Genomic DNA, 72,089 nt, shown 5'->3' with positions numbered 1-72,089 from the left:
TTAATAATATAACCTGGAACTGTAAGAGTTGCTATCAAATATCACTATAAATCCATTGGACTTTACCTGCGCAGGTTCGAAGCCTGCTATCCACACTATATTTACCGGTAGTTCCAAAAAAAAAATGGGTGACCCATGAACTTTTTTTCTAAATCCGTCACTGAGTTTAGTGGATATCATTTTCACAACATCAGACATACATAATTATATTTTAGTGTTTACTTAAAGTCATATTTGTGTTTGTTTAATAACTAATACTGATTAACATATTGTTGTAGCACCGAGAGTGGCTGAGGTGATCGTGAGGATCCACATCATTAAGGATCCGGTGTCAAGTGAGTGGACGTACATGGCCTTATCCAAAAGGCGCAAGAAGCTTAAGTAAGCTTTCTCTTGTAAAAAGACAAATTTGTTATGTGATTTAAGTGTTTTTAATAAATTAACACTTTTACTGTTTCATTAAATCGTAAGAAAATTTTGATTTTTTTTTTTTGAAAATATGAGGTCGGGTCGTCTTCAGGCACTTCATGACAAGTTGATGACGTTAACATGTGGGTGGAGTGTTCAGGAGGACGAAGGGTGAGCCGGAAAATATGGCCTAGGAGAATGTAAAAATTGTTGTGAAAACGTATAGTCTAAGAGAAATTTTACTATAACTGAACTGTTTTGTTTGTCCCTAACATTTAATTATATTATTTCAAGCAATTTACAGCACTCTTGTTGTTTTAAAAATCGTCTAACACAGTATTACTTTTTTGTTAAACTGAGTTATTTTGTTTTAACAAAAAAATTAACGCCTTTGCTAATAGCCTAATATAGATCTATATCTATATATATTATTAAACCAATAGGCTTTAACTCAACTTCCCATTTTCCTATTGGTTGTTTCTTAAACTTTCCATCTATATCTACCACCTCTCTAATTTTCATTTAATTAAAATAAGATACAATCAATTCTTTTTAATGATTCTCTTTAACTTTAATTTAATAATGATTAACCAATTTATTTATTAATTATTTATGATTTTTATTATTTATGTTATTTTTATTATTCTGTATACTATAATATAACTTAACCTAGAAACCCAAACCAATTTTCCTCTTTCACGCCTCCATTTTCATTGACGGTTCCATCCTGTTCCACCTATCATTACCTTCAATTCATTTATCTGTCAAATTCACGGTCCGCCATCGATGAAGGTGCTCACCATCAACGTTACCTCCGGTCAGTTTAATCATCGGGCTTCCATACCAGGTTTAATTTATTGAGATAATTAATTGATATTTCATCCATTGGATTCAATATAAAACAACCTAATATACAGAGATTACGGATTTAACTTTACTATAATTGTTTCTAATTTTATATTCATGAAATATCAATTTATGTAATCAATTTCTGTAAATTAGGGATAAATTTTCCATTTGATTAAGGAATTTTTTAATTACAGAATTTCTATATTTTAATAAATTATGATATATCATTTAATCATTTGATTAAGTTTTGATTAAGCAATCTTAAGGGTTACTATAAATACGGATTTTGACCGATTGACTAATTCAAAATTAGTCAATCAAATATTTTAATATTTGAGGCTGATTCAAATTTAAAATATATGTTAATTTATAATTAGTATTACTACTTAACATATGTTATATAAATGACTCAATTTTTAAATTGTTGTTTATTATATTAAATTGTGTTATTGTTAATACATAAAAAAAGAAATTACTTAGTTATTTTTACACAACTTATATCAATTACTTAATTATTCAAATGCTTATTAATTATATTATGTTGACTATTTTTATAAATTTCAACCATATGATTCACAATTTAAATATATCATAAATGATTATAATTTTAAATATTAGATATACGGTAATTGATAATCATTCAAGATATACGGTAATTATTTAATTGATTGAATTGATGATTAATTATATTCATGTAAATAAAAAAATTAGTAACTTATTTTTCCACATTAAAACGTTAATTCCGTATGTTTAAATATAGCTTAGAATTAAAGATTTGAATTGAATTATTTTGTATATATAATATACTTTAACAACATTACATTTTAGTAATTCAAAATTTGAAAATCCCTTAATCCTCATTCCCTAATTTTCGTCCATAATTTAATGTAATTGAAGTTTCCTAATTTTATGTTTTTAATTAATTCCGTATATACATTCCTTCTTTATTCATTCCTCCCAAATTTCAATCCTTTACTATGAACTATATATAAATACTTCAATATCACACAAGAATTCTTACACTATCACACCAAATTGAGCTAAAACGATTTTTTTGGATTCTAAGGTTTATATTTTTGTTGTTTATATCATTCATTTTGTTTTTTAGTTTTTGGTTAAAAGTGTTAAATAAGGTAATGAAGCTAAAATCTTGACAATAATTTCGTGATAATTAAAAAAATTAATATTATATTGTTTAGTTAGTAAACTTCTAAGAAAATGGAAAGTTTTTAAAATAATATTTACATTTATTTAATTCTGCTTTTAAAAACCGAGATTGACTGATGGTCGGTTAATTTGTATATGTTTTAGTTCGTTTATTATTTAGTTTTAACTGTTTATTCGAGAACTATCGATACTTCATACGTGTTTTATTGGAATTCAGGTCATAGGCGTTAAAGTACGCAGTATGGACCTGTTGTGACACGGAATGAAGACCCGGGATGTCCAGCACGCAAAACGAGGAAAAGAATGGAGTTTGCTGTAACAGAGTCCCATCGCGGTACGCGATGGGTTTGCTGAAGTCCCCCTCGCGTACCGCGATGAGAGATAAATGAGATGTTGACTTTGGGTCAATCGCGGTACGCGATGGACCCTAGAAGACCCCGTCGCGTACCGCGACGGGTGTGCAGACGGGAAATTTTGGTTAATATCATCCTTTTTATCATTTGAAACCCTAACTCCGTTTTGACGAACCATAGGCGATTCCAGCAGCTCCAAGAGGCGATTTCCACCATTATAGCTTGTGCCAAGACCTTCCACATGATCCATATCATCCGTATCGAAGATTTGATGATGTCTCGGCTCGGCTAATCTCCTAGAATCGCACCCGGGATGTATAGTTTGTAACCATTTACAGTTTTTCTCATGTGATTAAGAATACTTATGTTTTGTTATTGAAAGATTGATATATGATTATTGATGTTTAGTATTTCTGTGTGTTCGGTCGGTTTAGGTTTACATTGGTCTGAACGATCTGTTACCAGTTGCTAGATAATTAGTCATATAACTGTTTGGTTAGATTGCATATGATAAAACGTACAATTACCCTTAACTGAGTCACACTGGCAATGACTGTTTGATAACCAGTGCCGTGTGTAAAGTAATTGTTGACATCTAAGGTTTTGTCTAGTTGAACAGTTTTCAGTTAATTGTTAATAATAAATATGTCAGGTTGCATGAGATACTGTTTGGTTGCTTACTTAAATTCCCGGGTGTGATTTGCTTTGTTAACTGTTTACAACTCGTTTATTTGTTCGTTGCTTAGTTCTCTTAATTCAAAATATTGCTTGTGTGATCAGCACTAAAACCAGTTACTTCATAATTTTAAATCTGTTACACGAATTGCAATGACCACATACTCCTTGTGATACGATACCCTACTTGCTCTATCTATTTAGAATAATTAGGCTTTTGATTAACTCAAACAACGGTCATCATTGACCTCTCTTAAAACAATCTTTTGTAGTTTTTAGTAGTCTTTATTGTCAACAAATTTTCCATCTTTTATATTTGACCAATTTTTTATTTGCATAAATGACAAATTTAATGTATACTGAAAATTTAAATAATTTACTTTCGATTATACTCGAAAATTAATAAGTTTTGTATTAAATACACACTAACTTATTTGACCAATTTAATATGTTGTTTATTACTTATTTCGAATTTATATTTAAAAAATATTAGATATTCACTATAATTACTTATTTATGTTAATTATTGGTCATCTTTAGTTTTAATGATACATTCCAATCATTTATACATTTATTTATTTATGCTTTTAAGAACCGAATTTTGATCACTCTTTTGTTGTTTTTAATAATCTCCAATCTCAATAAACTTTCCAACTTTTATATTTGAATAATTTTTAATTAGACATAAATGTCAAGAATCACTTATTTGTCTAAATTATTCAGGCAAAATTAAAAAGTAAACTAATAAACTAAACAGAAAATAAAAATTTTCCATCTTTTATAGTTGGCCAATTTTTAATTAGGCTAAATTTCAAGATTAATGTATAAAATTGAAAAAATAATTAGCTAATGAAATTTATTGTTAAACAAGGTAATGATGCTAAAATGTTGACAATAATTTCATGATAATTAAAAAAATTAATAGTATATTGTTTAGTTACTAAATTTCCAAGAAAAATGGAAAAATTTATAATAATATTTACATTTATTTATTTCTGGTTTTAGAAAACCGAAATTGAAGACTTTATGCAACAATCTTTTATAGTTTTTAATAGTATTCAATTTTATAAAAATTTTCATCTTTTATATTTGATCAATTTTTAATTAGTATAAATGACAAATTTAATATATACTAGAAAATTTTAAAAATTAATTTTGATTATACTAGAAAGTTAATATGTTTTGTATTAAATACACATTAATTTATTTAACCAATATAATATGTTATTTGACCAATTTAATGTATACTAGAAATTTAAAACTTATTTCTCCATTATTTTTTACTCATATTTAGTTTACTCAATTTATATTGTTTTCGTACTTAGCAACAAAATTCACAAATTTAGTTGTGATTCATATAAAAATCAGTTTTTTGGTTTTAAGTAAGATCATACAAATTGTTTTTTCATATTTTAATTTGAACTATAACTTTCATAAACACATTATACTAAAAAAAATCAAAAAGACCAAAATCATTTTGACTCGTAGATTGGTTCTAAAAGTAAGTGTGTCAATAATGTTACTAAGGAATATGAATTAGAACGGTTTGTGTAATGGAACTAGATTGCGAGTAATTAATTTGGGTAGGCGTTTTGTTGAAGTAAAAGTTATTTCAGATACTAATACTGATTATCGCACTTATATAATTCATTGTGGTCTAACACCTTCAGATAAGAAACTTTCGCTCAAATTGAAGAGAAAATATTTTTTTTTCAGTTATAGTCTGTTTTGAAATGACCATTAACAAAAGTCAAGGCCAATATCAGCAAAAATAAGATGGAGAAGATGTTAATGGCCAAGTGCATGACTTTGTAGGAGGAAAAAATATAGATTGGTTGCGTATGGACAAGATTTAGGGAAAGTCTATTAAACTCATTTTCAAATAATACTATAAAAAGAGAAAGCTATGTTTCTATAATATATTAAACTATTTTCTAGCCAAGATCATTGTGCAATTTGATTTTATTATCAATATATTCTATGTTGGAGACACTTGTCTTTGTGGATCTAAAGATTATCAATACAGATAAATAACTAAAAGCAATATTTTAATATTTATACATAATGTTGGGCTCAATGAGAACTAATAAATATTTAAGAACCACTAAAATTATTTTATTCACCTTTTGTATGTATTTAAAGATGAATACATTATTAGTATCTTAATAATGGAAAATAAAATACGTAACTATATCGAATGGTTGCCACATCCGGACTGTTATTAGCAGCCATATGGATATGTAGTTAGGGTTGCCAAAATGTATTGATGTGCAAGTTCGTGTCATAATTTAGAACATGTTTGAGATAATATGGGTTATTAGCATCTTGAGTTAAAGTCATAATAAGTTCAAGTCAATATTGGAGTATATACAAGTTATGGCTCTATGAATCGGTAAACAAGTCATATAAGCCAATTGATGTTTGTAAGTGTTTAGTTATTAGCTATTAAAAACCAGTTTGTTCCTATTTATATTAATCTTTGACAACAACGAAATGCTACAGCCTTGTATATAAGGAAGCATTTAGAGAGTTTTAAATACTAAATTTATGATACTTTTGTTAAATAAATAGTTAAATTGCACAGACTTTTGTTCATGTTTATTTTAAATTACACTTCTGTGACATCTGCCCCGATCCGACCCGACCCAGGTACCCGTTTCTCTGACCCGATCTCTCTTTTATTATTTAATATTTATACTTGTATTTTATTTTTAATAATAATATATATTTCCTGCCCGTCTCTTTCTCCCTCTCTCTTTCCGCCTTCTCTTCCCTCTTGTCCTTTGGTTCTTTCCGCCTAAGGATGTCTGCAGCTCCACGCGCCAGACTCCTTACATGGAAGCCTGCGTGAAGACATCTTGTTCCTGCGATGCGTGAAGAGAACTCTTCTCGCAGCGCGCTAAGAATGCATGTTCTTCCCGCAATGCGCTAAGAATATATGTTCTTCCCGCGATGCGCTTAGAATTCTTGTTCTTCACGCAGCACGCTAAGGATTTGTGATTCTTCCCGCAGTGCGCTAAGGATTGTTGTGCCAGCCTTCGCGCTCGCGCACTCAGCCTTCCCGCGCTTAACCCTTGTATCTTCTGTTTAAATCTAGCCGTTTGCTTTTGTGTTGTCTTATCTTTTGAGCTGTTGACCTAATCTGCTTTATGTCTGAATAGTTACTTTCGGCGCAGCATGCGTACCAACCCCCATTGGTTGGTAGAAAAAGTGACTGACATTATCTTTTGAGATCTGCTTTTGCCAAGCTTTATCCAGTACCTTTATTTGAACCGCCCATGCCTGTTACTGTTCCCTGTCAGCTTTATCTTGCCCCCTGCAGCTGCCATATCTTTTGATATCTTTTGCTTTTGGATTCTTATGCTTTTTGATATCTTTTGCTTTTTGAGATCTTTTCCCCTTTTCTAGGATTGTGTTCCCTAGGGTTTCTCTATAAATAATAGTATTATTTTTCCTAACACATCACACACAAAACACTTAATCTCTCCTGTTCTCTTGCTCCTTGCTCTCTCTGCCGTCTTCCTCTCTGCCTCCGTCTTCCTCCTTGTTCTTCCTGCTTTTCCGGTAATATATATTATATATAGTAGTTTACTTATTAATTATGCTAACTTATAATCAAGACTTAAAACAAATCATTAAAACAATAATCTTATTTATAGGTTAACTTGTGCTTGTTTAAAGTTGGTTCTTGCTTTATCTATCACCGCATCGTTTATCATGTGAGTTATCTCGTATCTAATCCCTTTTTATTTTAAATGCTTTGGGATGTTCATGTGTTCATACAAAACTTGAGTCTTAAACTTGTTTATGAACTTTAGTCGCGCAGTATCCCATGTGTTGAGGACGTTTACTTGGCTGTTTATTTGTATGTGTGTATCATTAACCGCTTTGTTCGGCCTATTCCGCAGTTCCGTTGGTACCATTAGTTGAACACGGGAGACCTATCGTTTACGGTTTTCTTTGTTTACACTTGCACAGATGTTTTCTCGTTTTTATGCTCAATTGGGAGCATGGATTGAACTATGATCTATGAACTATCTTAGGCTTGATCACAATCTGATTACACCCTTGTTAAACTCTAGACATACACGTGTTGCGCGCCAGATTTACTGTGATTATCTATGATTATCTATTAAACTTGATTTCTCACCAACACGCAAGTGTTTGACGTTTATTTTAACACATGTTCAGGTTTGCAGTAGCTGTTTTGGAGCTTGTGGACACGTAGGACGTTTTTACTTTTGGACCTAGAATTAAAATGTATCAAGACAAGTTAATGTTGTTTGAATGTTATAATTTATGATATATTGATTTATGTTTGATTTATGTTCTTTATTTTCCCCGCTGCGCGTGCGCGATAAAATGTGTATTAATAAATATTGACACCAATAGTGTCGCGAGTAATGAAACAATATGTGGCGCCCCGATGTATAATCCGCCTTTGGTCGGGGTGTTACAGATTGGTATCAGAGCTCGTTGACTTTAGGATAGGTGGTTAGACGTAACGGCCTAGAATACCTAAGAGTCCCTTCTCGCGCATGAGAGAAATCTCATGTTTGCGCGCTTATTGTTAATTACTCGTTATTTATGAATATGCTCGCGCTTGCGCAGTATATGATTTTATTCCGCGATATTTCGACTTTTGTTGAATTTCGATTTTTATTGATTTTACTTACATATTCGTTTGTTGGGGTTGAAAATCCGAAAAGTCATGGTGATACATGAATAGTTGATTTTCAATTTCCATTTACGATTATGTTCTGAGGTTGGAGACTTGAAAAGTCATGGTGATACATGAATTGTCAACCTCCAATACTCATTTTCTTGTATGTTTTATATTGAGGATTGAAAAGTCATGGTGATACATGAATCGTCAATCTCCAATACTCGTTTGCTCGTATATTTTAAATCGGGAATTCAGAAAGTCATGGTGATACGTGAATTGTCGGTTCTTGATTCGAATTTGTTACCTTTATTAAGTCTGCATTTAGGATCATTTATTTTACTTTAACTTTTGATAGTATCTAACTCCGTGAAACCAAGCTTTATAAGATTAAAACTTTGCGCTAAAACCAAGATATTAACTAAAATTAAAATTTTTATAGAATGCCTCCGCTATCTCGCCGATTTCAGAGAAGAGAAGCCTCGCGCATGCGTAGACAGCAACGTTCCCAGGAAATGGCCGCCGCAATAGCCCAAGCTTTGAGCCAAAACAATGCTAATACCTCCAGTTATAACATTAAGTCCTTTAATGCGGGTAACCCTCCGAAGTTCACAGGTCTTGAAGGAGCCACCGTGATGCTCCAATGGCTTGAGAAGATTGAAAACACTTTCCTCCACACCCAATGCCCCTCAGACAGACGAACCCTATATGCTTCCAGTGTCCTGGAATCCAGAGCGCTTACATGGTGGAATGGAGTAGCTCATGCGCGTGGCGCAGAGGCTGCTTCTAGCATGACATGGGAGGAATTCAAGGAAATTCTTACGCGAGAATTCTGCCCTCCCAACGAAGTTAAGCGCCTGGAGGAAGAATTCTGGAACTTGAAGCAATACAGCGGTGAAGCGCGCGAGTACGCGACGCGCTTCCATGAACTAAGCCTGCTTGTCCCTCACCTTGTTACCCCTTCACGCCGAGCAATCGAGAAATTCCTTGGGGGTCTCCCCATGGAAATTCAAGATTCTGTATGGGCCAGAAACCCAGTTACCCTCTCTGACGCCATTGAGTTGGCCGCTGTGCTCAGCGACAACCATGTCAGAGCAGGAACTCTGTTCCTGCGGGGAACTGAGAAGACCAAACCCACCAAGACTGTCCCTGAACCAACAGAAACCAAACCAGAACCCTCAAACCATAACCAGAAACGTAGGCGCAGACAAGCCTATGCGCTTACCAACCCGCCCATTGTCCAACAACCCATTTATCAACCTCCAGTTTACGCGCCTAACCCACTGTCAACCTACCCAGCACCTCCTGTAGTCCACAACTATGCCTTAACCAATCCCGCACTCCCTGCCCCGCCAACTAAGAAACCTTACACAGGAAACCAACCCTTTTGCCCAACCTGTAGACTTCATCACCCACCTCAAGTCCCGTGTCGACAATGTAACCGATGTGGCCGCGTAGGTCACTCCGTTGAGTACTGTAGAACCCCTCCCTCCAATCCGATTGCGCCAACACCACCAGCTTACCCGCAGAACCCACAGCCAACTTACCAAAACCCACGACCCAGATCGTGCTTTAACTGCGGTGATCCAAGTCATTTCCGGAACGCGTGCCCAAGGCTACAAGTTCAGATTACTCAAGCGAATCCGGTGAACCAAATTTCGAACCAAGTGACGCGTGGCCGAGCTTTTAACATAACCGCGCACCAAGCGCAAGCGAATAACGACGTAGTTAATGGTACATTTTTGCTTAACGGATTTTATGCATCTATGCTTTTTGATACTGGCGCCGATCGAAGTTTTATCTCTCGCGCCTTCGAGCAGAAGCTTGCGCGACCGCGCGATGACTTAAAAGAAGATTTTTCAGTTGAATTGGCTAATGGCGAAACTGTTTTAATAAACTCGGTAATTAAAGATTGCACGCTTAACCTTAACGAAAACGATTTTCTGATCGACCTCATCCCTATGCCTCTTGGAAGCTTTGATGTTATCATTGGTATGGACTGGCTCTCGAAGAATCGCGCCGAAGTTATTTGCGCCAAGAAATTGATTCGCATACCTCGAGGAAATGGTGATCTTCATATCTACGGCGAAAAACCCTCCAGTGGTCTTAAACTTATGTCTTGCGCCGAAGCCCAAAGACTCATGCGGAAGAAGTGTATTGCATTTCTAGCCCATGTGGTTAAACCCGATGAAGGAAAGAAGCTTCGCGATATCCCTGTTGTGCGTGATTTTCCTGAAGTTTTTTCCTGATGATCTTCCTGGTATCCCTCCCGCTCGTGAAGTCGAGTTTCGTGTTGATCTTGTCCCTGGTGCTTCCCCCGTTGCTAAATCTCCTTACCGTCTTGCACCCGCTGAGATGCAAGAATTGGCCAGCCAACTCCAAGAGTTGACTGCTAAAGGATTCATTCGCCCTAGCTCTTCGCCCTGGGGTGCTCCGGTGTTGTTCGTTAAAAAGAAAGATGGATCGTTTCGCATGTGTATTGATTACCGCGAGTTGAACAAACTCACCATTAAAAACCGGTATCCCTTACCGCGTATTGACGACCTCTTTGATCAACTCCAAGGTGCCTCCTGTTTCTCGAAGATCGATCTCCGTTCTGGTTATCATCAGTTGCGTATCCGCGATGAAGATGTTCCGAAGACTGCTTTTCGTACTCGTTATGGCCATTTTGAATTCTTGGTCATGTCCTTCGGTCTAACCAACGCACCCGCCGTTTTCATGGATCTTATGAATCGGGTGTGTAGGCCTTTCTTGGATAAATTCGTGATCGTGTTTATCGATGATGTTCTGGTGTATTCTAAGACCAAGACCGAGCATGAGCAACATCTCCGATTGGTATTGCAAAAGCTTAGAGCCGAGCAACTCTATGCTAAGCTTTCCAAGTGTGAATTTTGGTCTGATGAAGTACAGTTTCTTGGTCATGTTGTAAACAAGATGGGTATTCATGTCGACCCATCCAAGATTGAAGCAATCAAGAACTGGATTACGCCATCCTCTCCTTCTGAGATCCGTTCCTTTCTGGGCTTAGCTGGTTATTACCGGCGTTTCATTTCGAACTTCTCAAAGATCGCTTTGCCTTTAACAGCTCTTACGCACAAAGGTAAACCATATATTTGGGGCTCGAAGCAAGAAGAAGCCTTTCTAACGCTCAAGCGTTTGTTGTGTGAAGCTCCTGTTCTTGCGCTACCTGAGGGTAATGATGATTTTGTCGTGTATTGCGATGCATCCAACCAAGGTCTCGGTTATGTTCTTATGCAACGAGGCAAGGTTATCGCTTACGCATCAAGGCAACTTAAGGTTCATGAAAAGAATTATACAACTCACGACCTCGAGCTTGGTGCAGTTGTTTTTGCCTTGAAGATCTGGAGACACTACCTTTATGGTACTAAGTGTATCCTTTACACTGACCATAAAAGCCTTCAGCATATCTTTGATCAAAAGGAACTTAACATGAGGCAACGCCGATGGAACGAACTCATCAGCGATTACGATTGTGAGATCCGGTATCATCCTGGTAAGGCTAATGTGGTAGCCGATGCGCTCAGCCGAAAACCCTGCCAACTTAACTGTATCTTGCCGCGCACCCAGCTTCACTTCGCGCCGATTCAAAGCAACCTTGAATCGCGTATTCGTGACGCGCAGCGCGCATCCATCAGTAATGGTAACCTTCGCGCCGAGTTAGCGTGTGGCGCGGAAGCACTCTTTGTCCCTAATCTGAGTGGAATTCTCTGCTATCTCAATCGCATCTGGATCCCTTGTGATGAGAATCTTCGCGCTGATATCCTGAGTGAAGCGCACAAATCTCGGTATTCTATTCATCCCGGCGCTGATAAGATGTACAAGGATTTGCGCATAACTTATTGGTGGCCCGGTATGAAAAAGGATATTGCTGTGTTCGTAGCTAAGTGCCTGACTTGTTCTAAAGTTAAAGCTGAACACCAGCGCCCATCTGGTTTGCTCGAACAACCAGAAATTCCTACGTGGAAATGGGAAGGTATAGCGATGGACTTTATTACCAAGTTACCTTTGACAGCAAGCAAACATGATAGCATTTGGGTAGTAGTGGATCGATTGACTAAATCTGCTCACTTTCTGCCCATTCGTGAAAACTACCGTGTTGAGCATCTCGCGCAGCTTTATGTCAAGGAAATCGTCTGCCGCCATGGTACTCCTTTGAGCATCATATCCGATCGCGATGGCCGTTTTATATCTCGCTTTTGGAAATCTCTCCAATCTGCGCTAGGAACTCGCTTGGACATGAGTACGGCATATCATCCTCAGACTGACGGTCAGTCTGAGCGAACTATTCAAACTCTTGAGGATATGCTCCGATCTTGTGTTCTTGATTTTGGAGGTAATTGGGATTCACACCTGCCTTTGATCGAGTTTTCTTATAACAACAGCTATCATTCCAGTATCGGTATGGCCCCATTTGAAGCACTTTACGGTCGTAAGTGCCGCTCCCCGATTTGTTGGAGCGAAGTGGGTGAAACTCAAATCACAGGACCCGAACTTGTTCAAGAGACAACCGATAAAATCGCCAAGATCCGTGATCATTTGCTGACTGCCAGAAGCCGACAGAAGAGTTACGCAGATCGTAGGCGAAAGCCTCTCGAATTTCAAGTTGGTGATCTTGTTCTCCTCAAAGTGTCGCCTTGGAAAGGTGTTGTCCGCTTTGGGAAGAAGGGTAAGCTTGCTCCTCGTTATGTTGGTCCATTCAAGATTCTCGCGCGTGTGGGAAAAGTTGCCTACAGACTTGACCTGCCGCTCGCGCTCAGTAATGTGCATCCAACGTTCCATGTTTCCAATCTCAAGAAGTGTTTAGCTGACGAGAACCTTCACATTCCACTTGATGAAGTTCAAGTTGATGAATCCATGCATTTCATTGAGAAGCCTGTTGAGATTATGGATCGCGAGGTTAAGCAAACCAAGCGCAGTCGTATCCCTATCGTGAAAGTTCGCTGGGAGTCCAAGCGCGGAGCCGAGTTTACATGGGAAAGGGAAGATCAAATGAAGATCAAGTACCCGCACCTGTTCTCTGCGCAACCTACTTCGAGATAAATTTCGGGACGAAATTTCTTAAAGTAGGGGAGACTGTGACATCTGCCCCGATCCGACCCGACCCAGGTACCCGTTTCTCTGACCCGATCTCTCTTTTATTATTTAATATTTATACTTGTATTTTATTTTTAATAATAATATATATTTCCTGCCCGCCTCTTTCTCCCTTTCTCTTTCCGCCTTCTCTTCCCTCTTGTCCTTTGGTTCTTTCCGCCTAAGGATGTCTGCAGCTCCACGCGCCAGACTCCTTACATGGAAGCCTGCGTGAAGACATCTTGTTCCTGCGATGCGTGAAGAGAACTCTTCTCGCAGCGCGCTAAGAATGCATGTTCTTCCCGCAATGCGCTAAGAATATATGTTCTTCCCGCGATGCGCTTAGAATTCTTGTTCTTCACGCAGCACGCTAAGGATTTGTGATTCTTCCCGCAGTGCGCTAAGGATTGTTGTGCCAGCCTTCGCGCTCGCGCACTCAGCCTTCCCGCGCTTAACCCTTGTATCTTCTGTTTAAATCTAGCCGTTTGCTTTTGTGTTGTCTTATCTTTTGAGCTGTTGACCTAATCTGCTTTATGTCTGAATAGTTACTTTCGGCGCAGCATGCGTACCAACCCCCATTGGTTGGTAGAAAAAGTGACTGACATTATCTTTTGAGATCTGCTTTTGCCAAGCTTTATCCAGTACCTTTATTTGAACCGCCCATGCCTGTTACTGTTCCCTGTCAGCTTTATCTTGCCCCCTGCAGCTGCCATATCTTTTGATATCTTTTGCTTTTGGATTCTTATGCTTTTTGATATCTTTTGCTTTTTGAGATCTTTTCCCCTTTTCTAGGATTGTGTTCCCTAGGGTTTCTCTATAAATAATAGTATTATTTTTCCTAACACATCACACACAAAACACTTAATCTCTCCTGTTCTCTTGCTCCTTGCTCTCTCTGCCGTCTTCCTCTCTGCCTCCGTCTTCCTCCTTGTTCTTCCTGCTTTTCCGGTAATATATATTATATATAGTAGTTTACTTATTAATTATGCTAACTTATAATCAAGACTTAAAACAAATCATTAAAACAATAATCTTATTTATAGGTTAACTTGTGCTTGTTTAAAGTTGGTTCTTGCTTTATCTATCACCGCATCGTTTATCATGTGAGTTATCTCGTATCTAATCCCTTTTTATTTTAAATGCTTTGGGATGTTCATGTGTTCATACAAAACTTGAGTCTTAAACTTGTTTATGAACTTTAGTCGCGCAGTATCCCATGTGTTGAGGACGTTTACTTGGCTGTTTATTTGTATGTGTGTATCATTAACCGCTTTGTTCGGCCTATTCCGCAGTTCCGTTGGTACCATTAGTTGAACACGGGAGACCTATCGTTTACGGTTTTCTTTGTTTACACTTGCACAGATGTTTTCTCGTTTTTATGCTCAATTGGGAGCATGGATTGAACTATGATCTATGAACTATCTTAGGCTTGATCACAATCTGATTACACCCTTGTTAAACTCTAGACATACACGTGTTGCGCGCAGATTTACTGTGATTATCTATGATTATCTATTAAACTTGATTTCTCACCAACACGCAAGTGTTTGACGTTTATTTTAACACATGTTCAGGTTTGCAGTAGCTGTTTTGGAGCTTGTGGACACGTAGGACGTTTTTACTTTTGGACCTAGAATTAAAATGTATCAAGACAAGTTAATGTTGTTTGAATGTTATAATTTATGATATATTGATTTATGTTTGATTTATGTTCTTTATTTTCCCCGCTGCGCGTGCGCGATAAAATGTGTATTAATAAATATTGACACCAATAGTGTCGCGAGTAATGAAGCAATATGTGGCGCCCCGATGTATAATCCGCCTTTGGTCGGGGTGTTACACTTCAATTAGTTCTTCCTACATCTTGTCAAAGTGAAAGGTACTTAAACTATAAAAAAAACACGAGACTCACAGTTGGATGCCAAATCTTACATGTTAAAGCGATAAAATAATTTGCGAATTAACTATTGGATATATGTGAAGGGAATGTTCGAGGGGGAGGGGGGGGGTTCCAAATGACGACGAATGAATGTACAAATTTCCGATGATCTTTTAATTAACAATTCATTATATCCAATTTATGATTTAATAGACTTTGTCTATCCTTCGATTTTAAACAAGTTCAATGAACTTACTTTTAAGAACGGATAATATTTTCGGTTAAAATTATGTGTTTATTAGACAATTTTTATATTTCCACCCGTGACGTCCACGAGTCAATAACCTAGTTATTTATATACCAATAAATTATAATTAAATAATTACAATAAAGTTGATAGAATTATATACAATTAACTTTTATTAAGAAAGAGGGATGTACCTATGTAATGTAAGATGTATTGAGTCATGTGTGATGAACATTGCATGGAACATATCTTGAATGGTTTGGCGGTTGGCAATTTGGTGTGTCATCGTTGGACCCAAAATCCTTCTAGAAGCCATGCCTGGTACGACTGATTTTGACTTATCGTTTTATGATAGGCAACTATCACAATAGCCCTCATTGACGAATTATTTTTTAGAAATATTTATTATTCAATACTTGCTTTTATTTAAAAAATATATATAAAACAAAAACGTATTGCCCATATAAGGAAGGACCCCCTAAAATTGACATTTAGTCCTAAAACATAGACTTTTCTTTTCTCAAACTACAACAAATCCATAATAAAAAATCTAATACGAAAATTTCAGCACAAAAATTCCAGGGGAAAAAAATATAAAAAAATATAGCATGAAAATTTCAACACAAAAATTTTAGTATTCCATTACAAAAATTTTGTACAAAATTGAGAAAAAAAAAGGTACATTGGTTTTTATTAATCCAAACTATCATCTTTTGGTCACTGTTGGTCCTAACTCACGAATTTGTTGCTGACAGTTCCAACTTTTAACGTATTTTTTTCTAACGGTCCACGACTAACAAAATCCTAACGCTGTTAGTTTCTTGTCGCTGGGGAAAACGTTTTTGGCCAAAAAACTCACATTTTTTCCGAAAACTCAACATTTTTATCCCAAACATCTTGGTTACTTTGTATCGGACCTTTAATAACCTTTTTCTAGTAAAATCCCCAATTATTAAGGTCGCCGAAACCATAGAACCATTGTCGGAATCGGTTGATGGTGCTCAAGTGGTGGTGGTTGGTTGGCGGTGAGTCAATTGGTGGTGGTGGCGGTGTTCAGATGGTGTTTCCCGTAAAAAAAAATGACTTTTCCGGCCAAAAACGTTTTCCGGCGACTTGAAACTAATGACGTTAGGATTCTGTTAGTCGGGGACCGTTAGAAATAACTATGCTAAAAGTTGGGACGCCAATAACTAAATTCGTTAGTTGAAACCGGCAGTGATCAAAAGACAATATTTAGAATTAATAAAAACCAATATATCAAAAACCCCAACTTTTGAAAATTTTAGTTGTTATTTTCTATAAACAACATAATAGTTAAATTAAAAATATATTTGAATATCGGTTAACACCAAGCCAAATTTGAGCCACCTCTAGGCTCTAGCTCTAGCAACCTCCATTTTTCACATTATCATTTTGTAGTTTCTAAATGTTCATTCAAACTAATTAACATTCTCTTTTTTTTTGTGTTATACACGAGTTTTAATTTGGTTTATGAGAGAAAAGATCAAATAAGAAGTTTAATTATCCTAAGAAGGCTAGGAAGGAGGGTATTTTTGTCTAATACCTTAATATTGAAAACCCACTTAATTTAATTTCAAAAACCCACTGAATTAAACCCACTTAAATTTTCACTTATCTTCTACAACCACCACCGCCCACCGCCACCACCTTGCCAGAAAAGTCTTCGGAAATTTCGTCGAAAAATAAAACACTATGAAAAACACAATGAAAAAGACACAATGTAAAAAATACAATGGAATAAACACTATGAAAATAAAAACACAATGACAAAAACACAATGAAAAACACAATTAAATTACACAATGCAAAAAACCTATGAAAAAATAAAACACACTTGTATAACACAATTTTGTAAAACACAATTTTGGTAAAACACACTTTGTAAAAAACCCACGAATTTTTTTTTATTTTTATATAACAATATGGTACTCATATAAAAGATAAAAAAACACTCGTTATGAAATTGTTTTGAAAAAAAAACGTCGTATAAAAAAGTTATGGGTGTTTTAAAATGATGGGGGTATTTGACATGTGTCTTGCATGTGGAGATAGAAAGTCAACAAATGTGTTATCCCTATTATGCTCTTACCATTGTTTTACACTTTATGATCTATAATCTAATCTCAATCATTCAATTTTAAAATGAATAGACAAGATTATTTTATATCCTTCTTAGGAAAACTAATCTTCTTATTATAACTCAACCCTGATTTATGATTGTAAAATAATAAAAAGAATAGCAAGTTGCAGCACCAAGCCACCAACCATGTGATGTTATTGTCTGGTCATGAGAACCACGTACCTTTCACCTATGCAATCCATGGACGACAACTGGTGTAAACCAACACTTCAGTTTTGATGATATTTGTGTGCTCTTTTGAAACAACATGCTTTAAATTTGAGGTGTTATCTTCTTATTTCTCTTTATCATTACATATATAGCACTGATATATATCCATGCATGTATAGAGTTAGGACCATCAAGCGGCTAGTGTTTGGAGGTTAGCTAGTCGAGTTTTCATGACACATACCTGAAATTCGTATCACACATAAAACCAAACACAATGACATATTCGCTAGTATATACGAATACAACCTTTTTTAACCTGGAAAATGTATATTTCTTTAATAATTTTTGCATATTAATACTTCAAAATTCTACTTTTACATACTACTTTTTAAATTGTTAACTATGTTTAATGTATACTAATTTATTTATTAACTTAAACTTTGACATACTGTCATACTGATTTAAAGTTAAAAGATAATTATATCATTACTTGTGGTTCTTTTAAAAGAAAAGTCATGATCAATTCCATTTCGGTCCATAGTTTTTGCATCTCTCCAAAGTCCAAACTAATAAAGTATCTCGTGTAATTTCTAATACTTAACACATCACACCAAACATGCTATGCTAATAAATCAGAATATCACCTGGTGAACTTTAGCCCTCGAAAAAACATAAAAATCTAATGAACCTTGAATAGTATATATAATTTTAGATTAAAAGGGGGCTATGAAACGAGAGATATGGAGCGATTGAGAGCAACAGGTGTTAGACTGTTAGCAAATGCTTTGGTGGACAGGTCCGTTGATGCATAAGTATAACACACATGATAAACTTTGGTCTAACTTCTGTTTTTGGCAACCAGCTTTTTTAGACCGGAATTACTATCAAAGTTCCAAAAAATTGATTTATGTTTATTGTTGACTTATTTTCAAAATGTAAACTTTAATGTTTATTGATGACTAACTTTCAAGAATTTCAATTAAGTTAATCTAACCCCGTGATGGATCAAACTGATGACGTGCTATTCACTTTCGACCGTATTGACATTTTTCGTTAGGCGATTTACCTTTTGTTAATTATAGTTACCGATATTGTATTATAAGTATTTAGTTGTTATAACTTTTAACTAGTGGTGGTGTTTGGACTTTTCAATCATGTTTCAGGTTTTTTGGCTCAGGTTATTTGATTTTATATTGTAGGAATCCTACTCGTTTACCGACCCAAATGAGATTTTTGCTAATCGGTTCGGGTTTATTTGGGTCGGGTTAATCAGTATTCGGGTTTCCAAGTACAAGCTGGAATGCAACTTTACAATTTAACAATTTAACCTAGCATGATATTAGTTAGATACTGTAGGGGTATGGTACTAAACCCGGTTTTACGACCCTAAATTTATTATGTTTGGCTAATTTTATTATATGGACTAATACAATGTTATTGGGCTGAGGGGGTTTTGTGCAGGTAACCCTAGCTGGGCTAGGCCCATTAGGGTACCATGATGGTGGCCATGAGGCTCCCTATATAAGGAGGTCTCCACCTCCTTATTAAGGGTTGGTCATTCTCAGTAAGAGCCACCACCATAACCATTTTTGTGTCTGTAAACAAGAGATCCTCGAGATTTCTTAGCAGTCACCTCCACACCCCCAAAAAGCATTGCAGATCTCAAGCTAACCGGATAAGAAGATCAAGACGTGGTTCGTTCATCCCGAAGACCCGGGAACATCGTCATGGACCAGGTCAGATTCATTTCATGTTTCTACATTGGCGCCATCCGTGGGACGGCAACGAACCACACTTCGTTTTTTCGTCTCGGTCCTCCGATCTGTTCATCAAATACTCTAGATCTACGATTTCTTCTTTCAGATCTGTTCTATGGAAGTCCAAAAATCCGCAGATCTAAAAATATTTCTAGATCCGGAAATATACAAGGAGAAATACCACCAAACTTTGGGGAAAACCCTTAGATCTGTGTTTTTCTAAGTGAAATATACCAGATCTAGTTATGGTTTTTTCAGATCTGGGTTCGTTTGAGCAATAGTCACATTTCATATATTCATAGATCTATAAATCCTCTCAGATCTGTTGGTTTTTACATAAAACCTACCTGATGTGGATATTCAAAATCTCTAAATCTATGAATATATCTTTGGAGCATCTTCATAAACAGCTTCAGCAAGCAAAGCTCCCCGCAAGGCGTTATCAAAGCCTTGAGGGTCAACTTCAGCTTCCACAAAGATAAGCTTGCGTGAGCCGTGAGCAAAGTTCCCGCGAGGCGCAATCAAAGCCTTGGGGGTCAGCTTCAGATTCTGCATGCGCGCTCCCGGCGATTACTCTCCGCCACAGCGGGTAGCATGCGCGCTCCCGGCGATTACTCTCCGCCACAGCGGGTCGCATGCGCGCTCCCGGCGATTACTCTCCGCCGCAGCGGGTCGCATGCGCGCTCCCGGCGATTACTCTCTGCCACAGCGGGTCGCATGCGCGCTCTCGGCGATTACTCTCCGCCATAGCGGGTTGCTTGCGCGCTCAACTCTCCGCCATGCATGTGCGCAACTCTCCGCCATGCATGCGCGCTCAACTCTCCGCCATGCATGCGCGCTCAACTCCCCGCCATGCATGCGCGCTCAACTCTCCGCCATGCATGTGCGCAACCCTTCGCCATGCATGCGCGCTTAACTCTCCGCCATGCATGTGCGCAACTCTCCGCCATGCATGCGCGCTCAACTCCCCGCCATGCATGCGCGCTCAACTCCCCGCCATGCATGTGCGCAACCCTGCGCCATGCATGCGCGCTCAACTCCCCGCCATGCATGCGCGCTCAACTCTCCGCCATGCATGTGCGCAACCCTTCGCCATGCATGCGTGCTCAACTCTCCGCCATGCATGCGCGCTCAGCTCCCGCCATGTACGCGCGCTCAGCTCCCGCCATGCATGCGCGCCCAACCCCAAAAAGATTCCGCTGCCATGCATACGCGCCATCGGAGATCAAGTCTCCGCTTCCATGCATGCGCAGTGCCGAAGATCAACACTCCACCACCTGTGGAAGACTTTGCCACCATCCATATATGCGTCCCCGCGGATGAGCATTCCACCATCATGCATGCGCGGGCAGCGGATAATGCACTACCCCGCCATGCATGCATGCAGCAGCGGATCAACATTCCACCACCTATGAAAGATTCCAACGCCATGCATGCGCACGCAACCCTTCGCCATGCATGCGCGCTCAACTCTTCGCCATGCATGCGCGCCCGCGGAAACCACTATGCGGGTCGGAGGACGACTCCGTTCCATGGTTTTGCGCAGAAGACTCCGCCGCCATGCATGTCAACACCAACCAACCACATGCATTGACGATTCGTTTTAACCAAAGGGAAGGAATTTCGCGCAACGCGCGTACAAGAAAATAAAAAGAAAAAACAAGCCCTGTTGAAAAAACAAACTATTGAGTCTAATATCTATCTTACCTCGCTCGCGCGAGACAAGACACACATTAGACTGGGGGGGCTAATGAATATGAAATATGAAGGGGTACGCACCCGCCTTAACATCGAGCGGGGCGGATCAACCCACAAGACATAGACAAGAGGCTTGAAATCAGGATGTCATGAAGACACAAAGCCAAAACCTATGCGCAAGCGCATGTAACATCTGCGCGTGGCGCATATCACGTATGCTCACGCATCACATATGCTCACGCATATCACATCTGCGCGTGGCGCATATCACGTATGCTCACGCATCACATATGCTCACGCATATCACATCTGCGCGTGGCGCATATCACGTATGCTCACGCATCACATATGCTCACGCATATCACATCTGCGCGTGGCGCATATCACATATGCTCACGCATCACATATGCTCACGCATATCGCATATGCTCACACATCACATATGCTCACGCATCACATATGCTCACGCATATCACATCTGCGCGTGGCGCATATCACATACGCACACAACCAACCCCGTCCTTATCCAAATCAGGATAAGGACAACCATGATTGTACTCATCAGACAACCTTCCAGAAGGTATCTTTTAAGGAATAAATAATGTGCTGATGTTGACAGCTGCCAATGAAGGGTGGACAACTCAGCAAAACAACACACCGCCATCATACTTGCGGATCACCACTACGCAATCACGTCACAAAAGAACACTGCGCCACACGCGTAGGCGCCGTCGCGGAACAACACCGTGTCATTATGGATGGGCGCCTCCAAAAATTTGGATTCTTGCATCCGCATCACTGTTCAAGTGGGAGGACATGAAGGCCGCCATCACGAAGACCACCATGCTTGTCATTTGTAATCCGTTCACGGCGTGTCAACCGCTTTCTCATACGCGTAGATGGACAAAAACAGGCACGGCGGATTAACACCCGCCACCGCGGATCACATACACACTAGCATACCAACAGCGCCATTGTAACGCAACAGCGCCACTATAGCAGAGTGGAATACAAGCCACGTCGCATGCGCGTCATCATGCATGCTTGCCAGCGGGTCCTCTCTCCGCCGCCATGCATGCACACTGCCGTGGATCAAGACTTCTCCGCTATGCATGCGCGCCCGCGGATCACCACTCCGCCGCCATGCATATGCGACCTTGGATCACCATTCCGCCGCCATGCACGAGTGCCCGCGGATCCTCACTCCGCATCCATGCATGCGCGCCCGCGGAAACCACCATGTGAGTTCGAAAGACGATTCCATGCTTTTGGTTTTATGTAGAAGACTCCAACGCCATGCATGTGCACGCAACCCTCTACCATGCTTGTGCACAACTCGCCGCCAAGCATGCGCGCTCAACTCTCCGCCATGCATGCGTGCTCAACTTTCAGCCGCCATGCATACGCGACCATGGATCCCCAATCCGCCTCCATGCATGCGCGCACCGCAGATCAACGCTCCGTTAGACGAACACCGATCATCGCAGATCATTACGAACGCCGCAGGTCACCTATAAACCCATAGGCCACGCGCCAAACTTAAAGGTTGAGAATCCTCATAAACCCATAGGCCACGCGCCAAACTTAAAGGTTGGGAATCCTCATAAACCCATAGGCCACGCGCCAAACTAAAAGGTTGGGAATCCTCATAAACCCATACGGCTACACGCCATATTTAAAGGTTGGGAAGCCTTATAAACCCATACGGTTACGCGCCAAACTTAAAGGTTGGGAATCCTCATAAACCCATAGGCCACACGCCAAACTAAAGGGTTGGGATTCCTCATAAACCCATACGGCTACACGCCATATTTAAAGGTTGGGAATCCTTATAAACCCATACGGCTACGCGCCAAACTTAAAGGTCGGGAGCCTAATAATATCCCACATGGCCTCGCGCCAAACTTAAAGGTCGGGAGCCTAATAATATCCCACATGGCCACGCGCCAAACTTAAAGGTCGGGAGCCTAATAATATCCCACATGGCCACGCGCCAAACATAAAGGTCTAAAGCCTAATAATATCCCACATGGCCACGCGCCAAACATAAAGGTCGGGAGCCTAATAATATCCCAAACGGCCACGCGCCAACGTAGGTTGGGCACACCTCATAATTTGCCCGAGGATGGGAACCTTGTAATACATCCACTTTTAGTTTATATGTTTTTGCAGGTTCGGCTACGAGTCGCACAAGCACCTATGACATTATTATTATTATCTGGCCGTTTGTGCCTCCATTATTATTTTGAAAACAAGTTGGGATAGTCATCCTGCGTAGAAGAGGCCCTTGTGGGCCAGTCATTATCATCATATTATAGCTCATAAGCCGCAACTCGCGCATACTTCATTATTTTATAGCTCGTAAGTCGCCTCGCGCGCAAGCTTCATTATTTTTATAGCTCGTAAGTCGCCTCGCGCGCAAGCTTCATTATTTTTATAGCTCGTAAGCTACCTCGCGCGCAAATTGCATTACATTATTATCGAGATGCGCGCTCTATCTTTTATCAGGCCCCGCGCCACTATTGTTATGATGCGTGCTATATCTTATTCATGCCAGTGCACCATTATTATCATAAGGATCACAACATGTCACCATCATGGAGAAAACCTCTCAAAACTCAAAGACAATAAAGACAAGGCCGAAGAAAAGGGAAAAAGCCGCCTCATATCCTAACACACCTTACGAAGTACAGCGCTCCACCTAAACGCTTGCACGCCTAGGAGCAACACTGGACTTGGGGGGCTTGTAGGGGTATGGTACTAAACCCGGTTTTACGACCCTAAATTTATTATGTTTGGCTTATTTTATTATATGGACTAATACAATGTAATTGGGCTGAGGGGGTTTTGTGGAGGTAACCCTAGCTGGGCTAGGCCCATTAGGGTACCATGATGGTGGCCATGAGGCTCCCTATATAAGGAGGTCTCCACCTCCTTATTAAGGGTTGGTCATTCTCAGTAAGAGCCACCACCATAACCATTTTTGTGTCTGTAAACAAGAGATCCTCGAGATTTCTTAGCAGTCACCTCCACACCCCCAAAAAGCATTGCAGATCTCAAGCTAACCGGATAAGAAGATCAAGACGTGGTTCGTTCATCCCGAAGACCCGGGAACATCGTCATAGATCAGGTCAGATTCATTTCATGTTTCTACATATACGAATTACAATTCACAATTCTCTTATACAATATTCAATCAATTTTTTGATGGTTTTTGTCGCCTATCTGTTGGCCATAATACCCGACCCGTCTGCTATAAAGTAACAGAGAATACAAATTAAATAGTCCTTATTCCAAGTCCAAATCAAAACCCAAAATAAAAACCCATTAGGCACTTAATCCAGTTCACTATAGAAAGCCTCTTATCATCAGTCGCCCACTTCTATTTAATATTATCTTGGCCCAATAGTAGATACAAAAATGACACAGCACGGACAACACCAGGGGTAACAGGCCCAATATAGTTTGTAAATGTATTGAACTATTGATTCTTCCTTCTAGAGCATTATTCATTGTGTAATGGTTTCTAATATTATGCTGCTCATCCTCGGGTACATGTTTATAGGAGCTATGGTTTTACAGAGGTTCAATGTAACCATAGCCCTTATAGACATTTACTCAAATTATTAACCGATATAGTTGAACCGGAATAAACTAATCACACAAAAACTGAAAGTTCGGTTTTGGTTTTATATATCTTTTGCCTTTTGGAACTGAAAAAACTGAATTCGTTGTGTGATGTTGATTATTGCAATATATGATCACGGACTACGACTAGAATATTTGGATGATATTCTGGACGAATAAAGATGGTAATGATGCTTTATTTTTACTCAAATACTAATGCATTAATTTGGACCATTTAAGCCCAAACCGTAAAAACAAAAAAAGAAAAAAAACATAGTTGAAAATTAAAAATAGTAAAAAACATAAACAGAACGATTTTCAAAAATCCATAAATTGAATTTTTGGATTTTTGCTTTTGTTTGAGTAAAAAACAAACCTAAACCTAAACCGACCCCTGCATACCGTTAATTATCAGTTTCTTTCGATCAAGATGTTTTTCCAATTTTTTATGAGGAAGATTTCAGGATTTTAGCATGAGAATTGTTTTTTTTTTTTTTTTTTTTTTTTCATTTTTATGCAACATGGGTCTTGATCTGACCACGTCAAAAGTCAATAAAGTGTTTGATTTTCAAACTAAGATACACATTTTTTTCATTGCGGTCTTTTAAGGTGTCAACACACAATATCGAATAACAAGTCAATACAACAAAATAAAGGGTGCAGATTAGTCAAACAGTTTAACATCATGAAAACGTCTAGTGGCGTGTTCAATATTAACTTAAATTACAAAATGACGCGTCCAGTTGGAAGTTAGTTGTTTAATAGACAAGCAAAATGTCGCGTCCAGTCACTGATTAGCAGTTAAGCTTCAATATCAAACTTCTGGTGTTTGATATTGCTTTTGGACTTCTGTTTTTATAAACTTAAAGTTTGAACCCGAAATTTGAAGCAATTCTAGATGAAAATCAGTGAGTGTTATTGATTGTTGTTTCATGTGCGGTATAGTGCGCATACTTTAGATAATTTGTTTAAATCATATGTCTAGGTATATGGATAGCCGGATAGGCCGATGTTATTTCATCTGGTAGAGCGAGTGTTTGGAGTGAAAGCGGGAGTAATTGTATGATTTGAAGATGGTGTTTCAAAGCTCGTTTTCCACGTAACTTTTGAATTTTTTTGGGTATTAAGACTTTATCTTTGTTTACTTTCGAAATGTTGAATGTAACAATATATAATGGTACTTGGACTTCATGCCTGAATATTCATGTTTAATTCTTATTGTTGTTCGTTTATTTGTATTTGTGTTCGTTTATATTTTTAAATTGTTTGTTTAGGATAATAACGAACATTAATGATAAAAACACGTTAGTTTTCCTTAAGGGACAAACATGAACTAGAAGAGTATGTGTGTTTGTTTGTGTTCATTTGTTTATTTAGAACCAACTTAACAAACGATTTTTAAATTGTCGTAACTTTTCCAGACGTTAATTTTTTAAAGAAACATACACTGTGTAAACGAGCATTTTTTAATCTTTGATTTGAGTATGACATTGTTATAGTTTTTATATAAAATGCATGTTAAATGATTACCAATACATGTGTACTTTGCCGCATTGCACAAACACCTCAGTATTGTACACACAGAGACACAAACTAGAGGGGTGTCTGCACGATACGGCAGGGAACAACATTTGAAAGTTGTTTACAAGCTGAGTTGAGCCAAGACTAACTCAACTTAATTTGGTATGGCTTTACAACTTATATTATTATAAGGGCTAAACATATAGCTTAATTTTGATAAAGGGCTAAAATTAAAATTTTACTTAAGCAAAGTACTAAGTATATATGTAAGCTGTACCGTTATTAATTTTTGCAAGAAGATCACATTGCCTTTTATGTAGTAGAGATGGTTCCTTCACTTTATTTCTTCGTTAATATGGGATAAATTAAGAAGCCATGAGTAATGTTTAAACTTTAAATAAAAAAATTGGCAATCACTATAATGCTTTATAAAATTGCATAAGGTGTTTTAACAGTTATAACTACTTAAACTTTTAAATTTGATGTAAATTTGTTTTCCTCATCATATATATTATAATATAGTATTGAAATTTTATGACTAAAAATATGAGTTAAAAACATGCGGAAAGAATTCAATTCACATGTATAAAAACCCTGGGGTATACCTTAATGTTCATAGCGTTAAGCCTGATTTGACAAGGGTTAACTAGCGTAACACCACCCCCTTCATGGGTAAATGGACATTAAAGACAAGATGAGTTAAAGTGTTACGGGCTTTAAAACCTTCTACGTACACACAAAATAATATGTAATTTATGTTTAATTTAATTTATGAAGGGTTAAGAGGCATTAAGCCATTCCTTAGAGGTGGATTGAAATGAGTAAAGTGGGTGATGTAGGCGTCTACGTGAGTTCGTGAAGTTAAGAAGCGTGAATATATACCTCATGGCTTAAAGAATCCTTGTTTCGTTTAAAACACGTTAAAAAGTTTCATATTTCAAAGCCTAAATTTATAAACGTTAAACATATTCTATAACTTTGTTCTGTAGTGAGTTATAATGTATTTGTTTTTTGTATCAATATATAAATATGTCTGTATCCATATGAATTAATTTGTTTTACTAATGACGATAAATTATGGTATCATTTTCGCAGGACAAGTAATGGAATAAAAAACAGAAAATAATAATGCATGCCGTTGGTTTTATCCTTGAGGTTCCTTTGTTTATGTCAATTAGTAAATGTCTTGATCTCCATCTTTTAATTATTTAATTTTGTCTTTAATATAATATTAAAATATGATTTGTTCAAAACTAAAATAAACAAAATTATGGAAACTTATTATCGTCTTTACGTTGCTGGCTAATCTTTATACATTAGATACATCGATATTCATCGATGGAAACCATGTGGAAATTTTTTGGGTGATTGATGGAGAAATATAACAATAATTTAAAACACATTTATTATAATATTACTAAGATGTGAAAAATTATATTGACTGGAGTTTTAGAATTTTGTTAGTTTGTTTAATATTCTAATTTGTGTCGCCTTCTTTCTAATTTTATAACGGATAGGCTCAGGGGTATATTTTAACGTCTAAGACATTAAAGCTGAGTTAACAATGGTTAATGAGTGAAATACCACTCCCTTCATGGGTCTAGTGTTGTTACACAAGCACTAAACCTCACTAAACGAATTTGATTACATTATCCTAAAACCGATTTTTGATCAAAACAGTTATATCATTAAAAATTGTCTCTTTTTATATGTCTTGATCCCGAAAACCCAATCATTCCTGATTTGTCACAGTACCCACCAATTCGTAAAAACTATAACCTCGACGACCACCTTATTCGATTTCTTCAATTGCAGCACCTCTACCCATGCAATGACTTTGGCATGTCTTTTCTGATCCAGAACAACTAACTCCAACCATTGGCCAATCGCATCTCAAGCGTTTACACTTTACACCAATGATGATATATTTTTATGAAAATTAAGTAGAAACGCTCGATCTGGCAGTTATTTGGACCGGATATGAAATTAACATGAATTGTAATCGAATTTCAGACCGAGTAGATAATTTATTTTAAATCTTCTTCATTAAAATCAATGGTGAAGATGAAACACCTGAAATTAATTAAAATGATTGTAATTATGTAAAAGTAAGATGAAACAATCGGAAAGAACATGAAGTGAAGGAAACATTTAGTATTTAACAGCCAAACAATTTGGAACTAGAGTAGTTAAATTCTTCTCTCTTATAAAAAATAAAAAATAAAAATAAAATTAGTTAGACTTGGAATAGATGGAATTGTTATTTTTTATATTAAAAATAAAAGATCATGTTTCATGAAAAGTGACATTTCGTCTCATCTATGAATTTTGGTGAAACTGATTAAACTAGTTTTATACCCGTCTGGTGGACGGGCATTTTAATGTGACAATGACACAAGTATTTTTTTTTTTTCATTCTAAAAAATAATACTTTTTTTTCAAATAGAGATGTGTGAAATGCTTATTAAAAGGGATCATGTTATATATAAAAGGGTTAATTTTGTATTACTTTTTTTCTAGAGAAATAGTGGCCTGGTATATTAATAAAGTAAACAATTACATATACACCTATAATTCTACAAAAACTAAGAAAAAATAGCCTTAGCAACAATTCTTGAAACAATTCCCCATACCCCAAGCAATTGTAAAGCTTAAAATCTATATCTAAAGCATAGGCTTTTCAAACCGGCCCAAGAATTCAACTAAAAATTTTACTTTTATACAATTGGATATATAGAACACAACAGGATTTATAGAATACAAAACTCACCAACCACAATCAAGATCCATAATACAAACAACAAATCCATACTTACGTCAGGTCCATCTAATGGTGTAATCCTTATTCTAAACAAATTATAAACATCATCTAATGGTGTAATCCTTTGAAAGTCAAAACTAATGAAACATTCAGCATTAAGCAGCCAATCTTACACATACATAAGACCAGATGATTCTTCATGCTATACCTTTCCATCAACCACCTGCAACGGCACCATTCTTTTTTTTTCATTTTAATAGCAACAATACCCTTCATCATACCGGTATGATAATGAGTCAACATAGCTTCATATAACATATAATAAATAGTCCGTAACTCCTCAATTGAACACCCCAGCATCCTGCCCGACGAACTTAAAACCATTATTTCCAGACACTTTAGTATTTATATTATATAGATATGAAGAAAGTCAAAAAGATATTTATACCTTAAATTATGTAAATTCTACGGAAATATGCTTATTTGTTTTATATAACCAACAACTCTTGCGGGAAATAAAAACCTGATGTGTCTTCTCTTTGGCTACTAGCATACAAGATACGCCCAATAACTCAGATAGGCTGCCTAAACCTGTGAATACATGTTTTCAAAAGCAATTAGTATTGGCTAATAACAATAATAGAAAAAAAGAAGTTATTACTTACAAATGCCTCTCATGAATCAAAATAATCCACAAACCCGTACGATGACTGAAATTGAAAAAAAGAACCAAAAGTATGAGATTTTGTCTATATGAGATTTCTTCTTGGTTAAAAACATGTGTTCATCAATATCTTTGTGAGGTTGAAAATAACATAATAGCAAAAGAAACTTTTGTAAAAGATTGAAACTCAAAGAAAACAAACCTTGACCAAACAGATTATATTTTTGTTAGATTATTTATCCACAATATATACAACAAAAAAAGAGAGAAATTTATTAGACTGTGTAAATGCCAAACTAATGGGAATCAAAATAATCCAAAAAAACGTGCATTGTGTGTACCACCAGTCCACTGGTATCATAAACATTTCATTCACTCTTTGAATTCAGAGAAATATGAATTATGAAGTGACCATAAATCTTGGGTATTATAGACAGGTAGCAATTTAGATTGAATGATACTACTAATTTTGAATTAGAAACAAAAAGCTATGTACACATTACCACTTACCAGAAATTAGCGCTCAGTTTGTAATGAATAGCAAATAGACAATGGGGAGGTTCTCTGAAATTCAAAGAAGACTGCACTAAGAAGCAATTATACGCAGCAGCCGAAACAATAAAATTAAACAGAGTATAAAAACTGAATATGAAAGCTGAATAAACCTTACCTTCGCCAGTTCAGTTGAAGTACCTTCAATTTGCAAAACCAGCGATCATGGCCGAACTCATCTCCTAACTTACTGACAAAAGCCGTTTGTGGTGCCTTACAAGAAGCCAATGATACGCCGCAGACGTAAAGGCACAAAATCAATCAACATCTCTCCGAAGCGAACATCAATCCTGGCAATCATTTTTTTATTTAAGAACTGAAATTTTGAACAGGAAGAAGGGGTTTCTCATCACGCCTGTGTTAAGTAGGCGATAAGAACCCTAAACGTGGGAGAGAGGAGAGCTGTAAATGCAGCCGGAGAAAGAGGAACAACGTAAAAACAGGAACATACAACTGCCACTATGTAACTGTTGATAACCTCTGCTTCTACAAGGAAATTTTAGAGTTTAAAGGGCCTAGATTTTATCTCAAGATGATCTAACGGTGGTAATTCATTCAAAAGTTGGTTTCATTGACGGGGAACAATAATATATGTAATAACATTTAAATGGGTATAAAGGTTATGCTTCAGGAAAAGTTGATCGCAAGATAGATAATAAAGTTATACATCAAAGGCTAAATTATTCAATAATATAAATCTAAATGTTATATATAAACAAATCGGTAAAGTATCACAAATATGTAAATACGTTAGTGATTAAGCTAGAAGCATGACATTTCTTATGAACTAAGAGCGTTGGAATTAATGGCTTCAGAATGTAAAGCCAACCCTATATGTCACTTTGAGCCATCTGAGTTCATGGACATAAAATATGAAAAACGGGAAGGCGCATTAGTGAGACGCCCCCGCCTACTTGTTAGTGTAAACCCTTGCCCGAAGTTATCAGGGTTCAAGTCATAGGTTGGCGTGTTGCCTCAGAGTCACAACCACAAGGTTAATGAAATAGCAAAATCATTAATTAAAACAAACTTACATTGTCAGGCGACGAAAAGAAGTTGTGAATCACGCACATTATAATCAACCAAAACAATCATCACTATCTAAAGCCAATTAACATAAATAAACAAAAAATGTGTAACTTAAACACATGACATTGTTCTTGAAATATAAGTCTAAAAATCAATGAACACTAATCATCCCCATGATTCACACTATAGCTAGTAAAGTAAAAAAATAACTTAATAAAACACTAATGCAAGTGAAGATATCCAGATATAATCACTCCGACCCTGGATTATCCTGTAATCAGTCTACACATATGATGCTATTTTAATCGTGTACTGATCAGGTTTAAACCCGTCAATACTCTCTCATCCCATGTAAGAGCGTCTCGTTAAGTAGTACTACTCATGCATCTGACAAAACAACATGAGTGTTGATTACTGTTTGACAATGTGTAACGCATGGTTTTAAAAGCACTGAGCATGTATAGTCTCAAAACATTTGAACAGAAAGGAAATATAAGTTATACCCAATGTTGCAAAAATTGCTAGTCGGTAGTCGGGCGGTGAGGTGGGGACTAACGATTAATCAGGATTATTCGGGATTAATCGGGATTAATCGGATCGGACTTTAATGTATATTTTTCAATTTTACACACACACATTTTTACATGTAATTTTCATATTTTGGCCGGAAATTGGCTGGAATCTCGCTGGGAAACCGCTAGTTTTTGTTGCAATCTCGCCGAAAATAGTTGATTTGGGTCGGAATCTCGCCGAAAACCACCGATTTTGGTCGGAATCTCGTCAGAAACCGTCGATTTTGGTCGGATTTGACCGTTGACCGATTAATTGGCCGACTAGCCCAAAATTAATAAGTGAAGTGGGGAATAGTGATTAATCGGGGATTAATCGGTGCATAGTCGGGATTTTTGCAACACTGGTTATACCCATACGTGGTTCTTGGCTAAGTGATAAAAACAACAACGAATTAAGTGTACAGTGTACCAGAGCTCTTGGTCTAGCTTCTAATTTTGGAAACTTTGTTATGACGATAGCCGGTTAGTTGCCTATTAAATGCTTAAAGACTTGATAGTAAGTTGAAGAAAAAGATAGGTTTCTCTCTATATTTTTCGAAAACATCATATTTAAAGGTTAATATTTAATTCACATCACCATTACATCATATATAAAAACATCAAGGATGTTACTTAAATATATTAAAAAAAGTTGAAGGGAGGACGACTTGTATATAAATATATAAGCCAAACAAAGACACATACATAATACATGCAAACCCTTTTCTTCTTCATTTTCTTCAATAATTCAAACTAGAAATTATTCTCTGGTTTTGTCTTCGTCACCAACCTTCAATTCCAGATATATTTTGGTTTCTACTTTATTATATATAAAAATACAACATAAAACTCCATAACTTATTGGCCAAATTAAAAGGTATGTCAATAACAGCAAATGAAGGGAGCTTTTCGTCCGGAGAAGACGGTCAAGAAAAGCAAGTTCAAGACCTTAAAACAAACTTCCATGGAGGAACTACACTCCCACCACCACCTCCTAAAAGGAAAAGAAACCTACCAGGAACTCCAGGTTTGTTTGTTTGTTTAATAATTCTTATCGTGTATTTCTTTTAATCCTTGTCGTCTATAGGAGTTGAACCCAATACCTCCAAACAGAGGTTTGGTAAACATGTATCATTATTTTTAACTCATTAAAGACGTTTTGATATCTTCTATGGCCTCATTTTATAAGATTTGAAGGTTCATAGTTCATAAAACACAATTTTCAAGTGTAAATGGAAAATAATAGAAAAAATAAAAAATTTATAGAAACCAAGTTTCACATATGTTTCATTAAAATTATCCATACTATTATTACTCTAAGGTGACTAAACTTTTATTAGGTGTTTCAGTTACTGTGAAACTTTTTTAGATGATTTTTTTTAAATAAGTGAACAAAATAAACTATATGGATTCTAGTTACCATATAGTAATTATTTTGTTTTGTTAACTTGAAATATGAGGTAATGGTGGAAAAAAAAATCAATAAAACTGTTATTTATTTTAAATCGTTGCATAGTTTTATATAAGAATTTTTGGTATTTATAAGAATTTCAAAATACGATTAAATGAAATTGTTACTTTTATCATAATTAATAGCTTAAATACTTTTAAAAAATGTACACAGATCCTACAGCAGAAGTGATTGCATTATCACCAACGACACTAATGGCCACAAACAGGTTTGTTTGTGAAATTTGCAACAAAGGGTTTCAAAGAGACCAAAATCTACAATTGCACCGAAGAGGTCATAATCTCCCATGGAAACTGAGGCAACGAACTAGCACGGATGCTCGGAAACGTGTGTATGTATGTCCCGAACCATCTTGTGTTCACCACAATCCAGCTCGGGCATTAGGCGATCTCACAGGGATCAAGAAACATTATAGTAGGAAACATGGAGAAAAGAAATGGAAATGTGACAAGTGTTCAAAGAAATACGCGGTTCAATCCGACTGGAAGGCTCATCAAAAGACCTGTGGCACTCGCGAATATAAGTGTGATTGTGGGACTATCTTCTCTAGGTTTGATCTTCTAGCTAGTCATTGTTAATTATGGATGCAATGATGACTCATGGTTCTCTAATCTTTTACTAAATAAAATTAATATATTTTTTTCTATATTACAGGAGAGATAGTTTTATAACTCATAGAGCGTTTTGTGACGCGTTAGCCGAAGAAAACAACAAGGTGAACCAAGAAATATTACACCCTCAACATCTTAATGATCATCTAACGACATCTAAGTTAAATGACTCTCAAAACAAGGGGTTAATCGGGCTACCGGATTTCAACAATTATGACCCAAAACACCAAACCAAGTCACTTCCTCAAGAGCTAGTTCCAATGCCGTTCAAGCCATTGAACATGTCGGCTGGCATGTTCACTAGTAGCTCGGGCACCCTATTTGGAAACCCAAGAGGTGGATCCTCATCATCTTCTGGGCTACAACTTAGCTCACCAAATGGCTCGTCGGGCTTTGGGTACTTCCATAACGAAAGTAAGGATGGAGGTTTGCTTTCTGGGCCCGCGGGCCATATGTCTGCGACAGCCTTGCTTCAGAAAGCAGCCCAAATGGGCGCTACTGCAAGCAATGGGATTAATTCCCCAATGATGCAAAAGAGCTTTGTCACAAGCATGACTGGCCCGGATCAACTTAGTTCACCCGGGCCAAGGCCCACATCACCTTATGGTATCCAACGGGCTAGTCCCTACGACGACTTTCATGTCCAACGTAATCAAACAACTATGGGTGGATTAAATGCGAGTAGTGAAGGATATAATATGTTCCAAAATCCCAACCAACAAGATATGTTTGGGCCCGGCCCAAATCCCGTTATGAATGATATAGGGATATATAGCGAAATGTTAATGGGAGGAGATCATCAAAGTAATGAATTTGCAAAGAATGTGGAGAATCGCGAAGTTAGAAGCGATGAAAATTCCGTCTTCATTCAGGGTATGGGGAATAGTGCGTCAAAGTTAGGTGGCAGCGGCGGTGGTCATGGCGGAAGCGACACGTTAACAGTTGATTTCTTAGGTATTGGAGGATCTAGACCACTAAATATCCAAGAACAACAACGGTTGAATGGGTTTGAAGCAGCAAGTCATGTAATGAATCCTTTTCAACAACTTGTCCATGGGGAGTCTTCAGCCCATGAAAAGCCCATTTGGGATGAATGAGACCGGGAGGCAAAAGCCCATTTATAAGAGAATATTATGTTAAAGATGAAGTATAATTGTCCTGAAGAGGGTTAATCATTAATGGACTTAATGGGCCGAATGAGCTTTGTGCTTTGTTAATTGGGTCATGAAACTAACTTTGTATTAGTTAAGGATTTATAGACGCTTGCCAATTGCCATCTTGTTTATGAAAAATGATCAATAATTTGTTAACTTCATAATATTTTTTTTAGATATCAATAGCTATATAAAAATGTTAATACTTTTCTGAAGCTCTTCTAATAAAAGCCTATCACTTTTGTCACTTGTCAATACTATAACCCTCCTCACATTTTTTCAACCAATTTTCATATATGGTTCTTATCTTTTAAGTCATTTCAATATATAACATTAAAATTATAAGTTTATTCCAACTAAATTCGTTACTACATATAATAAGTATTCTCCATATGGATTGACAAGAGACGATTAGTCATTGGTGTTTATTATGGTTTATATTCAAAATAATAAACAATAAACATTCGATTCATAATATGTGGAATGAGAACAATCAACTTGGACTAAATTTTGATAACGTCAGCGACTAAGGCTTAGCCTTTAATACCTAAAAATACATATGATTTTAAAGCTAAAAGTTTTCAGGTTGACCCGAAACCTAGAATTCGGACCCAAGAACCAACTTGAATTACTTCGGTTCAGGTTCTGGTTTCCTTGGGTTGGGTTTCATGTTACGGGTAAAAGTGACAACCCTACTTTCAACGATTATATATAAGAATCACTACATTCACTTTATGCAACTTTAAATCTTATAATATTCTTCTAACTCATAATAATCACTATTATTTGAACATGGTTTTAATGTTAGTATGTATTTTTTATTTTCCTGGCAATTACATTCATGTGAAACATGTTGGAATACCATATGCCCGAGACACATAATTAGGTTAATGCGGCTAGCCGTGTTTGATCCAAGTCGGGTCATACCCAATAACGAGTTAGACACACACCAATTATATATTTGTTAAGATAAGATCTATAAAACAAATACAGAACACGATACATTCAGAAAATCGGGTTTCTGAATATTTACTTGAAAGTGTTAAATAAATTAATTGGTTAATTTATTTATTCAAATAATTATTATTGGAATAATTATTTAACTATGTATTCTTTTATAAAATGGTTTATAAAAGATGGGGTGTTTATATATTTTATAAAATATAAAATATAAAATAAAAAAAAAAAAAAAAAAAAAAAAAGGATATAATTGGGGCCGGTTTTGGGTGGGCCCCACACCCCATAGTCTTGATCACATCATGTCATATATTTGGTAATGGATACATGATCAAAAATACCAAACATCATGGGTGTATGTGTATGTATAATGAAAATACATGATGATCAAAGAGATAACATTATTAATATACTTTCAAGTAACCAAAAACAAAACAACTCTTCCTATTTTTCTTTCAAGTTCACGGCCAAAAAGAGAAAAGGAAAGGGCTCGGGTTTTACGTGTTCAAGCTTCCTAGCATAGCTCGGTGTGTGTTGGAGGCTCGGGGTATATTCCGTTTGAGGGTTTTCCTTTGAAAGTCTAGCATTCACATCATCATCTTCTTCAACCTTCCACTAAACTCTTAAAGGGTTAAGATTGTAAGTGTTTATATGCTTTGATAGTTTAGTTATTCCCGTATCATTTGATCCTTGCTTCGGGTTTCTAGTAAATAGATTATTGGTAATCTTATAACATGAATAAACTAGGTTATTCATGAACATATACATATGTTTAGTTTGTAAACATCACGCTTCCGCCTTAATTGTGATTAGTTAAATGGTTAACTAAGCTTGTAAATTCCATAGAAACCCAACAAATGGCATCAAGAGCCGGGATACGGGAAACTAAGCTTCGGGTTCTCGGTTTTATATTTTTCCCCTAGAAAGATTTTATACAAAAAATTAACATGCATGATTTTTTTTTGTATTTAATCTTGTTATTGTTTTTGGCCTTGTTCAAAAAAAAAAAAAAAAAAAACCGAGTATATGGGCCGAAGCCCAAATCGGGTGATTTGGGCCGAAGCCCACTTGAATATGGTTATTGGGCTAACCGGAAATAAAAGGGAAAAGGCTATATGGGCCGAAGCCCATTTTTGGTTAAATGGGCCGAGCCCATGAGTTTTTTTAATTGGGCCGAAGCCCATGTGTTGTGCACATGTGGGCCGAAGCCCATAATCTAGTTATTGGGTCAAGCCCAAATGGGTTGGGCTAGGTCCGATAAAGTCAAGGGGTTTTGGAACGGGTTCCTAAGACATAAAGGGTTATGTTTGTTAAATACTAGACCGAGCCGTAGACCAAGTGGATGTTTGTTTGTGGTTGATGTTGTGATTGTAATTAATTATTCAAGTTTCGGTTTGTAATAATTAATTAGGGGCAATTTTGTAATTTTGTAATTATTTATTCATATGGGTATGTAATAAATAGGTTATTTGTATTATCTTTATTTTATAGAAAAATGTATTAGGACATTTATTTTGTAAAATAAAGAAGATTGCAAAATTGGAAGTTTGGGCCTAATTGGGCCGGGTATGGTGATAATGGGTCTCACAAGCCCATTAAAGGGATTCAAACCCAAAAGGACCTAAGCCCACCAATTGAGCCCAAATGGAAGCTTATGGAAGCTAAGGCCCAAGTTCAAGCCCAATGGATCACAACAGGGTTGAAGAAGATGCTCGAAGCATTTGGATGCGGGATCGAGTGGGAGCTACAACATCCATGTGTCATGTGTCCCTTAGGATTGGACCTAAGACACACACTTGTTTCGGCTAACAAGTGTGGTCTATTTTAGTGGCTCGTGTCTAGTATAATTGTGTATGCTTGTTAATTAATTGATTGTTTGATTGTGTGGTTGTTAGATATTAGGATATCAACTTCGTCACATAGAATTAATTAACAAAGCATAAAACGGGTTCTAATAATTATCGGTAATTACGTGACACATAGTTTAATAAAATGGATTTATTAACTAGCCGTCTCACGCCCATAATAAAATGGCTTTATTATAAATTAGAATTTTGAAAATGGTTTCAAAATATCATGTTACTAAATGCATGTTAGAACATGATTTAAAGTTTTACAACTAGAATTATTAAAACTAAAAATCCCTTTTAAAATTAAGGATAATAAGTTAAACACCATCCTTTTGTATAACGCTTAACATATTAGTAAGCTCTTAGTGGGAAAAAGGTCACCTAACCGCGTAAGAGTAAATTAATATGTTAAGGTAATATTGGCATATAAATGGGAAAAAGGTCACCTAACCGTTTGTATGTTAATATTACAAGTTGATACAAGTAGGACGACTTAAATTAGAACCATGTGAAGAGGGTCACCCAAACATGGGGTCTAATAGGTGTTGATGGGATAAACATGCCGACACGAAATATGATTTCGAACCGGTCCCATAAACTCTAGAAGTTGCAAAAGGGTTTGCAATTGTTATGAATAACTACCTTGATAAATCGACAATGGGAAAAAGGTCACCTAACCGGAGTCGGGTTTATCGTTGGATTCTAGATTTTAATTATTAATTATATTTGGTATATATATATAAAAGGGTATTAATAATTAAAAAGGTAAAACACTAAAATGAACTTAATTAAAATTCTGCAGATGGCCGCACACGTCGACGACAACATAATCCCTAACGTCCAAAATGTCTCTCTCCGATCTATTCTCGCTAAAGACCGTCTTAACCACAATAACTTTTCGGATTGGTTCCGAAATTTAAGGATTGTTCTAAAACAAGAAAAATTATATCATGTTTTGGAAACACCTATCCCCGAAGAACCGGAAGAGGGTAGTGAGGTCGAATATATGAATTGGGTCAAACTTACGGAAGATTCCATTCAAGTGTCATGCCTCATGTTGGCGACTATGGTTCCCGAAATCCAAAAGGATTTCGAAAACCATAATGCGTACGACATGATTACTCAACTTAAGGAAATGTTCCTTAAGCAATCAAGAGTTGAAAGGTTCGAAACGGTTCGAGCCTTGCATGCATGTAGAATGGATGATAATCAACCAGTTTCAACTTATGTACTTAAGATGAAAAGTTACATTGATCGCCTCGCCAAGCTCAATTGTCCCATCTCAAAAGAGTTAGCAACGGATTTGATCCTTAACTCTTTGTCGAAAAGGTTCGACACTTTCGTATTAAATTATAACATGAACGGGTGGGACAAAACCATTGGAGAACTTCACTCAATGCTTAAAACAGCCGAGGCGAGCATGGGCAAAAGGGTTTTACCCATGTTTGCGATCAATGAAGGTAGATCCAAGAATCGATCTCAACCCAATCTTAAGGCTAAGGTAGCCAAAAGAAAGGGTCCTCCTATGCATCTTAAGGGTAAGGGCAAATCACCGGTTATGGCAAAGAAACAAAAGGTTATGGAACCGAGGGGTCATAAGGATGATCCTTGTTTTGGTTGTGGGGAGACCGGACACTGGAAACGCAATTGCCCGGTCTACCTAAAAGAGCTAAAAGACAAGAGGAATGCGGCGCATACCTCGGATAATGTCTTTATGATTAATGTTGAGCTAAATCTTATTTCTTCTAACACATGGGTATTGGATACCGGATGTGGAACTCATATTTGCAATTGGTTGCAGGGGTTCAAAAAGAATGAAGACTTAAAGAAGGGCGAAGTGAATCTTTTCATGGGCAACGGTGCAAGGGTGCACGTGGTCGCTAGAGGAGACTTCACTTTATCGCTTCCAAGTGGTTTGGAAGTTGTTTTGAGAAATGTTTTGTATGCTCCTAGTTTGACTAGGAACATTATTTCTGTGCACCTTCTTAGACAATGTAATTTTGACTTTAAATTTGTAAGATCAGAAATGCATGTATCATCTAATGGTATCTTTTATTTTAAAGCTGTACCAAACAACGGTATTTATGAATTGGTTCATGATAATACCTTAAATAGCTCATTATATCAAACTTCTACTAAAAGACTCAAAAAGGATTTGAGTGATTCCTACATTTGGCATTGTCGCCTTGGACACATAAACAAGAATCGTATAAATACTCTCCAAAAGAAAGGTCTTTTGAAAACAAACGAGTTAGGTTCGTTTGATGAGTGTGAATCTTGTATTCAAGGCAAGATGACCAAAGAGCCTTTCAAAGGTACAAATGAAAGGGCTAAGGATTTGTTAGGTATCATACATACGGATGTATGCGGACCTTTCAAGCCAACTAGTAGGAATAGTGAAAGGTACTTCATTACCTTTACCGACGATTTTAGTCGATATGGGTATGTTTATCTAATGAAACACAAACATGAAGCCTTTGAAATGTTCAAAGAATTTCAAAATGAAGTACAAAATCAGCTCGACCGAACAATCAAGGTACTCCGCTCCGATAGAGGAGGCGAATACCTAAGTGAAGCTTTTCAAAGTCATCTTAGAGATTGTGGAATTATTTCACAGCTCACTCCTCCTGGAACTCCTCAACATAACGGAGTATCCGAGAGGAGGAATCGAACACTGTTGGACATGGTTCGATCAATGATGGCACGAAGCTCACTACCGCCATCATTTTGGGGATATGCGCTACTCACAGCGGCTCGTATTTTGAATATGGCCCCGACCAAAAAGGTGGATCGAATACCCTATGAAGTGTGGCATGGAAAGGTTCCATCCTTTTCATATTTAAGGGTATGGGGATGCATAGTTTATGTTAAACGTGACACCCCAAATAAGCTTGAGGCTCGATCCATCAGGTGTATCTTCATAGGATACCCAAAGGATGATATAGGATATATATTCTATGATCCTAGTGAACAAAAGGTGTTTGTTTCACGCAAAGGATACTTCTTAGAAACTAGGTTCCTTATGGAAGGACCTAGTGAAAGGAGAGTGGAACTTGAAGAGGTTCAAGAATCACTGGATGATACACAATTGGTCGATACTAGCTTTCAACACGAGGATGTTGAAGATGATCAAATGGTTGATCATACACACGTTGCTCGCAGATCTAATAGGATTAGTCGACCTCCCAAGAAATATGGATTTCTTGTGGATGATTGCTACTTGGTCGATTCGGATGAACCGATCTCCTACAAAGATGCTATGTCACAACCTGATTGTGAAAAATGGCTTGAAGCCATGAGCGCCGAGATGCAATCCATGCACGATAACCAAGTTTGGGAATTGGTTAATCGTCCACTTAACTCCAAACTGGTTGGATGTAAGTGGGTCTTCAAAAGGAAAACCGATATGCATGGAAATTTAGATACTTACAAAGCACGACTTGTAGCAAAAGGTTTCACGCAAACTCAAGGGATTGATTATGATGAAACCTTCTCGCCGGTCGCGATGCTTAAGTCGATCAGGATATTATTTGCCATTGCAGCTCATTTTGATTATGAGATATGGCAAATGGATGTCAAGACCGCTTTTCTAAATGGATATCTTGAGGAAGATGTCCATATGGTTCAGCCTGAAGGTTTTGTCGATCCATCTAATCCTGATAAAGTTTGTAAGTTAAAGAAATCAATCTACGGGTTGAAACAAGCATCACGGATGTGGAATCATCGTTTTAATGAAGAAATCAAAGCGTTTGGTTTCGTCCAAAACGGTGATGAGGCGTGTGTGTATAAATGGGCTAGTGGGAGTATAATCATTTTCCTTATTTTGTATGTCGATGATATACTTTTATTTGGAAATGATATACCAAGTATGGAAAACGTTAAAGCGTGGTTAAGTAGTCGTTTCTCAATTAAGGATCTTGGAGAAGCGACATATATCTTGGGAATAAAGGTCTATAGGGATAGACAAAGGAAATTGATCGGACTCAATCAAAGTGCGTACATTGATAAAATCCTGAAAAGGTTCAGGATGGAAAACTCTAAGAAAGGTTTGGTACCTATTCCTAGAGGAACCGTGTTGAGCACATCCCAAAGTCCTAGCTCTAAGGAAGAGCAGGATAGGATGAAGCATGTTCCTTATGCTTCGGCAATAGGATCTATTATGTATGCAATGATGTGCACCAGACCGGACGTCTCGTATGCTTTAAGCATAACGAGTAGATACCAGCACAACCCAGGTGACAGTCATTGGATGGCTGTCAAGAATATATTAAAATACCTTAGAAGGACTAAGGATATGTTTTTAATATATGGGTCTGGTGAGGAGGAACTCGTCGTAAAGGGTTACGTGGATGCGAGTTTCCAAACTGACCGAGATGATTCTCGATCACAGTCGGGATATGTCTTCATTTTGAATGGAGGCGCTGTCTCTTGGAAGAGTTCGAAGCAGGATGTTGTCGCGTTATCCACTACAGAATCTGAGTACATCGCCGCTTCAATGGCAGCCCAAGAGGCTGCATGGATGAAAAAGTTCATCATGGATCTAGGGATTATCTCTTCCATTCAGGAGCCCCTAGAGATATTCTGTGACAATGAGGGTGCTATTGCACAGATCAAGGAGCCTCGTGCTCATCAGAAAACGAGGCACATTGAGCGCAGATTCAACTACATAAGGGATGAAGTTGAAAAGAGAAAGATATGTATTCATAAAGTTCATACCGATCAAAATATTGCGGACCCACTCACGAAGCTCCTCGATAGGCCAAAACATGAGGGTCATGTTTGTGCATTAGGACTTCGGTATTCTAGTGAGTGGATTTAATCTGTATTTAGTGTTTGTATAAGAACGAATGTAATGGGTATCTCATGAAATTAATTATGTTTTAATTATTCAATGAGTTATGTTCTATATTTGCATGTTTAATCCATGAATGACTTATGTTGTTCTAAACGTCCGTAGTCGATCATGCTTGTGGGAACAAGTATGAAGGTAAGACTATTATGAACCCGGATTGGTTGATATTCATGTGATGAATATAAGGCATAGGTTTGCCACCAAGGTTCATAGATATTTGTGGGATACAAATATTGGACATGATCCGCTCTCAAGGATCACTGCATGGAGTTAGTGCAACTGATCATAAGTAATCCTTGAGTAAAGGCGAGTATCATTGTGTCCTTTGACCTGAGATGCATATTGGATCTGGTTTTTCATCAAGTCTGATAACTTGACTCTCTTCTTTGTTTTTCGGTAACACGATGACGTAAAAGAAAGAGCTCAGATATCATACGAGATGTCAACAAGGATGTATGCAGTCAAGATGGGATTTGTTCCTCTTATGTGTTGAGAGTTTAGATGTCTAAGGCCTGTTAAGTTAAATCATTGAGAGAATGATCACTCTGTGTCTCTTCGATTTAACAGGACATCTAGTAACAAAGGGATGTAATGATAAGACTTACCTATATCATATCAAGTATGGACTTGAAGGGGATGATGTTATTGAATGGCACTTAGTCAAACACACTAGGGGTGGTGACCTGTTGTTAGGCGGTATTCACCATTAGCATTAACTTCTTATGAGTCACGTGCAAGTGGGAGATTGTTGGAATACCATATGCCCGAGACACATAATTAGGTTAATGCGGCTAGCCGTGTTTGATCCAAGTCGGGTCATACCCAATAACGAGTTAGACACACACCAATTATATATTTGTTAAGATAAGATCTATAAAACAAATACAGAACACGATACATTCAGAAAATCGGGTTTCTGAATATTTACTTGAAAGTGTTAAATAAATTAATTGGTTAATTTATTTATTCAAATAATTATTATTGGAATAATTATTTAACTATGTATTCTTTTATAAAATGGTTTATAAAAGATGGGGTGTTTATATATTTTATAAAATATAAAATATAAAATAAAAAAAAAAAAAAAAAAAAAAAAGGATATAATTGGGGCCGGTTTTGGGTGGGCCCCACACCCCATAGTCTTGATCACATCATGTCATATATTTGGTAATGGATACATGATCAAAAATACCAAACATCATGGGTGTATGTGTATGTATAATGAAAATACATGATGATCAAAGAGATAACATTATTAATATACTTTCAAGTAACCAAAAACAAAACAACTCTTCCTATTTTTCTTTCAAGTTCACGGCCAAAAAGAGAAAAGGAAAGGGCTCGGGTTTTACGTGTTCAAGCTTCCTAGCATAGCTCGGTGTGTGTTGGAGGCTCGGGGTATATTCCGTTTGAGGGTTTTCCTTTGAAAGTCTAGCATTCACATCATCATCTTCTTCAACCTTCCACTAAACTCTTAAAGGGTTAAGATTGTAAGTGTTTATATGCTTTGATAGTTTAGTTATTCCCGTATCATTTGATCCTTGCTTCGGGTTTCTAGTAAATAGATTATTGGTAATCTTATAACATGAATAAACTAGGTTATTCATGAACATATACATATGTTTAGTTTGTAAACATCACGCTTCCGCCTTAATTGTGATTAGTTAAATGGTTAACTAAGCTTGTAAATTCCATAGAAACCCAACAAAACAAACAAATCATTTTGTTATATTTAAATTTTTGGTTTTTATTTTGCTTGATTATACATTTTTTAATTGTAAAACATAAAGTTAATTAAAACATTTGTCATACACAGAATATTAATAACAACAAATTTATCATGATCAATCAATTTCAAATTGTAAAGATTATAAGGATGATTATACCATCAAAGTTCAGGTATATGGTTTTTGAGATAATCGTGTTTTTTTATAAACATGAGCAGATATTCTCAAATGACATGATATTTTATGTGTATGAATATTTTTTTATTAGTATCATAGATATATATTATCATTTATCTAGAGTTGGTATGTACTTGGAGAACCTTTTTTGTCACACGGACAACTATATATGGCTATATCAAAAGTTATAAGAATGCTTATATGTTACTTTATTAATAGTTACAAGCAGACATTGACTAAAAATTTTGATTTTTGATAAACAATGTATACATGCTAATACAATCACAAATGTAGTGTAAAAGGAAGTTTTTACCTATTTCTAACATATTTGTGTAATCTTAGTTATGTAATTTATGTAATTTTAATTTAATTGTAATTGCATTAACAATATATAATCAATTTCTTGAATGTATTTCACATAATGATCAAAGTTTAAAATTTTCAACAATTACCCGTGTAATACACGGGCCTCAAACTAGTTTTAAATATAGGATCACCAACAAGGTTCCTAGTTCATACTACTAGTTTAGAGCGAACTATACCACAATTAGCATGGATGAAACACGTGTAAACTCCTGTTTACACTAATCCAAAAGATAAAGCAACAAGAGATGAAGTGTTCTCTCACCGCACTCAACTTAGACAGTTAGACACCAAAGTCGCAATTGCCTTGTATTACACAGACCCATCTGTGTGGCATTTGAGCTAGTACACCCACTTACACTCAACAAGATAACAATAATTGTATGTCAAGATCTAGCTCCGATACCATGATCGAATAGAAAGCAGAACAATGAAACGCTAATGATGAATAAAGATTTTTTTATATATCAAGCATTATACACAAATCTCTTTATACATAGAGGAGATTTTAAACATATATATACTGAAAACTAACAAACTAATGAGATGGATATAAATATATATATATATATATATATATATATATATATATATATATATATATTTTATAAATTAGATTACAGTTGTAATATTCCTTTTGATTCTTTATTAAATAGTTCCAATTACAATAAAGAGGCAAGTAAGCGGGCAACAAGCTACGCCACCACCCCCTTTTGAATGGCAAAACCGATCCTACTGAAAACAAAGTTATCGTTCTTCGGCGTCGATGAGTTACTGTGCACGACCCGCTGAACTCTTTTTAGAAACGCAACAGCATCGGGGTAATTACTTGTATAACATATTAGAGATTAATAGCGCAACTCTAAACTAATTTCCTGTCTAATCCACGACCTGATGCCCCGTCGGGTAATTACGCATTGTATGTCATTTAGGGCGTTCACTTAGAATACACGAGTAAAAAATTTAGTTTCCAAATGCAAAAAGAACAAGTAAAAGGTGCGTAATGAAAAGTATTAATATTTGAAGGATAAAAACGCTAACTTAGCCCCGCCGCAATATGCAATAAACCCTAAAACCCCAAATTCCACTATAGAACTATAAATACACATCACCACTTAATTCCAGAACACCATCGATGAGCAGTTTGCAGGTTTGTATTGCATGTTCTCTTTGTGTTTGCAAGACTCTAATTTCTTTCAATATTATTTTATGAATGATTTAGAAGTGCGATGATACTGAAATCTACCTATTTTATGATTTGTTTCATGATTAGAAACAACCAATGGATCCTTCTGAGCACTTAATTTAATTAATTGTCATTAAGTTGATGACAATGCTTGGGTTTTACTACCGTTTGAGTTTACCGACCAAACAAACGTCGAAAATTTTGGTTTTAGTACGGGTAGAATAACGTCGAAAATTTTGGTTTTAGTACGGGTAGAATAACGCACGTAACTGAAACCAATCGAATTTACGGCATCTTACTGACTCAACGTTTGCGCTTTACTACAACCCTAATTTAACCGACCTGTCCCTTGTACAACGCGACGACTTTAAATCACTAGTTAGTAATAAATATGTTCAAATTTCAAACGATTAATAAACGCGTCGGTAGAATGAACACTATTTTAGAAAAGAAGCCAACAACATCTTGGATGACGAACACCGTTTAAAAAAATAACAACATCTTGGATGACAAACACCGTTTAAAAAAATGACAAAAGAAAAGGATCCAATAAGAAAATAATTTTTTTTTGTGAAATTAGGACCTCACGCGCTCTTTAATATTAGCCGATAAAAATTTTTGAACACTTTATAGTTACAACAATGTACGTTGAATTCTTGTGGTTCACTTGCACTCTTTGTATACTTCTTTACCTTTTTGGAAAATTACACCATTTTTTAGTTTTATTTTTTTAAAGGAAAATCTATTTCGGAAACAACAATTATTAATCGCCTTAAAAGTGCTATGTATACATATAGCATCTTGTTACCTAACATGTAGTAATAATATGAAATGACCATTTATTCCTTAACTTTAAAAGAAATAAAAAATGCGCCAGACCATCTCCTAGTTTCATCATCTTCAATTATTCATGTAATAGTAATAGTACCATGATACTCCATTCTTTATTCTTCACCATTTCGCCACAATGCTAACTCTTTTACCATTCATCTCAATCACACAACATATGTTATATCTACCATTATTCATTCCTTTTATTTAATATATTTAAGTATTTTAGTTTAATTAAATTTTTCTATGTACCTATAGTTTGTGTGAAACTATTTGTGTATCAAAAGAGCCGTCGGAGGATCATTCAAGAGTCCACTTTTTCTTCTACAGATATTTTCAGATGTGATCCGCAGACTAAAGACATTTTACCTCTTAAAAAACAAACAACACATTATTAATGACCAAGCTAGTTACGCTATGTGACGAATGGAAAGGAGGCATGGTGTTCCTTGCCGTCCACACCATGCCAGCTAGGACCACACGGCCCCTCCACTAATCCATACCACATTACCTTAAAAGTCAAAACCTTGTTTCTTCGGATTGTATCTAATTATCATCACCACCTTTAACACCTTCAACTAAATTAAACATCAACTCTTTTTTCTTTGTAACTTTAGGTTTTAACTGATTATATAGTGGAATTAGCGTTCTTCCAGGCGAGTTGCGTCATACAGGTCGATAAAACCCTTGCGTGGTAAAACCCAAGCGTTGATGCGGTAAGTCGACGCGAATTCAGCCGGTTTTTGTTAAGTGTGTTGTTGTACTGGAGCTAAGACAAAAAAATAACAAAATATTAAAATAAAAATTGTGGTGGACAAATGGCGTGGCGTCGGCTGGTAACGATCATTGGTAAAACCCGACCATTATCGATCGCAGACGTTGAGGCGGCGAGTCTACAATAATTTGGTCGGTTTTTTATCATGTTCGTTATGGTATTGGAACTAAAAAAACACCAGCATTTGGCCGGTTTTTGTTACGATATTGGAACTAAAACAAATGTGATGAGTATAGGCGAATTCAGTCGGTTATTGTCACGTTCATCACGACACCATAACTAAAACAAAATAATAAAAAAGAACAAAAACAAAATTGACATTTTCTCAGTTATCGTTACGTTCATTACATACCTATACAAAAATAACACCAATACGATGCTGCAAAATGACCCAATGAGAAATTGGCAACACCAAACTTCTAAATTGTTACATACAATAATAACGTATAAAACTATTGAAGTGATAAAAAGACTAAACCACATACTACGATTCTTTAATAGGTATAGACATACCACAACTTTATATCTTCACCACTTTGCCGATCACCTTTAACCACCACACCAATATTATACAATCACCTACCACATGAATTTCGACCATCCACGCCATCTTCAACCAAAACTTGAGCGACGAACACCGAAAACATTAGCACCTTAGCCGCGTAAAATTCAATTTTATATTAAAATAAAAATATAATTTTTAAGACATTATAAAATAAGAATACAATTCATAATTTCATATAATGTACATCTCAAATTATATTGACAATGGTTATTCACACACCCTTTTTGAATATTCACACACTCTTTTAACACACATCTTATCTCTATATACACCTCATAAAGGGTGTATGAATAACACATCCCATTATATTCTCTTTACGTCTAATTTGAACAAAAAATATATTTGTGCACAAACAAACATATTTCAGACAGAATTTACGTCACATTCACAGAGTTTCACACCGTCCAATAATTACTACTACTCATAACCAAATCATAAAAAGACGAAAATGTCCTGTCAAAGCATCTATTTCACACACACAGCCACATCATCACCAAATGGGCAATAAAGTAATTCCACAAAACAACAGCAGTGTGAGTTAAGTTACTCATCAACTTCACATAAAGTTGATGAACTCAGCCTCACCCCATAAACACCAAATTCATCATCAAATCAATCTAACCCTAATTATTCGATCACTTGTACAAAACACAAATCAGTCTGCATTATCCAATTCGGTGTTAATTGAGTTTAATTTCGCTGAAATTATTTTGCGTTTGGTGTAAAAAGAGCTTGAAAACCTAATTAATGGAGGTGTACGGACGGAGCACGGGGAGAATCGGGTCGGTTTGGTTACAGACGGGTCAGGATACCGGGATTGAAGGCAATGCTTTGATGATAGGTATAACTTTATGTTTTGGTGAATTATTTATTGGTTTATTTATTTAGGGTTTAGAATAATGTACGGACTTTGGTTATGGTGTGTGTGTGTGTGTAATTTGGGGAATGTGTGTAGGACCGATGATGCGATTGGAGTTATCGAGTGGAATAGGAATAGGAGGAGAGTTTTATCCTGAGAGATTTGGTGTGGTGGATTGTGCTTATTATATGAGGACCGGAACGTGTGTGTATGGTACCAACTGCAGGTTTAATCATCCGCCTGATCGTCGTAGCTCGGTATTCCCTTTGATCATGAGCTTATTTTGATATAATGTTCTGTTCTGTATAGAATGTGATTATGATTAAGTAGATTTAGTGATTTGCACATATAAATTGTACTCTCTGATTCATCATAATATGGTGAAACCATTGATTAGGCTTTAGGAGGTGCAAGAACTGCAGTAAGTGGGCCATACCCAGAGCATCCAGGAGAACCTTCTTGCCAGGTACTCTGTTTTTTTATATTAAGATTAAGCTTTTTCAGATTTAGACATGCATTTAACTTCTGTTTAATGATTGTTTGTATTTTCTGAATGTTGCAGTATTATTTAAGAACAGGTACATGTAGGTTTGGTGCATCATGCAAGTTTGACCATCCTAGACACGCGGGTGGATCGTTGAGTAATGTGCCACTAAATTCTTACGGATATCCATTACGAACAGTAACTATTCCCATCTCATATTTTCTGTTACAAGTGATTGTTTCTTGTTGTGCGCGAGTGTCAAATCTGCAAACTTTTGTGTGTTAAAACAGGACGAGAAAGACTGCTCCTATTATTTGCAAACGGGGCAGTGCAAATTCGGTATAACTTGTAGATTCAATCATCCTCAACTGACTGGCGTGTCCTTACCGCCAGCTGCATCTGCACGCCCGTTTTATTCAACCGTGCAGTCTCGTTTACCTGAACAGTATGTGGGCCCGTCAACTGGATATAGGGCTGCTAGACCACCATTAGTACCTGGTTCCTACCCGCCTGGTGCTTATGGTCCCGTGTTACTTCCACCTGGCATGGTTCCTTTACCAAATTGGAGTCCTTACTCGGTAAGAAAAAATACAGTTTCTAATTAATTATCAGTCCTGGTCAACATGGTCAAAGCCGGTTTATGAGACTGAAAACCCTATCCGGTGGAACCGTTTCAGGTTCGGTTAGGAACTGGCTTTTTATGAAGCGTATTTTTTGTTTTAGTATAAAACATACATACATACATAAATACACACATAAAACATGCATGCATAAAACATTCACGAATAAATTACATAAATACGTAATATACATTTATAGATACATAACATACATAGTAGACATGCATGCATACAAAATGTACATATATGCATACATACAAAAGTACATAGATACATACATCAGTTCCAAACCGGTTCGTGAACCATAAACTCCAAACCAGTTCCTGCTTCAAAACTACAAACCGGTCCCGAACCTGCGGTTAATTTCAGTTCCAAACTGGTTACAACATTTTCGGTTCCGAGCTGGTTCGGTTTGGGTTTTAGGTTCGGTTAACTGGTTCCATTGTGCACCTCTATTCTTAATGTGTCAATAGTTTATGAGATGCAGGGACGCGTAAGCCCGGCCCCGTCTCCAGGAGCTCGACCTTCTGTATATGGAGTGAATACTTCGGGCCCGCCTTTTGCAGCCCAATATCGTCCTTTCCCCCCTTCAGCTGGCCAGATAAGCAGTACTCAAACCGACAGAGTATTTCCAGAAAGACCTGGTCAACCCGAATGTCAATACTACATAAAAAATGGTGATTGTAAATTTGGTGCCAGTTGTAAGTTTCATCATCCACCCGATTGGGCTATACCAATTGACAATTGTGCCCTCAGCCCCCTCGGTCTCCCTTTGCGTCCGGTAAGCCCGTTATAATCTAATTATTATAATTATAAGATGGTAACTATTGTGAATGAACAGGGGGTGGACGCTTGCAGTTATTATGTAAAAAACGGGCTTTGCAGGTTCGGGCAGACCTGCAAGTTTGACCACCCGGTTTCAAGTGCGGTTACATATGGACCTACTGACATACCGGTTGCACCGTATATGACCATGGCTCCTTCGGGTTCATTCTCTGATTGGTCTAAAATTGACCCTCGTTCAAGTAGTTCAGGTGGTTTGATGTTCCCTCTGGGTCAAATGGGGTCAACAGGGGGCATGCAGCTCTCGAGTCAAAGTCAAAGTTCTTCAACAAGGTAGTGGAAGATGGTGGTTTAGATGTTATAGCAAGATGGTTATAATATATATATATATATAGTGTGTGTGTGTGTTTATGAAGTATGGTGCCATGCTTGTCAATTGGTATTTATATTTAATATATATTAAAGTATAGGAAATATTTATCCTGCTATTTAGGCTGTGTAAGTTGAAGTTTATTACACTTTTGATTGCATTCTATCTGATATGTGTATAGAACGATGATGCTAAATTGCTAACCTCTGGGAATCAAAGGATTTTGGAATTACGTCTCTGTGTTTTTTTCCTTTTATGATTGATTAGTTTTTTTAATGTTCTCTTCCTTTTGTTTTATTAAAGTATTGTTAAATTTGGCTATTGAGCGGTCTTTAAGCCTTGCAAAACAGGTGGATTGCGGTGTTAGGCCGTTAATTGGTCAAAATGGGGTTGGTTTCCAAACCTGCTAAACCTGTTTTGAGCAAAATTATTTAAGGGTCCATAGGGCCCGTTTGAAAAATGTATCAAATATGGATCTTATGCAGAAGGATGGATTCGGATTGAATGAGCCGTCTTAGGAAAACAAGTACCATATGAGTTCACTCACTGGACAACAAGCCCGGGAGAGTATGTACAATACCCATTTTAAAATGATACAAGAGCTAATCCTGGACTACTTGTCAAGTTAATAGCTCTCATCAAGAACCATTCTTTCTTCCTCGTTTCTTCAAGATTGCGTGATGATATCTAATGAACCAAGTTGCTTCTGATTTGAGTTATTGTTTATCGACCTGGCGCTGATGCACAAGTTAGTGCTAACAAGTTAGTGCTAACTAATAGTAGTTTACTATGGATCACCCCCTTTGTCACTAATGAATCAAGTTGCTTCTTATTAGTAGTAACTTACTTCTCATAATTACCACAAATAATCAATTATGACTAATGACTAATTCTATGTAACTTTTTCGTCAATCATACAAATTTGAGGTAACTTTAAGTAACATTTCAACAAGGTAAAATATGTTATTTTTCATTGTGGGCATCACTTAATAACCGCCACCATGGTCTCCGCTCCTTGGACCCTCACCAAGGGCCCCTGCCCTTTGATAGTCTCGAACAAAAATGTACTTCATACATAGTATTATTTCACTCGGGTGTCAAGTAAATTCAGTCATACCAAAAATGATCTTAATAACACTTATATAAGGTTCATACTGTATCCCTCTATGTGTACGCAACATATGTTACTTTGCACAACTGATGTCCATCTGTAGTTTCTTGGGTTGATGTCACAAAGATTCATGGCTTTTGTTTTTGGAAATCCGCTCATTGTTTACATAAGAATTAAGATAAACTAGTACGAATAATCTCAGTTATTATGATGTTTATATCATTATTGACATTACATCAGAATGAAAACTTTAAGGTTTTGCCAGAAGGCCGACATAAACCACTGAAGCATAATAGTGTCTACACCTAAAACACGATACTGTTGCCAGTCTATTTATTACTAATACAAACTTTTACTGTAGAAGTTAAATCCATATAGCTTTGGCCTTCTTGAGCTTTTTGACTAGCTTTCCCTTAAGATGGAGTGTCATGATCTCATTTGAACCACCAATCAGCTCTTCCCCTATAAATACGACGGGTACAGTTGGCTTACATCCTAGTTCTTTTAACTCTGTCTCTAGTTGCTGCCCATCAGGATGCTCATCTAGCTCATAAACCGTGGGATTTGCCCCAAAACCGTAGATCAGAGTCTTGATTGTGTGAGACATGCTGCAAAAACTTTTGCTAAATATTACCACCGGCATTTCAGCACCCAATCTTGTAACCATGGTCATTGTCTAAGGATATAAGGATATATATTAATATGAGAAAGAGATTGTAGTAAGAGGTTCTTAGAAGTAACAGATTGATGTATATATATATATATGTTTGAGCTATATATATATAGATATCTATATAAGAAAATGCTTGTTGAGTAGATTTGAAGAACTTGTACGTTAAATTGAGATAATATATAGAGGCTTAGCTAGGGTGTTTTTTCGGATCTTGGTGTACGATACTAGGGGTACTACTGCACACAAGACACTAACTGTTAGGAGATCTTGACAACAATCATTGTCTTGGGATATCTTTTGGTGCTCATGTGAGAATAACATAGGTGCCGTGTATTCCAAAGGATATATTTTGGTGCTCATGTGAGAATTTTTTATTTTATTTTTACCATCAAAACAGAAGTTTCGAGGCATCTCGTTAGTGTAGGTTCTTGTGTTTTTCAAATTGTCCTAGATAGTTTTCAGTTTTCAGAATCGCATGGAATTGATCACTTTCATATTAAAGTATTTTGGTTACAAAATCTTAATCAGATAATTCAGAAAGTTTAACAAAAACGAGAAAGTTTTTATGTGTAAAAAAGTATATGTAATCGAACATAACAAAGACTTCACTTTTATAGGAAGAAAATCACCAAATCATTTAAGTTGAATTGATACTAGTATACAACTCTTAGTGAAAAAGTGTTGAGGACTTGAGGTTGGTAGTTGCAATTGAATGCGGGCGGTTCAGACTAGGCATGGATAAACTGACACCCTTTTTTGACCGCAAGCGTATATTATACAGGGCCGAAAAAGAGTAACATATATAAGGGAACCAACAACCTATCTATGTTTATCGGATTAGAGAAGGCGCCATGTCGACAGGCGATGGTTTGTTAGATATATTCATAGGCTAAAAGTTTTCAAATTACATGTTTACGAGATTACATATATATTAGAACTTAGAAGTCATTGCAAGGTTATCGATTTCAATTGGATGGGAATATTACATAATCCTAAATTACAATGGTTGCTACAATCTCTTGTTACCTGAAGAAACACTAACCGGACCCCGGGCAGATTACGGATAACCTGGGGGTTAGATAGATGTTTCCCACGAGGGGTTAGACCCGGTAAAGATGGTTCTTCTGATAACCTGCAAAACAGACACCGTGAGCTTGTCACTGAGAAGGGGGGGGGGTTCCTCCTTGTGACCACCCTCCGGCGTGAGAATCAGACTAGATTGCTCTTTAAATATAAATGTATATTAAGAGATTGCTAGAGCAGATATCAGGTATAATATGATGATAATATGATAAGATGAGATGATCATACCATTTGGGGTATTTATAGCTGAAGGTAGGTTTCCAAGGAGGTGTGGCCGGCTGAATAGTATTCCTGTTCTACCAACTGTGGCCTACGCACGTGCCCTGCTGGTAGTTGGTGGGTAGGCAGCGGCTGACAGTGACCAGGCCTGCTGTGTACTATTCCTTTTCCACCAACTGCCGGCTATGCACGTGGTATGACAGGAGTTGGTGAGTATGCAGCGGCTAATAGTGACATACAGTACAAGAGCATGCTGCTCGCCATACTGTTGTCAATAAGCTGTCGTATCTTTGGTCAGATCTTTTTCCCATACCTCGTCAGGTACAGTACAGAAGATCTTCCCGTATCGTACGGACTGGCTTAGTTGGGCGGGAGTATTCCCCCTCCCGCCTTTGTGCGGGGTTGTTCCCGGCTTTGCTCATTCCTTCAGGTGACACTGAATGATTGAGAGCTAAGTGCCTTGTGCGTGTAGCCTTGCTGCGCGGGTGGCCTTCCCTGATGGCTTGTATCCGCAGCTGCGGGAACAGGCAGAGTACTTCACCATTGGGAGGCATTTCCTGCGGGAACAGCTTGCGTACTGCGCGTAAGGACGTCACGTCTCTGAGCATGGTGGGTCCTGCGTATCCAGTTGGTTTCTGCGCAGACGTCTCTTTTGAAGGTGAGTCTTGCGGGTCCAACTGGGCTCTGCTGGGACCTACCTCTTCAAGTCCCCCCAGTCCAATGTTCTTCTCATGAATGTTTAATAAAGTGAGGTGAACTTTTGGACTTAAGCAAAGGGTTTTGAAAAGGGTTTTTTAAGGTTTTCCATGGGGATTCTTCCCGCGGAAGTCCTTGTCACTTGCAGAAATTCCCGACTTTCCTGCTTGATCTTTGGGTATGATGCGGGTAGGTCTGTAACCTCCTCGCAAGTCAGGAGCGTTGAGTCCCACTTGTGTGGATTCTCCATGAGGTTTTGGTAGTTTTGAACATAGTGATCAATTATGTTAAAACCACCAATTCCATCCTGGAGCTTCAAACAATGTAGTTCTCGACGTTCCCGCTATGCGGGGATGTTATTTCCGTTTCCTCAAGCATTACCAGAAGATCCTTCTTGGTTTCAATTCCCTGCGGAGCGCTAGGTATGTGAAGGGTTTTGCCTTGACACTGTACCCGAGCTCGTCTTACGGTTACTTTACTTCCAAGGTATTCCTGGCGTCAATTCCCTGCGGGTGCTAGGTATGTGAAGGGTTTTGCCTTAACACTGTACCCGCACCCGTCTTATAGTTACTTGGTTGCCGAGGTATTCTTGGCTTCAATTCTCTGCAGGTGCTAAGTATGTGAAGGGTTTTGCTTTAACACTGTACCCGCACCCGTCTTATGGTTACTTGGTTGCCAAGGTAAGGGGTATTTTCCCGCTTACTTTTGAATCTTTTTGAATTTTTTTGAAATTCGAAGGGTTGGTGAAAGGATAAGAACAGTCCAAACCTCTGAAACGTCGTGCGACGGTTTCTTCTGACTGTGTCAGGACGTGCAGGAAGTTATGGTGACGTGACAGTACATGGTCATTCCAGACGCTTTTTCAGGCGCGTGGGCGCGATTTTTCGGGCGCGTGGGCGCGAAACTAATGGTACGCGTCCTTTCAACAGCTGTTGCCAGCTTGCTTTTTGCCACGTGTCATAGTTTCATTGCACCTTCGATTTCTCTCTCTTCCGCATTAAATTCATCGCATTAATTGCGATTAGTATATAAAGGGGGAGAGGGTTTTTTGTAATCCACACTTTCACTTTTCTCTTCATCTTCAAAACGATTTCCGGCGAATACTCACCTTTCAGTCGAGCATTCTCTTGAAATCGTTTTCTTCTTTCATCTGCAAGATGTCTTCTCGTGATCTCGAATCTACAGCCCAGGAGGCTGGGGTGTTCGCCGATGACAAGAGTACTGCTGGCGAGTGCCAGTGTGCTCTGCCTGTCGATCTGTATCAGTACATCGTCAGGAAGTTCATGCTCGAGTCTCTCGAGCCTGAGTTTCCTGAACCCCATCAGACGGTGTATGATGCCCCCAGAGGCAAGATCGGGGTATATGCTGCATTCTTTGTCTATGGGAATCTTAGGTTCCCGTTGACAAACTTTGTGTACCGTGTCCTGGAGAGGCACGGTGTGCACCTGACCGAGGTGCATCCGATGGCGATCGCCAAGATTCGCCACTTCGAGTGGGTGTGCCGGATACTGGGCATTGAGCTCTTCGTCGACCGCCTGATGACCTTCTACTCTTGGAGGTGCATCCAGGGGTGGTATACGCTGATAACCCGAATCAAGGGTTTGAAGATTTGCGCAACCGAGCGCAGTCTTCGCTCGTGGAAGCGGGAGTTCTTCTACATCTCCGCTCGCGCCATCCCCCTTGCCATGAAATTCAAGAATGGGCAAGCACTTCCCAGCCTTCACGCCTCCAACTACCAGGAGGCGGAATGGTTTTCGAAGATATCCCGAGTCCAATATCTGGTTTACCGGTTTGCGGAGTCCGGGATGGTGATGCTCGGGATGAGCCGGGTGTGGAAGGATGCGGATGCGCAAAAGATCCCAATCGTCCTTGAATACGGTTCGAACTCTGTTCCTTACGGTATGCTCTGTTTCTTTTTGTTGATTTAGAATTTCTTCTAACTTCTTTCCTGTTTATTTCAGAGGGGAACGACTTACAGTCGCTCATGTACCCGCGGGAGGCTGACGGTCCCGCTCGGATGGGTACTCGCGCTCTAGACGAGAACGAGTTGCCCATCCTAGAACAAACGGCGGATCGGTTCGTGGAGGTCTACCCGTTAGGCCACGAGATCCTTAGCGCCAGGCGGCCAGGTAAGGCGCTATTCAACCCTCGACCCCTCAATGTTGAAACCTCTGCTGGAATTCCTCTAATCTTATGTTCTGATGAGGAATCCGCAGATGGTCCTCCGTTGGTGCGGAAGAAGAAGGCTGCCGGCGGGAAGGGGAAGGAGAAGGTGGCCTCCACTGCCGATCCGGTGCCTCGGTCTGATTCGGAGACCGAGAGCGAAGAGGTGGCGGGGAATCCCGGTGGTGATAAGACCGCCGCTCAGGAGGCTGCGACAACTGTCACCTCCGGAGAGCCCAGGATGACAATGGTGAGCGGCATGAAGAGGCCGGCTCCATCGGGTTCATCCCCGCCTTTCCGTACATTTAGGCTCAAGAAAACCCATAAGTACAAACTTCCTTTATCTTTAACTTCATAGCTTTCCATCATTAATATCTTTCTTTGTGCAGGCGTGGATGTTGACGCATTCCAGGGTGGAGCGCAGAGGAGTACCCCTCCGCCCATGACGGTAGGCTTGGTCAGCCTACCTGAGGCGACGACCCAGGCGGCTGCGCCTGCGCCTGCTTCCGCTGGTTCAGTTGCTCACTCCGTTGAGCTGACTGTTCCAGCTGTGATGACATCACCGCCGGCTGTCAGTGCCATTTTTACCGCATCTTTCACTGAGCCGGCGGTTACTTTTGCTGCGGATTCCGCAGCGGCGACCGCAGCGGCTGTTACCATGCCTCCTCCGTCATCAGCAACGACGGCCGATCCTTCAGGTATGCATGGGGCTTATCGCCAACCTCTGCCTCCTTCCCATCTGCCTGACCTCTTGGATGGATTTCCCTTGGGTTCAGGTGATGGGTTTGGCGGCTATCGGCCTGTTGTTGACCCTACAGGTGCGTAGGGTTCTTTTGGCCTATTTCATATTTTTATCATCTTTTCCTAACTGCTTTATGTTTTTTGCAGTGTCGGATTCCAATGAAGTGTATGTTCCACGATGGAACATCCGCCGAGGAACAACCCTTCGCACACCTGTGGAGTGCGTGGAATGGGCTCGTCACGCTGCTCCCAGTGGTGCGTTGGGGGAAGCCATGGCTAGCTACCAGAAGGGTAGGCTAACCAATGAGCTTCGGGTTCTCCTAGCCCGGATGCAGCCGCGCGTCGAGCTGCTTTGTCGTGAAAACGACAAGTTAAAAGCAGCTCGCCTTCAAGAAGTAGCTCGGGCGCGGGCTGTCCGGGAGGAGAACGTAAAGCTTACCGCAGTGGCTGCGGAAAAGGAGAAGGCCTTCAAGGCCCTCGAGGTTGAAGTTCAGGCCCGACTCGAGGCCCGTTCCAAGGCTGCCCAAGCTGTTAACGAACAGCTTCGGCTGGCTAAGGAAACTGCAAGGAACGCAACCGAGAGGGCCACCAAGGCTGAAGCTGTTGCTGAGCCTCTACGCGTGGAGAATGAGGAGCTTAAAGCCAAATTAGAGGCTCTCCAGCAGGCTCATGATGCCTTGGCGATGGAAGACGCCAAAAAGCTCCAGGAGATCTTGGACCAGAGGGGGGTGCTTGACCATACTGAGCGGAAGCTAAAGGGCGTCGAAGAGGCTGCGGCTAAAGAAGTGTTGCTTGCCAACCTCAATAAAAGTGAAGCCGAACGCGCCCGTAACGAAGCTCAAGCTGCCCTCCAGGAGGCTCTGGTTGCCAAGGAATGGCTTCTTCGAGAAGCGTTGTCTCAGGTATGTTTAGCTTCATGTCTTCACGCTTTTCTTTGTAAATAGAAAAGGTTTTGATACTTGTATTTTTTCTTGTAGGTTGTGCATCGGGTCTTTGCTGATACGTCTTATGACGATGCTATGAGCGCAGCCCTCAACGTTCTCACGAGGATGGGGAAAAGGCCGGCTTCCTGCTTGGTCTAGGGTTCGTTGAGAAAGGCATCCCGCCTTCCAACTTCCCTTTGTATAATGTTGATACTGAAGCTGTTTACGACCAAGCAGTGAATCAGTATGCCGCCTTCCCGCATCCGGTGGTGGAGAAGGTGAACCAAGTTGCTGCTGCTGATGATGGGTTAGCTATCCTTAAAGCTTTCATTGAACCGCCACGCTCTACCGATGGTGCTGGTCCAAGTGGAAGTGGCCCTGAAGCTTGATCCTGAAGATCCCTTCCCACTGCTAGGATAGGTTTAGCTTGTATAGATTTATATTCTTGTAGGCGGGTAGTTACCCGGCTATTCTTGTAATGAATATTATGAAATATAAATCTTTGTGCGGTTAAGACCGCTATTTTCACTGGATTCCTTGCTTTATAAACGTTATATGACTTGCATACTTTAGTTTAAATTAGCAATTTTCCAAGTGCTTAGAATAAGTTAACCTTTGAACGTGGTAGATAATAGGTTGAAGTTTTGCTTCCTCTTTCGTGATTGTTCGGGTAGGACCGTCACTTGCACTTAGTAGGATGGCTAAACTTTACCTACATCTGACCTGCGTGGAGGTTTTCCTCATCTTTTTAGAAATTTCTAAGTGTTTAGGATAAGTTAACCTTTGAACGTGGCAGATAATAGGTTGAAGTTTTGCTTCCTCTTTCGTGATTGTGCGAGTAGGACCGTCACTTGCACTTAGTGAGATGGCTAAACTTTACCTACATCTGACCTGCGTGTAGGTTTTCCTCATCCTTTTGTAAGAAATTCTGTTTTGAATTAAGTTATCCGTTCGACGCCCGGTTGTTAATAGGTTAGTGTTCAGTTTCCTCTTATCATGATACTTTCATTTAGTGGGATGACTGAACTTTACCTTTAACTGACCTGCGTGAAGGTTTGCCATTTTTTGGGTTTATGCGGGTTTTGCCGCCTTCCCCACAACGACTTCTTTCACACCTATGTATGCGTTGAAGACCGGCATCAGTGTTGAAAGTTACAAGTATAAATGTAAAATTATCAGCGTCGATGATCTAAGGAGAATCATTTCCATTAGAAGTGGCTCTGGGCCTTTTCTTTACAAATTTGGAATTGATCTACATGCAAACTGTGTAATTGAGCTCCCTTCCATGTTGTTGGGATGGGAGTGCCATCGAGCCGATATGCACCTGGTTCGGGATCTCGTTCTTTACGCAGCATGTAGTCTCCACATTGACGCTGCAATTTTATTCGTGTTTTCCCCAGCTGGGGTTCTACACGCATCAGCCTGCTCAGCGTTCATTGCGCAACGAGGTGCGCGAGCGTCCCATCTCTGACAAATGCTTCGACCATGTCCTTTACGTCTATGCATTCTTCAGTGTTGTGGCCTTTTGTCCTGTGAAAGTCACAGTATTTGCTCCGATCAGCATTGTGACGATGTCGGATTATTGGAGCCTTTGGCCATGGGAGCTCCTCAGTGGCGAATATCTCGGTGACGCTTTTGGTGAGTGGCGTCCATCTGGAGTTCTGGTTTGACTGTGCGTTATCCCTTCCGCCTAACCGATGTTGCAAGCCGGATGAGGTGTCAAAGTTTACCCTTGACTGCCAAATGCCTAGCTTCCGCTTTTTGTTTAGTCGGGCGGTAAGGACGTTGTCTTCTCTTGTTTTCTGGGTGTAGAGGTTTGTGCTCTGTGGGAGATCTCTACCCAGTTGCCTCTCAGTTTCCGTAAAGCGTTTAGCTGCTGTCATGATGGCATCCCATGTGGATGGCATGCCATCTTTACCCGTTAAGGTGCGGATGAGCTCTGGGTCGTTCGCGCCGTGAATAAAAGCAGCGCGAACAAGATCTTCGCTAATGTTACCCAGACTTAGCTTCTTTGAGTTGAAGCGAGTGATGAAGTCTGGCAAAGATTCATCCTCCTCTCGAATGCATTTGAGGATTGTCCATTGTTCTTCGGTATACTTTCGTTGTTGGCTGAAGTGTTGGCTAAACTTCTGTTGGAAGTCTGCCCAGTCGTAGATGTGGTTGACCAGTAAACGATCGAACCACGCTCTAGCTGGCCCAACAAGCGTCATTTGGAACATGTAACACCACGTAGGTTCCGTCCAATTGCTGACGGTTGCCCCCGCTATGAATCTGTTCAAATGATCGTCTGGGTCAGATATACCATCATATGTGCCTATGTTGGACATTTGTTTGGCACTTTTTGGGGCAATTGCTTCCGCAATGTCCCTTGCAAATTTGGACGTTCCCGCATTTGCAACAGTTGGTCTGAATGTTTTGGAGAAGTCACGTTGGCTTCCACCTGCGTTTTTTGGTTTGAAGGCTTCTCCAAAACGCCTTCTCGGTTGGGAGTCCGTTTCCTTACGCTTCCCTTTTGCCCTATGGCGAGGGTTCGCGTCTGTGTCGGATTCCTCCGAGTCATCGTCCAAGTATTCTTCGAATTCGTCAGCCTGTTGGACGGAACGCAAGCGTTTGTCCAACTCAGCTTGGAATTCCTTCTGACGTGCCTCCGCCCATGCCTTAACTTCATCGAGTGTTTGGCGGGGGAGTCTTGTTCGTTTCTCTAACTGGGTATCGGTGAATCCCAGTGAGCGATTATTTACTGCACTTGCCCCAGCTTGGGTAACTGGGGTAGTGTTCGTAAAATTTACTTCACTTGCCCCGGCTTGGGTAACCGGGGTAGTGTTTGTAAAAACTGTGTAGTCGGTATTCCCCCAGTAGCTGGGGTTGTGGTTACCGGAATTTCTTTAACCATCTTTTCAGAAGTTTGAAAAAACTGAAAAGAAATGAAGTTCTAGCTTTTATGCACGGATGGCGCCAATGAAGAAACACTAACCGGACCCCGGGCAGATTACGGATAACCTGGGGGTTAGATAGATGTTTCCCACGAGGGGTTAGACCCGGTAAAGATGGTTCTTCTGATAACCTGCAAAACAGACACCGTGAGCTTGTCACTGAGAATGGGGGGGGGTTCCTCCTTGTGACCACCCTCCGGCGTGAGAATCAGACTAGATTGCTCTTTAAATATAAATGTATATTAAGAGATTGCTAGAGCAGATATCAGGTATAATATGATGATAATATGATAAGATGAGATGATCATACCATTTGGGGTATTTATAGCCGAAGGTAGGTTTCCAAGGAGGTGTGGCCGGCTGAATAGTATTCCTGTTCTACCAACTGTGGCCTACGCACGTGCCCTGCTGGTAGTTGGTGGGTAGGCAGCGGCTGACAGTGACCAGGCCTGCTGTGTACTATTCCTTTTCCACCAACTGCCGGCTATGCACGTGGTATGACAGGAGTTGGTGAGTAGGCAGCGGCTAATAGTGACATACAGTACAAGAGCATGCTGCTCGCCATACTGTTGTCAATAAGCTGTCGTATCTTTGGTCAGATCTTTTGCCCATACCTCGTCAGGTACAGTACAGAAGATCTTCCCGTATCGTACGGACTGGCTTAGTTGGGCGGGAGTATTCCCCCTCCCGCCTTTGTGCGGGGTTGTTCCCGGCTTTGCTCATTCCTTCAGGTGACACTGAATGATTGAGAGCTAAGTGCCTTGTGCGTGTAGCCTTGCTGCGCGGGTGGCCTTCCCTGATGGCTTGTATCCGCAGCTGCGGGAACAGGCAGAGTACTTCACCATTGGGAGGCATTTCCTGCGGGAACAGCTTGCGTACTGCGCGTAAGGACGTCACGTCTCTGAGCATGGTGGGTCCTGCGTATCCAGTTGGTTTCTGCGCAGACGTCTCTTTTGAAGGTGAGTCTTGCGGGTCCAACTGGGCTCTGCTGGGACCTACCTCTTCATTACCCTATAATGTAAATTCTTAAGCTACAAATTACTTACGTTCATGATGACTACGTCGAATTAATTTTGATTTTTATTAGTTGTTAGACTTTCTATAACTTGCAGTAATTAAGTAATATGAACCCTTTTAGTGATTCTAACTAAGATTGAGTGACGAAGGAATATTAATGTATTCTTTTAGATATATCCCTATCTTTCATGTGTGATGATCAGGATCGAATATACGAAACCATATGATAGGAACACTAGAAATGACCACATACATACAACTCAAAAGCTAAAGGAAAAAAGGAAAGCGATGATGAATAAAAACTTGCGCGAGGAGTCAATTTGTATAACCGGCCAAAGATGAAACTTAGGGCCACTTATACAGAATGCATATCAGCAAACCTGAATGTCAAATTTTGTTCTCTACAATTACCAAACGGAAAACATATCATTAAACAGGCGTCGGTGATGGAGAAGTTGTGTTGTTTGAGTACATCGGTAATAGTACATTCCTTAAGAAAGAAAGCACAATGATCTGCCATGTGACTGGAGGTCAGGAAGATTTGCATAACTGGCTCAAAACAAAGTGAAGGGCCATTTAATTGTTTGTTGCTTGACTACCACATGATTGTGATCCTATAAGAGAACCCAAACTTAAGTTGATACCACCTTTTGTCATTTATTTGGGTGCCTTAGAAGATACTTAACTAGTTCATTTATTTGAGCCCACATGATAAAAAAATGTTTTGTTATCTAACTAGTTGATTTAATATCTAACTTTAAATAAATGTAACAATAATAAATAAGTTAATCATAAATAAATAGGTTCTAATTATAGTAAGAAAAAAAAAATAGAAAATGCTAGTTAAGTAGGGGAGCGTGTCTGGTGGTGTATGATCACAAAGTCGTCCATGGTCTTGTTGTCATTTGGCCAGCATCTGATCCATTTTGAATTTGAGTTGTCGTATCATTTCCCGACCAGTGTCTCACTTGTTTATCGCCTCCAACCGTAATTCCAAGGCACAAAACACCACAATTGATTAATATGTTGACAACATTTTAATTTGTTTAGTTAAAACTAGCAACTTAACATATTGTCTTTTTCGAAAAAGGAGAAGGGTATGAAACCTAGTCATGGGAGCTAGCTTTACACGAATATACAAACAAGGAAGAGTGATCCAAAGGAGCGCATAGTGTTGGTAAGATTTTTATATTGCTATAATTTCTTTATATAAGCTAACACTTATATTTTGTTTCATTAAACCACAAGAAAGTTAGAATAAACTACGTGCTAACAAGAACTTAGTTTCAACTTTTACCAAAACAAGGTCTTCTAGTCGGCTCTTGGCTGCAACATGAACAAACTAAATTTGACGGTTGAGGCTGAGGCACGCGTTTAACACGCTTCCCTTAAAACAGATTTCACGCCTCTACATAAGACAACGCGTCTGTCTCCCAGGGTACAACAGCCTAAGCAGTTGGTACTGCCGGAGATGTCCATGGCCCGAGGCTACATCGGGTAAATTGTAGTGTTAAAACTTGTGGAAAAAAATAGAATAAAAAAGCTAGATGAATTAATTAGAGAAACTCATCTCTATATATTCCCAACATATGGATCTTCAAGACTTTCTTCTTCACCAAGAACTCTTCATGTATGCATACATCTCCTTGTATTTTCAAACTAATACTTTTTCTAGTATTTCTAAAATGAGGCACATAGCCTATTATGTATAAGAGTTATGGATGGTGAATAATCTCTCTTAATTATAAATTTAATTAGAGACATAAAGTCTAATAAAAACTAATCAAATTCATAAAGAGCTCCACTCAAGAGTTTTCCACCATATGAAGAATTTAATATCAATATAAATTCTAATAAATCAAACAAGTGACATAAAGAATTTAATATAATAATTCAATAAATTTTCATTCACATTATCCAATTTTCCAACAGTTTTCTCTCTCTCACCAAACCCACTTTTCTACCTTTCTTTCTTATATTTTACAAACTAAGCTCCGAGATCCGAGTGTTGTTAGTGATTTCCGCTAGCTAACAACACGGATTGATCCGAGTAAAGCTGTTAGATCTATCCAAAAAGGACCTACATTACTAGAATCAAGATCATGATGGTTGGTTTATGGAGTATAGATATATTGTTGGACGTAATTTCTATTGGGCTGACTCACCGAGCCTATGATGAATTGGTGTCTTATTTATCAAGTTGAGCACATGACTTGGTTTACAGGAATAAATTACATGGTGAACAAGTCGAGCCAATGACTTGGACAACAAGGAATTTATTTATTAATTCTTATTTAAATATGTTTTTACTAATTAGTATTTGAGTATGATAAAGAGTTTGTATTCTAGTCTAATTAGGTTTTCATGTTTAAACTAATATATATACCCGAGCTTGTGGGTTATATCATTGAGAGATGCATTGTAATCTTTCGAGCTAATGAAAGTTACAAAGATCGAGCTTATGATCTAAAACTATTGTTTGTGTTTATCGATCCTGGTCACCAAACTTCATATATATGTTTCTAGAAACTAAAATATATACTGATATAGGCTTATATTGATACATCAACTGCCTAATTTTGTTTTATATCTGTGTAAGTACTAGGTAATACTTCATTCAGTTTAGATTCACTGAGCTTGAAACCATGTGAACGAACTCACACGCTCGCAATATTCGCATGTTCGAAAGAAAGTAACCAAGTTGGTGGCGCAATATAAAGAATCATACAAAGCCGACCGAAAGCAATCTCATTCCCAGTCTTTTTACCCTGAGAATATAAATATTTAGAAATCGATTGAAGGAATCTGTTTGAACAAATATTGACCAGCCCTTTAAACTTTCTTCCTTTTCATGTACTGCTAAGTAATTAGGCCCGTCGAATGTGGAGGACACAAACACATGGTCTTTTAATCGCCCACGTTGTTCAAACAACTAAACCACCTTTACTTAATGATCATTTGGTACATGTATATATGTAATCAATGTATTTTCTGACTGAAATAGTGCAAATACAAGGAGAATATATGTGTTCAACTTGTTCTTTCAAACGGTATCTATCTTTCAAAAGATACCGACCTTTAGTTGTTTTCAAGCATCTTTTCTTCGATCTTTCTTGTTTCGTTTTAATATAAATAGAAGTGGCATGAAAACATCAAACTTCAAGCAAATCTCATCTCCCAAATCATCGGATCGCGATCTAATTCACTCGGATTTTGATCCTTTGACATGGAGAAGATACAAGCATTGACATCACAGAATGGAGTTGTGATATTCACCAAGAGCACATGTTGCTTGTGTTATGCAGTCACCATTCTGTTCCATGAACTTAGGGTCAACCCTATAGTTTATGAAATTGACCAACATCCCGAAGGACGGGAGATGGAGAAGGCTCTTCCTAAACTTGGGTGCAGCTCACCTACTGTGCCAGCAGTGTTCATAGGTGGCAAGCTTGTGGGGTCCACCAACGAGGTCATGTCGCTCCACCTAAGCGGCTCGCTTATTCCACTGTTGAAACCGTATCAGTCACTCATGGCTTAAATAAACTTGCATACTTATGGGTACATTTTATGTAAGGAAATAAAGGTTGGCTCAAGAATGATGAGTAGTAGCAGTCAACTAGATTATTAATTCTTACTAGTATTTAAATAGCTTGTTATTATAAATTTATAATTATTAATTCTATAGTAAGCAAGATTTGATTGTTAGGTTATTATGATTATTATTAGTTTCTGGACTATGAATGTAACTTATTTAATCTGTTCACATGTGTTTGCTGGAAACACATAACTATATGCTTCAGATGAATGTGATTATGATCTATTATTTATTAAGAACTTTCTTGTATGTGTGTGTGTATATATATTATATATATGAATCTTCCAAAGGAAAAGGAGGCTAAAACATAACATAGTTTCAATCCTTCCAGATACATTTGATGTATACAAAACGTGTAATCTTGAGTTAAGAATCATACAAAATCGGCCGAACATGTAGCTGATATATTCCACCTTTTACATTTCTGAACCATGATTTTCATAAAAAGTTAAAAGAGGATATATGCTCTACTTTTAAATAAAGAGAGGTACTGAATACTCTTTAAATTTCAGTCACTTTTATTTATTTGGTAATCCTATATTTTTGTTTACAGTTCCCCTTCTCAGAAGCCCGGTGGCGGCCAGTGAATCTTAACTTGAGCACTCTACAAATATACCAGAGCTCTCCTAAAATGCAAATAAGCCACTTGTCACGCCCAATGATAAATTTCCTTCCGAGGAATAGTCGACCCTTAGGATCAGTTTTATATTCTTTATATTAATAAATTATACCGGGCTGCCGTCCCTTTTACCTAGAAGAAGAAAAAAGAAAAAAAGAAAAAAGATTGTGCTAGAACAATATTTTACTGGTATATATGCTAGCTTCTTCATTAGACTTGCTTTGATCTTTTGTTATCTGAATATTCCTCATGTGATAAAGTTGCATATATGCATACATGTATATAAAAACGAGTAAATATGCACACATATATAATAAGCTGTTGAAAACTTGGAATCATAAAAGCACAAACGACTGTCAAATAAAGTAACATTTTTTAACAACTGCACTTGGCCCCGGCGTGTTAGATAACCTTTTAAATTGTCAAAAGCGCAAAAAAGGAACATTAAAGTAGGCAAGAATGCATGAAAATGATGTTATATTTGTGCATTCTGTGTAACTATTCTATAGATTTATTGTTTAAAATGCTTGGAAAACATCACATGCACATATGCATACTTTTTGGCTGTGTTAGATGAAAATGATATCTGTAATGGTAGTACATGCCGGATTTTTTCTTATATTCTTTTTGGTAATGGTGGTACACCCTCTACTATATTTTGCAGAATATTTAGTAGCATAAAATCTTTAGCCTCTTGACCATATCACAACAGTACGTCCGTGAATATTTCTAAAACTATAAAAGAAATGTATATGTTTTGTTACACAAAAAAAGAAAATAGATTGTAGGTTTTACAGAAATCGAATACGCGTTTATATCTCTATAAATCATGTTCGAATCACTTTTGGATTGAAATTACTCAAAGAATCAATAGTTAAACCAATTTGGCCAACAAGTAATTTAATTACCCCTTAGCGGGCTAATCACCTTATTGGACGATTGGGTCGTGCCCCGACTTGACTTAGGCTTTGCTAAGAAATCACCTAGCCTTTAGTTATAACTTATAACCGTTGATAATTATAGCTATGTAAAGCCCTTAAATCCTGCTTTGCCTTCGAACCCCGGCCATTGGGGCATTGGGCCATTGAACCCGGATTTGTTGTGCAAGAATTTTGGGTGACTGTAAACGAATGATGAACATCATTTATTTACTTTAACTGAACGAACACGAACATTTAACCAGTTCAGGTTGGGTTAGGTCGAGAAACCAGCTTTTTTATCATTTTTTTTCACCCATCAACAACAAAGTAGGGGTGCAAATGAGTCGAGCTGCTCGCTACTCGAGATAGGCTCGTTAAAAAGCTCGATTGAGCCGAGCTTAATCGAAGCCCGAGTTCAAGCCTAAAAGTAAGCTTTTTTAATAAACGAGCCCGAGCATGTCATTTATATAATTTTTTAAAATATATTTTTAATAATTGTTAATTAATATATAAAAATAATTATAATTATCTAAAAATATTGATAAATAGTAAACGTCCCGAGCTCGAGCTTGAAATCTAATCACGAGCCAAACTCGAGCTTTAAAAATAGATCTCGAAAGGAGCCGAGCTCAGGCTTGGCTTGTTTGCACAAAGTAGTATCATTAATATATTTGGGCCAAAAACAAATTGGTCTGGATCTTTACTTTGACTAAACACTGGCGCAATGTCTATATCTTTAAAAAAAAGCCTCATCTATATATGATTAGAAGCCGTCATATTTCAGTGTTTCACATGAAACCCTAATGTAATTTGACGAGCAACCCAGCGCCGTCAATTTCACCTCTCTGTAATTAGATGAACGATGCTGAATTAGCTTCCGATCGCCGTTATTATTTCAAATGTTTTTATTTTTAATTTTTGAATTTGTTTGCCAATTATGTGCCATGAGTGTCAAGGACGAAAAAATTGCGCATCTACGGTAGTCATTGCCGTGGAGTCTTTGATGCGAAGAAGAATGTGGCAACATGCTAATCTGAGGCCTTTTGTTTTCATTTTTCATATGATCTTTGATTAAAGGAAACACAGTTTTACATTATTCATTATTTTGTTTTTATTTTCTTTTTCTTTTGAATGTAAGATTTTATAGATTTGGAACTACTGAAATCAATTTTTAGTTATAATACCTGACAATGTTAATTTCTTGTATTTCCGAAATTTTCTAAAATGCTGTTCATGAGTCGACCCAAGGTGGGTTTGAGCTCGAGCTAGAAATTAAACGAGGCAGCTCAGCTAGGCTCGAGCTCGATTTGAAGTTAGATGAGCCTAAATTCGACAACTAGCCGAGCTTGGGTTGAGGTTGGCTTGGTTACAAAAATGTGCCAACTCACTATAGGTTTGGTTTTAGAACACATGTCTCGTCAGGAAATCCTTGAATGTGCAGAAAGCTTACAAGGAGTTAAAGATAACAATACAAGGAACTTTAATTGTTGATATCATGACCATGTCATATCTATGAGTGAAACATAGAAGCAAAAGGAATTGCTTGTATGTTTTGGGCTTCTCGCTTCTTGCGATGGTTTCACTTATGGTTTTAATATCTTGATCATTCAATAAGAAAAAAACAAAGAAAAACTATGTTACATATCAACCACTAGAAACAATATCATTTATATCATAAGCTTGTTTTGTTTAGCTACACATTCAAGCTTAACTATCATTTATATCATAAGAATGTGGGAACTATCAAGCACAAGAAACCAACATACCCGCCTTACGTTAAGTTATATATCGAATAGTTTTAACAAAATAATACGAAGTTGGTATCAACCAAGCTTAGATGGATAGGACTAGAAGTAGATACTTTACTAGGTGTTTTTGCCAACTTGCTTTGGCAAACTATGAACTCCTATTAAAGTGGTTATTTTTTGTTTTCTACCCCAATGGCTGCCTTTAATAGAATACAAACAAACACCACATGCTATTCATGACTCATGTTATATTAATTTGTTAACAAAGGTTGTTAAATACGTAAGGTGAAAACAACTTTTACACAACCACATCAACTAATGTCAACGGGTTGCATGCTTTTCTACTTCTATTTTACAATGGACTTAGTAAACTTAAGTCATCAGTTACGAACGTTAGCGACACGTTTAACCAGTCACCTAAGTTTAGTATTGCTCTTTATATAGTTATATGTTACAGCTGACTGTATGAGATGGACAAAATGGTAATACAAGGTCATATAACATGCTAGTCTAGTTCATCATACAGACCTTAATATTTTATACAAGCCATATGAGTTGGTGTCACCAAATTATATGGCCCGTATGATGTAGTACACTCACACAATAATGGTTGACGTTACCATTGAAAAAGTCATACAATAATGACCCATATAATATTTTACGCCCTTTCATACTGCCCGTCCGTATGATTATGTCACCTGGTATCTTATATAGCATCACTAATGTTTATAGCAGCCCTTAAAAATAACATAAACTATTAATGGATGGAAGCATACTTTCCTTCTATCCTGTTGTATTATGCCTTTTATATGATGCTTTCCAAATCTACATAAAACTTAAATTACCATTTGATGATGCTTACAAATATTGTATAATTATGATTACATACACACCGTAACATATATTATTTAGTTGTTTTTACTTTGTATAATTTAATATTACTTATTTAATTTTATATTTATAAATTATGTAATAGCTTTACTAATGTAAATAATAGGTTGATTTAGACTTGTGGGTCGGGTAAAGCTCGGCATGAAGTTTGGATTGAGATTGAGCTCGTTTATTATATGATCTATTCAGTTTAGGCTTGAACTTACATACACTTGACTTGCAACGAGACTTTAACATAACCAATTTTAAATAGTTTATGACCGCTTGCCGTGTACTCATTTCCATCCAACTCTGAGTTGTAGGGGTTTGATAATTGATGAATAGTTGGATACCCACTAAACCCATGATCACTTGATCATGTTTTTGAACTTCTAGTGCTAAAAAAGGTAGAAAACAACTATAAGATAAAAAGATAGCTAGTGCTTCACAATAATAAAATAATACTTATTAAAAACAATAATGCCACAATGATCAACAACGATCATGCTTTGCTCAGCTCAATCCTTTTAAAAAAGGATTAAAGAAGTGAGTGAGACTGCCAAAAAGACATGCTTTTTGTTTACTTTTCAAATTTATTTTCAAAAGACATGCCCTTTTTTGAAAAATCGCTCAGAGCCTGGTTGTCCCCCCGACAGAAGGCGGTTTTTGAATGCTTACAAGGTCCTCATGCCCAAGATTTTCTGACCGTTATCCCGATTGATGGCTTGGGCCAAAGCATGTCTGCGGTCGAGTATAGGGTCATTCTTAAGTACCGTTTGATGGTCCCAATGTACCCAGAAGACGAAACATGTCCGATCTGCCGTAAGGCCTGCCTGGATAAATTCGGAGAGCATGCGGTTCATTGCAAGGAGATGCCTGGGTTCAAATACCGACATGATTGGGTGCGGGACGTTCTTTGGGACATCTTAAGGCGAGCTGGGATATCAGCTAAAAAGGAAGCCCCCGTAAACTTCCTTACAGACCCCACGGAAGGGAGATCCACTCTACGACCGGCGGATTTGCTCGTCTTTGGTTGGGCCGGGGGAAAACACGCTTGTGTTGACCTCACAGGGGTATCTCCCTTAGCTGGTTTGAGGGATAATGGGTTTGTAGCTGGGCAAGCAATGAAAAGGGCTGAAACGAAGAAGGTGGAGAAACATGCTAAAGCCTGCAAAGAGAACCAACATGTTTTTGTCCCTCTGGCTTTTGATACATTTGGCTCCTTGGCACCGGAAGCTATCCGTTTTCTAACCAGGGTCCAACAGGTTGTGCATAGCAATGTGTCGACTCCAAAGGGGCAGGGGTATGTCTTTAGCAGGTTAGGGTTTGCAATTCAG

At 38.1% G+C, this 72,089-nt stretch overlaps 2 protein-coding genes, 1 non-coding gene and 2 pseudogenes across 3 annotated transcripts; 4 read left to right on the top strand and 1 right to left on the bottom strand.

Moving 5' to 3' along the window:
* The first annotated feature begins 32,457 nt into the window (after positions 1-32,457).
* LOC143564208 (zinc finger protein GAI-ASSOCIATED FACTOR 1-like) lies at positions 32,458-35,032 on the top strand. The gene is made up of 3 exons (XM_077051557.1): positions 32,458-32,833; positions 33,431-33,827; positions 33,932-35,032. The coding sequence occupies exons 1-3, from the start codon at positions 32,686-32,688 to the stop codon at positions 34,983-34,985; spliced, it is 1,599 nt and encodes a 532-aa protein (XP_076907672.1). The 5' UTR covers positions 32,458-32,685; the 3' UTR covers positions 34,986-35,032.
* An 11,156-nt stretch (positions 35,033-46,188) lies between these two features.
* On the top strand, positions 46,189-46,271 carry LOC143564229 (small nucleolar RNA R41). Its single transcript, XR_013140821.1, has one exon. It is a non-coding gene; the product is annotated as a small nucleolar RNA R41 (small nucleolar RNA).
* A 2,951-nt stretch (positions 46,272-49,222) lies between these two features.
* Positions 49,223-51,427, top strand: LOC143564222 (zinc finger CCCH domain-containing protein 32-like). The gene is made up of 6 exons (XM_077051566.1): positions 49,223-49,441; positions 49,582-49,650; positions 49,747-49,866; positions 49,959-50,246; positions 50,776-51,069; positions 51,130-51,427. The coding sequence occupies exons 1-6, from the start codon at positions 49,271-49,273 to the stop codon at positions 51,406-51,408; spliced, it is 1,221 nt and encodes a 406-aa protein (XP_076907681.1). The 5' UTR covers positions 49,223-49,270; the 3' UTR covers positions 51,409-51,427.
* Positions 51,428-52,745: 1,318 nt separating this feature from the next.
* Positions 52,746-53,501, bottom strand: LOC143564207 (monothiol glutaredoxin-S2 pseudogene; annotated as a pseudogene).
* Positions 53,502-66,143: 12,642 nt separating this feature from the next.
* On the top strand, positions 66,144-66,834 carry LOC143564206 (glutaredoxin-C13 pseudogene; annotated as a pseudogene).
* Positions 66,835-72,089: the final 5,255 nt, after the last annotated feature.

Source organism: Bidens hawaiensis, unplaced genomic scaffold (genome assembly GCF_021521415.1).
Source record: "Bidens hawaiensis isolate Kalapana, Puna unplaced genomic scaffold, B.hawaiensis_p1.1 tig00021834_1, whole genome shotgun sequence".
In the NCBI taxonomy this organism is placed as follows: Eukaryota; Viridiplantae; Streptophyta; class Magnoliopsida; order Asterales; family Asteraceae; genus Bidens; species Bidens hawaiensis.
This window is presented reverse-complemented; position numbering and strand designations above follow the sequence as displayed.

Coding starts and splice junctions, on each gene's coding strand:
- LOC143564208 (XM_077051557.1), top strand. CDS start 32,686: ATGTCAATAACAGCAAATGAAGGGAGCTTTTCGTCCGGAGAAGACGGT. Junction 32,834..33,430: donor AAACCTACCAGGAACTCCAG/GTTTGTTTGTTT, acceptor AAATGTACACAG/ATCCTACAGCAGAAGTGATT. Junction 33,828..33,931: donor TGTGGGACTATCTTCTCTAG/GTTTGATCTTCT, acceptor TCTATATTACAG/GAGAGATAGTTTTATAACTC.
- LOC143564222 (XM_077051566.1), top strand. CDS start 49,271: ATGTGTGTAGGACCGATGATGCGATTGGAGTTATCGAGTGGAATAGGA. Junction 49,442..49,581: donor CGCCTGATCGTCGTAGCTCG/GTATTCCCTTTG, acceptor ACCATTGATTAG/GCTTTAGGAGGTGCAAGAAC. Junction 50,247..50,775: donor CAAATTGGAGTCCTTACTCG/GTAAGAAAAAAT, acceptor TATGAGATGCAG/GGACGCGTAAGCCCGGCCCC.